Source organism: Heterodontus francisci, chromosome 24, assembly GCF_036365525.1.
Source record: "Heterodontus francisci isolate sHetFra1 chromosome 24, sHetFra1.hap1, whole genome shotgun sequence".
Classification (NCBI taxonomy): Eukaryota; Metazoa; Chordata; class Chondrichthyes; order Heterodontiformes; family Heterodontidae; genus Heterodontus; species Heterodontus francisci.
In genome coordinates this window covers 76,851,796-76,917,998 of record NC_090394.1, presented here as the reverse complement: position 1 = coordinate 76,917,998, position 66,203 = coordinate 76,851,796, and the positions used below count along the sequence as shown (strand labels likewise).

The following is a 66,203-nucleotide window of genomic DNA, read 5'->3' as shown; positions in this document are numbered from 1 at the left end:
TGGAAAAACGGCTGTGATTCGGGTAGGTTTGCAGCGCGATATCATCGTGGCTGGTGCTCAGATTCTGTTCTTTCTAGTGGGTTTGTGGCTTTTTATAAAACAATAATGCAACATTAACTCCAGTAAACAAATGGTACTTTCTCAGTAACCCACGCACGGCTGGATATTCTTTACCTGGGAATTATTTGAAGGATGCGCTGCTGTTTTGATGAAGCGGCGTTTAGGAATCGCTACACCAACAAACTTCACAAACCCATCGCCATGGAAACGTGGCTCCAACCCCCTGGCTCTCCACTATCAAAGGAACGTGTTTGCCAAAAGGGGATTTTTTTTGTCTTGAATGATTGAAAGTGTGCGGCTGTAGGGAGGATCAATTCAGCCTCTCCTCACCATCTGTTCCTTGTACACACCCCACCCGCAGGTCACTTACATCCAACACAAAGCAAACCAGCCTCAGCTTTCTGTGGATATCTAGTTCATTCCCCTCCCCTTTCCACCGATTCCTCTTCTGGTAAGAATGCAGTTCCACAGGAGCTACTCACCCTCCGGTACCTTGTCTGCCTTTACATTCCTGGTCTGCAAACCTCAGCAGAGTGGGTCAATTGAGCGACAAATCCTGTTCCATCATCATCTCAGCCAACACCCACATAGCTCAGCGAATTCTTCCGATAGCAATCTGCAGTCGGGCGCCCTAACTGATTCATCCACCCCTTAAAGCAGGGGGACTGGGCTCAGCAAACCACTAGGATGAGCTAACTCAGCACAAACACAGCATTAGGCTGGCACCTTCCTTATGCAAACAGCTCAGCTATTCACTGGACAAACTAGCCGAGCCATCGTGAGCTGCAGAGATTCTACAGGTTGGTTCAAAGCCACTTGGAGACCCTCCAGTGAGGATGGGAAGGGCCAGATAGAAGAACACGGCTTCATTCATTCAATTTAACAAGTTTTATCATTCCTACAAGTATTGCAACTTTATACATTTAAATAGCAAGAACAGTCCATGAAAGCTATACACTTTGACAAATCACGGAGCCCATTAAATCTCCCAATTTATTCTCCCACCTAGTTACATACAGATCGACAAAGTGCTCAGATGGTCACTAAGAATTAACCACTCTCTGCCAGTTCCAGTATTCACATAGTTAATCTCACTCTCCTCGTTCTAATAGTTGCAATCTCGCTTCCAGTAACTCCCAGCTGACAGGCCTGCGTCAACTTGATCACACCGAAGCAGAGCCTGCAGCCACTGTGTCTGCCCTAGCCTGAACCGCGGAACCGAGGATCCTCGGAACACCTTCTGCTCCCGGACTGGGTGCCTGTTCTCTGCTGGGGCTGTGACATTAACCTCGTCCGCCTTTACCTCCAGAAATTTCTTTTGTGCAGCCATGAACAAGCGCGGTGCCTGGGTGACCTGCTCCCACAGTCCCTGGTGATACAAATCAGCGTGTGTTGGTTTTACTCTCTGCACAGGGCTCTAATCAGGACGGATTACTGGCTCATTTCCATCTCAGTTATTATTTCACACGGCTCCCCAATTAGGAGCATCTCAGTTTCAAAGCCAGCATTGTCGATACTCCTAACAGATCTGTGGGACCGAAGTAAATAGAAAGCTCAACAGTAGCTCAGATGAATGCTGGGGCTCTGCTCGATTCAGAAAACCACATTGTTCACTATTAGACTGAACTGTGCAACTTTCAAATCGCCATGCAAATTTTTTCAAACGAGAAACCAAAACTCCGATTTTTTAAAAAATGTAAGCCTGTGTCCTCATCCCAATATCTCACAATCTGGAGGGGTTTGATACTAAAGTTTGGAAGAGCAGGAATAATTAATAGTGACTGCTACCTGTCAGCTATCCTGTGATTACAGACAGGGTTTGCAAGGAATTCAGAACCAATACCATTCTCAGAAACTTTTCATTCAGTTTTAGCTGAAAATAAGACTTGCATTTGTATAGCGCCTTTAACAACCACCGGACGTCTGATGTAGAATTTTCAAGGGAGAAATGTGTGAAATCATCGCTCCCTAAAAACTCTTCAGAAAAGCAGGGGAGTTATCCCTGGTGTCCTGGGGCCAATCTTTATCAGTCAATCAACACTGCAGAAACGGATTATCAGTTCATGTTTGTGGGATCTTGCTGTGCGAAAATTGACTCACTTTCCCCACGGTACAACAGTCCACACTTCAAAAAGTAATTGCTGTAAAGCGCTTTGGGGTGTGCTGTGGTCGTGAAAGGCACTATACAAATGCAAGTTTTTTTTTAGCCCAAAAGTAACCAAGCAAAACCCCTGAATATACATCTCCTCACATCTCTACTTAGCTTTCCTCTGGTTACTTTCCACAGATAACATTTCCATGGTCCCTGCGTCAGGTGTCCTGTGGAGTACTCAGGTTTCCTCTGTGTGCAATTGAATCTTCAATCCACTCCTAGCCTGCGATGTATACAACAATCAGTGAATCAACACTGTGGTGACTATCATGGGCGGGAGCCTGTTGCATGTGTGCACTATCCCAGAAAATATCTCATTAGTCATCTGCTGTCCTCCTCCAGACTGACTTACTTTAAAAGCTCTGTCTGCTGGTGCTGGGCTCACCACCTGAGCCAAGTAATCTTCCTCTACCTATGTCGCTTTGTTAATTGAGAAACTTAGGTTGAAGCCCAAGTGCGGAATTCGAAGGGCTGGAGAGAAGATAGGGAGTGGTGATTAATTGTTCTCAAACTTTTAAAATGCTAACTTTACATTTCTAAAATGGGAAAATGAGGGCAGGAAAGAGCTGCCGGTTTGAAGTGTTTGGAATGAGATTTTTAAGAACATCCTTTTCAATTTAGACTTCAATAGTTCAATGGTATAAAAATAAAGAACTTGCATTTCTATAATGCTTTTCACAACCTTATGAGTTCCCAAAGTGCTTTACAGCCAATGAAACACTTTTGAAAGACAGTCAGTAATTTAGGAAACGCAGCAGCCAAATTGTGCACAGCAAGATCCCACAAAAATCAATGTGATACTAACCTGATGATCTGTTTTAGTGATGGTGATAACAGGAATAAATATTGGTCCAGACACCAGGGAGAACTTCCTTCTCCTCTTTGAATAGTGTCATGTGATCCTTTACATCCACCTGAGAGGGCAGGCAGGGTCACGGTTTAACGTCTCATCCAAAAGACAGCACCTCTGTCAGCGCGGCACTGGATCGACAGCTGAGGTTATGTGCTCAAGTGCTGGAGTGGGCTTGAACCCACGACCTTCTGACTGAAAGAGACTGCTACCCACTGAGCAAACAGACAAAGAAAGGCAATATCTCATGCTGGAAGTGGAAATATACAAGCTCTATGTAGTGGTTTTATGCTGTTCTATAAATCTTCCCTCACCAAAACAGCAATTGATCTCCAAGTGATCTCCCGCTTCTATATATTTTCAGCAGTTAGGATTTAATGGTCCTTTTAGGGGCAGCTCAGCTGCAAGGCAGCTCCATCTTAGCAGCAGTATAGTCCTTTGTCATTCTTTATAAGACAGAGTCTCATCTGACTTACTGAGCAATGGGAGATCCTCTAATGTGAGCTTCAGTGAGTGGGGTTTGAAGGCATGGGATGGGGTTCTCCTGATCTCACGACGTAACTTCTGCAGAAAGTTCAGAGAAATGGTTCGGGGGCCAAGGGTCAGGCACCCTTTTATTGTTCTCTGGCAAGGTCAGATTTATTGTTTGTGTCTAGTGGCCCAAGCGGTGGGACTTGAGCAGCTGCAGTTCTGGTGAAGTGGCTTCCACAATGGTACTAGGGAAGGAATCCCACAAGTCTGGCCCAATGATATTGAATGAACAGCGATATATGTTCAGGTCAGCATTGTGGGGGACTTCTGGTGATGGTGTTTCCGTGACATTGCTGCTCTTGGCCTGGTAGGTGGTAGATGTTGTGGGGCTGAACAGTGTTCTGCAAGTAGCCTTGGTGAGTTGCTGCAGTGCATCCTGATGTTGGTATATACTGCTGCCACAGTGCGCCTATGACTGGGGGTGGGGAGGGTGGATAACGAATCCCAGTGGCAGGGACATCAGGTGTAACAGAGTACAATAAAAGCAAAATACTGCAGATGCTGGAAATCTGAAATAAAAACAGAAAGTGCTGGAAATACTCAGCAGGTCAGTCAGCATCTGTGGGGAGAGAAGCAGAGTTAATGTTTCAGGTCTGTGACCTTTCAACAGAACTGGAAAAGGTTAGAAAAAAATTAGGTTTTAAGCAAGTGAAGGGGTGGGGGGGGGGGGGGGTGGCGAAGTTGTTGGGGAAGAGATCAAAAGGGGAGGCGTGTGATAGGGCAGAGGGCAGGAGAGATTAAATAACAAAGCTGTCCTGGGACAAAGGCAAAGAGTGTTAATGCAGAGGTGAAAGACAAAGCATTAGTCCAGAGAGAGTGTTAGTAGCAGAATAATGAGCAGCTCTGACTGCATGAAAAACAGGCACATGGTTAAAAAATAAAATTAAAAAATATAAAAAAAGGCCAGTCATGCTCTGAAGTTATTGAACTCAATGTTCAGTCCGCAAGGCTGTAGAGTGCCCAAACAAAAGATCAGGTGCTGCTCCTCGAGCTTGTGTTGATGTTCACTGGAACACTGCAGCAGGCCAAGGGCAGAAATGTGAGCACAAGAGCAGAGGGAGTGTGTTGAAATGGCAAGCAACCGGAAGCTCGGGGTCACACTTTCGGACTGAGCGGAGGTGTTCCTCAAAGCAGTCACCCAATCTGCCTTTGGTCTCCCCAATGTAGAGGCGACTGCATTGTGAGCAATGAATACAGTATACTAAATTGAAAGAAATACAAGTAAATCACTGCTTCGCCTGGAAGGAGTATTTGGGGCCTGGGATAGTGAGGAGAGAGGAGGTAAAAGGGAAGGTTTTACACCACTTGTGATTGCATGGGAAGGTGCCATGGGAAGGGGATGAGGTGTCAGGGGTGATGGAGGAGTGGACCAGGGTGTCGGGGAGGGAACGATCCAAATGGAATACTGACGGGGAAGGGAGGGGAAGAAGTGTTTGGTAGTGGCATCACGCTGGAGGTGGTGGAATTGGTGGAGGATGATCCTTTGGATGTGGAGGCTGGTGGGATGGAAAGTGAGGACAAGGGGAACCCTGGCACAGTTCTGGGAGGGTGGGGAAGGGGTGAGGGCAGACGTGTGGGAAATAGGTTGGACACGGAACTGTGTCACACAGTGTACTGTAACACAGTAATTGGATAGTAAGTTAATGTTATTTTCTCTAGTGATTAGTCTAGAAAATATCCGTTAAGTATTTTGACTATTTTCTTTGTCTACAGTTTCTCCACCTCGTCTCAAGAATTTAACTTGTTTTCAAACCATTTTTTTCCAATTCTGATACTGGATCATCGTTAACATCTTTCATCAAACTCATCCCTGGGGCCATTTTTGGAAGTCTTTCCACTAAACCTGTTTATGGAAATTCCCTTCTTTGTCGCTCTAGGGACAGGGTGAATGATTAGACCATTTCATAATTTGGCCTCATAAGATTTCTATTTCTTTCCGTAAACAACTCAAAGCCCTGTGGTGCCATTAGCTCACCTGCCTTATCTTTAGAGTCACCACTCCATTTCCTCAGTTTCAGTCTATCCTTTGTCAAAGTGGCTAATCCTCCATGTGTAAGTGCCAATGGCTATTCGGCTATGGGGGCAGTACCACAGTCAAGTCCAAACCCCTAAGTTCAAACATACATGCTTTTCAATGGGGGTCACCAGCTCGTATGATCAGGAGCGTGAATACAGCCATCTTTCATCCATCTCCCTACCTCAGAGTAGCCAAAGCATCACTGCCCCTGACCCCAGAAATTGATTACACCCATTTTTTTCCCCTCACTAGTTCAGTTACTGGGAATATTTTTGTCACTGCATCTCTGCAGTGTTCTAACGCACCACAGCAGTTTACTCCAACAGATTTCTATTACTGTACAATGTCATCGTTCCTAATGTCAGGCATTCACTGCAATGCACAGCTGTGCAACCCAGTTCTGTGACTGTCTGTGACAAGGGGGTGGAGGCGAGGGAAAGGAAGCAAAGTGCTGCCTGTCTGATGGACTCAGCTCAGCTGCAACTGATGTGCTAAACCTCTGTAATGTACTGTGCAGGCATGGATTACCCACACAGTAAACAGCAAGCTACAACAGGTTTTTAGTGAAGTTTGTGATAGTTGTATCATATTCTGACCAAACATACAGCAAAGACTGCAGAATCAAACCTGGGAACTTGTGAGCTGGGAAGCATATAAACACAGAGCTACATGGGGTCGTGGGGGGTGTGGGGGGGGGGGGGGGGGAAAGAGGGGGAGTGGAGCCTAGATGAGTGTTCATCTCAAATAAATACTCTTATTCAGAGAGAGCTCATTGCAGCCGACATTACAGTTGGGTGACCTTAAGCAAGATTTGATCTGATCCCAACAGAATTTAAAATAGACTTTTCTCTATCAGGTTACTGCCTTCTGATCCACATAGTATCTTTTTAAAATTCGTTTATGGGATGTGGGCTCCGATGGTTAGGTCAGCATTTATTGCCCATCTCTAATTGCCCTTGAGAAGGTGGTGGTGAGCTGCCTTCTTGAACTGCTGCAGTCCTTGGGGTGTAGGTACACCCACAGTGCTGTTAGGGAGTTCCAGGATTTTGACCCAGTGACAGTGAAGGAACGGCGATATAGTTCCAAGTCAGGATGGTGTGTGGCTTGGAGAGGAACTTGCAGGTGGTGGCGTTCCCATGCATTTGCTGCCCTTGTCCTTTTAGGTGGTAGAGGTCATGGGTTTGGAAGGTGCTGTCGAAGGAATCTTGGTGAGTTGCTGCTGTGCTTCTTGTAGATGGTACACACTGCTGCCACTGTGCATCGGTGGTGGAGGCAGTGAGTGTTTGTAGATGGGATGCCAATCAAGTGGGCTGCTTTGTCCTGGATGGTGTCGAGCATCTTGAGTGTTGTTGGAGCTGCACCCATCCAGGCAAGTGGAGAGTATTCCATCACATTCCTGACTTGTGCCTTGTAGATGGTGGACAGGCTTTGGGGAGTCAGGAGGAGAGTTACTCGCTGCAAGATTCCCAGCCTCTACCTGCTGTTGTAGCCACAGTATTTATGTGGCTGGTCCAGTTCAGTTTCTGGTCAATAGTAACCATCAGGATGTTGATTGTGGGGGATTCAGCGATGGTAATGCCATTGAATGTCAAGAGGAGATGGTTAAATTCTCTCTTGTTTGAGATGGTCATTGCCTGGCACTTTTGTGGCGTGAATCTGACTTGCCACTTATCAGCCCAAGCCTGGATGTTATCTAGGTCTGAACATGGACCGCATCCTGTGAAAAGAAAAAAAGATGGCATCTGGCCAAACTTTGTATAACTGAATACAACTTGTAACCCCTTTGTAATCCAAGTCACTTAATCATAGAATGTTTAAGGCACACAAAGAGGCCACTTGGCCCATCATGTCTGTGCCGGCTGAAAAACGATCCACCTATTCTAATCTCTCCTTCCAGCATTTGGTCTGTAGCCCTGCAGATTACGGCACTTGAGGTGCATATCCAGACTCCTTTAAATGAGTTGAGGGTTTCTGCCTCAACTACCCTTTCAGGCAGCGAGTTCCAGACTCCCACCACCCTCTGGGTAAAAATAGTTTTTCCTCATCTCCCCTCTAAATTTTCTACCAATCACTTTAAATCTATGCCCCCTAGTCACTGACCTCTCTGCTAATGTGAATAGACCCTTCACCTCCACTCTATCCAGGCCCCTCAAAATTTTGTACATTTCAATCAGATCTTCCCTCAGCCTTCTCTGCTCCAAGGAGAACAACCTCAGCCTATCCAATCTTTCCTCATAGCTGCATTTTTCCAGTCCTGGCAACATCCTCGTAAATCTCCTCTGTACCCTCTCCAGTGCAATTACATCCTTTCTGTAATGCGGTGACCAGAACTGCACATAGTACTCAAGTTGTGGTCTAACCAATGAGTTATACAGTTCCAGCATAACCTCCCTGCTCTTATATTCTGTACCTCGGCTAATAAAGGAAAGGATTCCATATGCCTTCTTAAGATGAAGGCCAACATTCTATTAACCTATTTAATTTGTGTACCTATGCAGCAGCTTTTAGTGATGTGTGCACATGAGTACCCAAATCCCTTTCCTCCTACATAGATCCTCGTCTCTCCCATTAAGAAAATATTCCGATTTATCATTCTCAGATCTTGAATCCACCTGCTAGTTTTGCCAACTTACTTACTCTTCTATGCTCCTTTGTAACTTCCTGCTCCCATCTATATAACTTACTGTACCTAACCACACCATCTACAAACTTAGACACATCCAGAGCCACTCAACTATCCACCATGCTAGTGATCTCCTCAAAATATTCAACTGGATTCGTAAGACATGGGCTCCGCGGCACGCTGACTCTGAACAGCCCATATTTATCCAAGTGCTCAGTTGCTGTGTCCCTGATAATAGATTCCAATAACTTCACCACAATTGAACTGATATAAACTCAAGGGATTGCAACCCAAGTTAATGCGATTTGTCCTCATAATTTTACCCTTTCAACTTTTTTGTTGTTTTGAGCATATTTCTGCACAGGAATAAGAATTAAATCTGAATTCAGGCTGGATGCACAGCTGAGTTGTGTATGTTGGTGAATGATCTGAGAGAGGGAGACAGAAGGTGGTGAGAGTGAGTGAGTGGGAGCGAGGGAGAGCGAGAAAGTGAATGTGGAGAGGGAGTGACGAGCAGGCGGGGGGGGGGGATGAGCAAGCGGGGGGTGAGAGTGAGTGGCGAGGGAGGGAGGGAGCGGTGCGCAAGGGAGGCGTGAGGGAGGGAAGGGTGAGGGAGGGAGGGGTGATGGAGGGAGGGGTGATGGAGGGAGGAGTGAAGGAGGGAGGGATGAAGGAGGGAGGGTGAAGGAGGGAGGGTGAAGGAGGGAGGGGTGAGGGAGGGAGGGATGAGCGGAGTGATGAGCAGAGTGAGTGAATGAGCGAAGAGTGAGGGTGAGAGCGAAGAGTGAGGGTGAGAGCGAAGAGTGAGGGTGAGAGCGAAGAGTGAGGGTGAGAGCGAAGAGTGAGGGTGAGAGCGATGAGTGAGGGTGAGAGCGATGAGTGAGGGTGAGAGCGATGAGTGAGGGTGAGAGCGATGAGTGAGGGTGAGAGCAATGAGCGGAGTGAGTGATGAGCGGAGTGAGCGATGAGTGAGTGTGTGAAATGAGCAAGTGAGTGAGTGAGCAAGTAAGAGATGAGCGAGTGTGTGTGATGAGTGAGTGAGTGATGAGCGAGTGAGTGTGTGAGTGTTAGTGACGAGCGGAGGGAGCGACGAGCGAGGGAGCGTTAAGCGAGGGAGCGATGAGTGAATGAGTGATTGATCCGTGAGTGAGTGATGAGCGAGTGAGTGAATGAGTGGTGAGTGATGAGTGGAGTGAGTGATGAGCGAGTGAGGTAGTGAGTGATGAGTAAGGGAGTGATAAGCGAGTGAGTGAGTGATGAGCGAGTGAGTGATGAGCGAGTGAGTGATGAGCGAGTGAGTGATGAGCGAGTGAGTGTGATGAGCGAGTGAGTGAGTGTGTGTGATGAGCAGAGTGAGTGATGAGCAAGTGAGTGACTGATGAGTGAGCGTGACTGATGAGTGAGCGTGACTGATGAGTGAGCGTGAGTGATGAGCGGAGCGAGTGAGGGAGTGAGCGATGAGTGAGGGAGTGATGTGGGAGGGAGTGATGGGGAAGGGAGTGATGGGGGAGGGAGTGATGGGGGAGGGAATGATGTGGGAGGGAATGAGGAGTGATAACTGAGTAAGGGAGTGATGAGTGAGGGAGTGAGTGATGAGTGAGTAAGTGATGAGTGAGTGATGAATGAGGGAGTGAGTGATGAGTGAGGGAGTGAGTGATGAGTGAGGGAGTGAGTGATGAGTGAGGGAGTGATGAGTGAGGGAGTGATGAGTGAGTGTGTGAGATGAGCGGAGTGAGTGGAGCAAGTGAGTGACTGATGAGTGTGAGTGATGAGCAGAGTGAGTGAGGGAGGGAGTGAGTGATGAGCGAGTGTGTGATGAGCGGAGTGAGTGTGTCTGAGGAGCAAGTGAGTGACTGATGAGTGAGTGAGTGATGAGGGAGAGAGTGATGAAGGAGGGAGGGAGTGAAGAGTGAGTGAGGGTGTGATGACTGAGTGAGTGAGTGATGAGTGAGGGAGTGATGACTGAGTGAGGGAGGGACTGATGAGTGAGTTAGTGAGGGAGTGGTGGAGGGACTGATGAGTGAGTGAGGGAGGGACTGATGAGTGAAGGAGGGAGTGATGAGGGAGTGAGTGATGAGTGAGTGAGGGAGGGAGTGAGTGAGTGAGGGAGGGAGTGATGAGGGAGTGAGTGATGAGGGAGTGAGGGAGTGAGTGAGTGAGGGAGTGATGGATGAGGGAGGGAGGGAGTGATGAGGGAGGGAGGGAGTGAGTGAGTGAGTGATGGATGAGGGAGTGATGGATGAGGGAGGGAGGGAGTGAGTGAGGGAGGGAGTGAGTGAGTGAGGGAGTGATGGATGAGGGAGGGAGTGATGGATGAGGGAGGGAGTGATGGATGAGGGAGGGAGTGATGGATGAGGGAGGGAGTGATGGATGAGGGAGGGAGTGATGGATGAGGGAGGGAGGGAGTGATGAGGGAGGGAGTGATGAGGGAGGGAGTGATGAGGGAGGGAGGGAGTGATGAGGGAGGGAGGGAGTGGCGGTTGTGTTGCCGGGGGTCAGTCTCTCCCCTGTGCCGGCTCTTTGGGTCTCGGCTCCGGGAGCAGTGAGTGCCGGGGCTCGGCTGCTGTCGCAATCCGACTGGAACTCAGAGCGCGGCCGGTGCCGGGGAGGTTAGTGAGGGCTGTGGATACGGGAGCTGGTCGGGGAGCCGGGGCTGGAATCGCTCTGATCCGGGGGACACTCTCCCTGCCTCCCCACCCAGGGCAGAGGCGGGGACTGAACTCCCCCCAGCCTGAACCGCCAACACCGTGCTCGGTCTGGGAGCTGCTGCCTGGGGGAGTCTCTGCTGGAGGAGCAGCGGCCACTGGAGGCTGAGTCTCTCCGCCCGCTGGTGAGGCTCCTCTGGCTGTCGCTCCATTCCCGGGAGGCAGTGTTCACCATCTCCATCAGGAAATACTCCCGGTGTGGGCCTGAAGCCGGGGCTTCGAGTTCCTCCCGCTCTCCCTTGGTTTGGGGGCAGCTGTCAGCCTGGCCCTGGGAGTGAGGTTGAGGCGTCGGCTAGGCCGCGGCTCCCATGGCAACGCGCGCATCCGGTCACAGGGGGGCGTCTGCTAACGTCACATCCGCTAGGAGACCAGGTACCCGGATCGAGAGAAGCCTCCGGCCTGCGTCTGGTTGGCCGGAGTTGCCTCCTCCTGCAGTCCGCTCACCGAGCCTGGGATTCGAGGCTCTGTGTCTGACTGTCACTTCTCCTGTTTCCAGGACCCGGAGTCATGGTGGAGACGAGCCGCGGCTGCCCGCAGTGAGAGCGCCGGGAGATGCCGCCCACCAAAGACAAGGAGACGGAGGGCTCGCCCAGCGAGCAGGAGGAGATCGGAATGGACGGAGAAGCCGTCAGGTTGGTGCGGGAGGCCGGAGCAGCCCGAGTGGCTGTGGGGGGTAAATGATCCTGGTGTCGGGATGTCTCGCCCAGTTGGTGTGAGGGCGACAGGCTCGATTGCTGCACCGGCGGCTACTCAGAGGAAGAGGAGGAGGCCATTCGGCCCCTCCACCTTGTTCTGCCCTTCACTGGGGTCATGGCTGATCCTGGGTGATTAAATTGTCTTCCTCAGTAAGAGAGGGCACAAGGGTGGCTGGTGTGGGAAATGAGAATGTCACAGTGATGAGAGAGAGAGAGCTTCACTGATCCCTGACCTGGGAGTGCTTGATGACCATTGATCACACACCGCATACCTGAAGTAGAGGATAACCATGGGGCTAATGAGAGTGAGGAACCTAAAGTAATTAATATCAGCGCAGAAAAAGTATTGGAGAAACTTAAGGGACTAAAAGGTGAAAAATCCCCAAGACCTGATGGCCCACATCCTAGCGTTCTAAAAGAAATGGCTACAGAGGTAGTGCAGGCACTGGTCACGATTTTCCAAAATTCCCTAGATTGTAGAACGGTCCCAGCAGATTGGAGGTTAGCAAATGTACAGTACTGCTCAAGGAAGGAGGGACAGAGAAAACAAGGAACTCCAAGCCAGTTAGCTTGACGTCAGTCATGGGGAAAATGCTGGAATCTATTAAGGAAGTATTAACAATGCCCTTAGAAAATCATAGTATGATCAGACAAAGTCAACATGGTTTTATGAAAGGGAAATCATATTTGCCAAATTTATTGGAGGTTGTTGAGGATGTAATTAGGGAAGATGAAGAGAAATCAGATGATATATACCTGTATTTCCAAAAGACATTTGATAAGATGTCTCACAAAAGGTTAAAATGCAAAATAAGGACTCATGGAGTTGGGGGTAATATGTTAGCATAGTTGGGGGATCGATTAATGGACAGAGAGTAGGGCATTTCAAGTTGGCAGGCTGTAACTAGTGGAGTGCCGTAAGGATCAGTGCTGGGGCCTCAGCTATTTACAATCTATGTTAATGACTTCGACAAAGAGACCGAGAGCAATGTTTCTAAGTTTGCTGACAATACAAAGCTAGGTGAGAATGTCAGCTGTGAGGAGGACACAAAGAGACTGCAAAGAGATATAGGTAGGTTAAGTGAGTGGGCAACAAGGTGGTAGATGAAGTATAACGTGTGAGGTTATTCTTCCGTAGTTATAATAGAAAAGCAGGATTTTTTTTTTGAAAGGTCTGAAACTCGTAAATGTTGATATTCAGAGAGACTTGGGAGTACTCATACAAGGGACACAAAGTTAGCCTGCAGGTACTTCAAGCAATTAGTAAGGCAAATGGCATATTGGTCTTTATTGCAAGAGGATTGGAGTACAGGAATGAGAAAGTCTTGCTACAATTGCACAGGGTTTTGGTGAGACCACAAAACTATGTGCAGTTTGGTCTTCATATCTAAGAAAGGATATAGTTTCCTTGGAGGCGGTACAGCGAAGGTTCACTAGATTGGTTCCTGGGACGAGAGGGTTGTCCTATCATAGGCTGAGTAAATTTGGCCTATACTCACTGGAGTTCCCCTCCAAGCCACACACCATCCTGACTTAGAAATATATCGCCGTTCCTTTACTGTCACTGGGTCAAAATCCTGGAACTCCCTTCCTAACAGCAATGTGGGTGTACCTACCCCAAATGGACTGCAGCTGTTCAAGAAGGTAGCTCACCACCACCTACTCAAGGGCAATTAGGGGTGGGCAATAAATGCTGGCCTGGCCAATGACACCCACATCCCATGAACGAATAAAAAAAAAGTTTAAAAGAATGAAAGGTGATCTCATTGAAACAAACAAGATTCTGAGGGGGCTTGGCAGGGTAGACACTGGGAGGTTGTTTCCCCTGGGTTGGAAATCTGGAACGCAGGGGCACAGCCTCAGGGTAAGGGGTTGATCATTAAGGACTGAGATGAGGAGAACTTTCTTCACGCAAAGGGTTGTGAATCTTTGGAATTTTCTATCCCAGAGGGTTGTATATGCTCCATCGTTGAATAAATTTAATGCTGAGGTAGACAGATTTTTGGTGTCTCAGGGAATCAAGGGATATGGCGAGTGGGCGGGAAAGTGGAGTTGACGTCGAAGATTGGCCATGATGGCATTGAATGGCAGAGCAGACTCGATGGGCCATTTGATCTACTCCTGTTCCTGTTTCTTATGTTCTTAACCTTCTGTCTGTCTATCTCTCTCTGCTTGTTCACTCTTGTTCTCTACCCAGTATGGCACCCCCATTTCCCCCGCCCCCCACAGTCTCCTCGTTACTAGCTCTAATTTTTCTCCTTCCTCCCCCTGCCCTCCCCACCACTACAGTCCTACGGACCTCTCAGAGATCCTGAAGGAAGGAACAAAGGAGTCTCATGATCGAGCAGAGAACACTCAGTTTGTCAAGGAGTTCCTGAAGGGCAAGATTCGGAGAGAACTGTTTGAGGTGAGGTTGATTGTGATCTTTGTTGATGTGTACTCTAGCAGTCAGGTTATGAGGGCTTCCCTGCAGACTGGTTGTGTAGCAGGAGATGGTTAGCAACAGAAGGAGATACAGAAAGGGCGACACTGGGACATAATAGGTTTGATGTCACCAGGCACCATCGTCGGGAGAGGGTGGGAGAATTGACCCATTGACCTGCATAGGATTTGGTCTGTTGTGGGCACTTCATTGTGTGATTACATGAATGCAGATTGTTCTGGAAGGACTCGGCTCAGCACATCACTGTTCAAATTGATCTGTTTATTGTCAAAGATTCAAAATGCCATTGTGTGAATGGGTCCCATCACAGGGTGGGTGAGTTCCCCAGCTCCCATCATTGTCGGTCACTCAGGCCGGTTCGTCCGACTGCTGCTGGTCACGTAGGCCCCATCACTCGGACTTGCTGCCGGTCACTCGGACGTGTTGATCAGAGTTCCACCGGTCACTCGGACATGTGATTTACATCCACATGGGGTGGTGTCGGTGTTGAAGTTAATCCATGAGGTTTGTAAGATTTTAATCTTACTGCCGCATAAGAAAAGGCTGTTTCAAGACCCCTGTTGAAATGAGCTGACAGCTCTTTATAAACAAGACATTTGCTTGTTTCTTTAGCAAGGGAGTCGAGTTATGGAGGCCAGGCAGGAAAATGGAAAATCAGACCAGCCATGTTTATTATTGAATGGTGGAACAGGCTCGACGGGCCGAATGGCCTCCTCCTGCTCCTGTTTCCTGTGTTATGTTCCTGATGGCCCAGTGACTAATTGCATCAGGCAGTGTAGCAGGGAGCTCGAGATTAGGAGGCACTGGGCTTTATACCTGGCCTCTGAGCTAGCTAACTGTTTAGATGAGATGTGTCAACAGTCGCTCTCACCTCTAAGTCAGAAGGTTGTGCGTTCAAGTCCCACTCCTGACTTCATCCAGCCTAATACTCCAGTGCAGTACTGAGGGAGCGCTGCACTGTCGGAGGGTCAGTACTGAGGGAGCGCTGCACTGTCGGAGGGTCAGTACTGAGGGAGCGCTGCACTGTCGGAGGGTCAGTACTGAGGGAGCACTGCACTGTCGGAGGGTCAGTACTGAGGGAGCGTTGCACTGTCAGAGGGTCAGTACTGAGGGAGCACTGCACTGTCGGAGAGTCAATACCGAAGGAGCGCTGCACTGTCGGAGGGTCAGTACCGAGGGAGCCCTGCACTGTCGGAGAGTCAGTACCGAGGGAGCCCTGCACTGTCGGAGGGTCAGTACCGAGGGAGCCCTGCACTGTCGGAGGGTCAGTACCGAGGGAGCCCTGCACTGTCGGAGGGTCAGTACCGAGGGAGCGCTGCACTGTCGGAGGGTCAGTATTGAAGGAGCCCTGCGCTGTCGGAGGGTCAGTACTGAGGGAGCGCCGCGCTGCCGGAGGGTCAGTACCGAGGGAGCGCCGCGCTGCCGGAGGGTCAGTACCGAGGGAGCGCCGCGCTGCCGGAGGGTCAGTACCGAGGGAGCGCCGCGCTGCCGGAGGGTCAGTACCGAGGGAGCGCCGCGCTGCCGGAGGGTCAGTACCGAGGGAGCGCCGCGCTGCCGGAGGGTCAGTACCGAGGGAGCGCCGCGCTGCCGGAGGGTCAGTACCGAGGGAGCGCCGCGCTGCCGGAGGGTCAGTACCGAGGGAGCGCCGCGCTGCCGGAGGGTCAGTACCGAGGGAGCGCCGCGCTGCCGGAGGGTCAGTACCGAGGGAGCGCCGCGCTGCCGGAGGGGCAGTACCGAGGGAGCGCCGCGCTGCCGGAGGGGCAGTACCGAGGGAGCGCCGCGCTGCCGGAGGGGCAGTACCGAGGGAGCGTCGCGCTGCCGGAGGGGCAGTACCGAGGGAGCGTCGCGCTGCCGGAGGGGCAGTACCGAGGGAGCGTCGCGCTGCCGGAGGGGCAGTACCGAGGCAGCGCCGCGCTGTCAGATTCCATCTTTTGGATGAGTTGTTAAACCTGAGGCCCTGTCTACCTTCTCAGGTGGCCAATATTTATCCCTGAACCACTGCCGCAAAAATAGATTATCTGGTCATTATCACATTGGTTCTTTGGATCTTGCTGTGCACAAATTGGCTGTTTCATTTCCTACACTTCAAATGTCCTTCATTGGCTGTAAAGCACTCTGGGACATCCTGAGGTTGTGAAAATGCGAGTTTTTATTTCTTACGGATTAGGAGCAGTCTCTGATGATACAGTGCAGCATGGAGTGGTCTGAGATACTTGCTTCGAGAATGATCCTTGTGCAGCCCAAATCCCAGGAGTGTGTTTAGAATCTGTTGCACTCGGGCTGAGACCAATTTTCAGAGGTGGGTGGGGCAAGATTGGGCCTCAGCACCCGTGGGCTAGGGAATCAGTCAGGGTTCCTGGGCTGATTGCTATCCATTGACCCCCATTGGAAAGGGCAGTTTGAGGATCAGGTCAAGCTTGGCTTCAATGTCCCATTTCCCCCTTCCCATGATCGGGTAACTTGCCAATGCGAACCTTCCACATGAATGGCTTAAGGTCCTGGGGCTATCAGTTGCCTTTTAAACAAACCCCGAGCCCCTCCGGGAGGAGAGGGTGGTAGATCGATAAAACTAACTGGGGTTTGGTGTCCTGAGCAGTTCTATCATTGCCACCACCTTGTGTTACAGTTGGGCACGGTGGCCCTCTACTTCACCTATTCCGCCCTGGAGGAGGAGATGGATAAGAATGCAGAACATCCTGGCTTCGCTCCCCTCTACTTCCCGCTTGAACTCCACCGCAAGGATGCTCTGGCCAAGGACCTGGAGTACTTCTACGGGGCAGACTGGCAGGACCAGATCGAGTGTTCAGAGGCCACAGCAAGATACGTGGAGCGTATCCGTCACGTGGGGGAGAATGAGCCCGAGCTGCTGTCGGCACATGCCTACACCCGTTACATGGGAGACCTGTCGGGGGGACAGGTGCTGAAGAAAGTGGCACAGAGAGCCCTGCGCCTGCCCAGCACCGGAGAGGGGGTGCAATTCTACACCTTTGACAACATTTCCAACCCCACCCGCTTCAAGCAGCTGTACCGATCGCGGTTGAACACTCTGGAGCCCAGCAGGCAGATCAGGGAGAGGATCGTGGAAGAAGCCAACCGAGCCTTTTGCTTCAACATGGAGGTGAGCATTACTGATGAGTGTTAACGGGGAGAGGAGGAGCGCAGCTCCCACTCCCACCCTTCGTGTGACTATGCCCTGCCTCACCCAGACTCGTCCAGGTTATGTGATGCAGTGCGGCTGGTCAGGGAGCAGCGAGACCCGGCACAGCTTTCACTGATGAACCAAGCAATGCCATGTAATAACATGCAGCGAGACGAGATCAGAGAATGGCAGAAACATTTCGGGTCGCAACCTTTTGTTGGATTGCTCCTCGCTTCTTTTGAAGTATCTCCTCCCAAATAATGTTGCCCACTTTCCCTGCACACAGTGTGTTTCTGCTATTTTCTGCCCTAATTATGATTTCTACTTTCTTTTCTCTTTATCCCTGTTGGAGGAATTGAAACAGTTGGAGCCCATCACCCCTGTGCTCTCTGTCCTACATTGGCTCCCAGTTAAGCATTGTCTCGATTTAAAAAAAAAAAAAAATTTCATCCTTGTTTTTAAATCCCTCCATGGCCTTGCCCCTCCCTATCTCTGTAACATCCACTAGCTCAATAACCCTCTGAGATATCTGTACTTCTCTAATTCTGGCCTCTTGAATGTCACTGATTTTAATCGCTCCACTTTTGGTGGTTGTGCCTTCAGCTTCCTGGACTCTTAAGTTCTGGAACTCCCCCCTAAACCTCTCCACCTCCCCCTCTCTCCTGTTTTTAAGATGCTCTTTATAACCGACCTCTGAGCAAACTTTTGGTCACCTGTCCTAACATCTCCTAATGTGGCTTGGTGTCGGTTTTTGTTTGATAATCCCTCCTGTGACGCACCTTGAGACATTTTGCTGCATTAAAGACGCTATATAGATACAAGTTGTTGAATGAACAATGCGGCTCCTCCCTCTCGTCTGTGTAGCGAGGGAGCTAGTATCTGGTAAATGAATAAATGAATGCTGTATTTGTAATGGTGAGGGGCTTGCTGGGGCCTGCATCCCTTGGCTGAGACCTGTATTGATGTTTACATGAATTGCTCGTGGTGTTGAGAATGGGAAGCCTCAGTGTTGCATTGAGTGAACTCGTGCTTCCCCGCAGTAAAACAACTTCTGCCGGTTGCCAGCTTTGTTTCTGACTGCACACTTGATGGCTTGTAACTGCCCCACTTCATTCCTTGTTCTAATCACAAATTCCTGCAGGTTTTCGAGGAATTGGATAAGTTTGGAAAAACCCTGGGGGAAGTGGTGCAGGAAGCTGGACTCCCGCTCCATGATGGGAAAGGAGATGCCCGGAAGTGTCCATTCTATGCTGGAAAAGGTACACGAGCTTGGCATGTGGGAAATGTAATTGGGGATGATGGAGCAGATCCCTGGCGTGTGATTGGGGCATGATGGAGCAGATCCCTGGCGTGTGATTGGGGCATGATGGAGCTGATCCCTGGCTTGTGATTGGGGCATGATGGAGCTTATCCCTGGACTGTCATTGAGGAAGGATGGAGGGGATCCCTGGACTGTAATTGGGTGATAATGGGGGGGATCCTTGGACTGTAATTGAGGGGTGGGTCTCCAGTCTGATGGATGGATGGGGGGGGGTGGGGGGGAGAAGAATGGGATCCCTGCACTGTGATTGAAGGAAAACAGTTCAGAGACCCCAGATATTAGAGCAGTAACTAGGTGCAACGTTAGATGCTCCTGTGGATTGATCACAGCACCTGAACACCGAACCTCTGTCAGTCTCCAGCCTGTGGGAGTTAACTATTCATTTATTGGGCAGCTGTAGTCTGGCCTCCAACGGAAATGGTTCCTTGGTATTGAGTTGGTCCAGTTTATACCGAGGGGCTGACTCGCCAACATCTGAACAAGTACCGGTCAGAGAACCCAAGCTCATGTCAAACTGCTGGCACAGCCTGCCAATGCTGGTGTGGATCTGCATGACAGTGTAGTTCTATGTACTGGTGTATTTCACTGTATACAGCAGGTCAATGTAATTAACCGCGGCACATAGCACTCTGCATCTTGATTAATTCCATCGCCATTTTTTCCTCTCTCTCTCCAGGCGATGGTGAAATGGGGTGCCTGCTTCACTCTGTGGTGGCCATGGTACAGAGCTGTCCTTTCCAGCTGGTGCTAGCTGCTCTTCTGGCACTCACAGCTGGCTGGTATCTGATGTGAGGTTTACAGCCACAGACGGGGACTGTCTAATGAAAGAGATGCAAAGCTGCCCCCATTGCAACACCCCATCCCTCACCTCCCCAAAGTAGTATTTGATCCGTTCTGTGGAGATCCAGCAGAATCGACAGTGAGAGTCAGAGACTGGATGCCTGCTCCAGCTCCTCTCCCTTTGCAGTGTTTGGCCTCAAACACAGGCCTGTTAACTCGCAGCTCAATGTTCTGCTGTGTTTAATTAGTATGCTGGTAAGCACGACTCTCTGGAACTCATGCCACTGCCACAGCAAGGTGTAAATAGTGTTTGCTGGGAATGCAGAGTCCTACCTGTGACTGCCTCCCTGAGTTAGTGTTTCACCACTGTCACTGCATGCATGTTTTGGAGAAAATTAGAAATTTCCAATTTATTTTGAAGGAGCACAGCTGGTTAATTACTGTAATTCATCAAAAATCTGTCACTGAGACAGATATGCACCAACCCACCATGTACCTCAAAGACAGGAACATATGCCTAACCACTGTGACCTCACTCCGAGATGGAGAATTGTAGTAAATTCTATGTCTCTGGCTCAGCATTTGCCTCCCTGTGGATCCAGGCCTGGCTGACCTGAAGACCCTGATTAATTTCCTAGGTGTTGTCTGGTTGGGATGCAATTAAACATAACATTGTGTGAAATTCCACTTTCTTTAATCAGTGACTGGACCTGAATAATTTCAATAAGTTTGCTCTTTATCTAATGTATTTATGCACTCAAATATTAAACATTCTAACAAGTCTCTGGCTAAATGTCCTTATTTGCACTGACTGCACATTACATAGAAATTACAGAACAAAAACAGGCCATTTGGCCCAACTGGTCTACGCTGGTGTTTATGTGGATATTGAGGATTGCTCCTGGGATATGGAGCAGAATCCTATTCTGTTGTAGGATCACGATTTTCAGCTGACACACAAGTTAATGTTCACTGTGAAACTGGAAACTTGAGGAGTAGAGTGCCAGCAGATAAAACAGCCAGGAAATTAATTCAGGTCTGTGATTTGCTAGTTGATCTCAGCCATAGCTACTGGCACCATCCTAAAGAACTTCCAGCATACTTGGGGCGGCACAGTGGTTAGCACCGCAGCCTCACAGCTCCAGCGACCCGGGTTCAGTTCTGGGTACTGCCTGTGCCTGCATGGGTTTCCGCCCACCGCCAAAGACTTGCAGGTAAATTGGCCATTGTAAAATGCCCCTAGTGCAGGTAGGTGGTAGGGAATATGGGATTAATGTAGGATTAGTATAAATGGGTGGTTGCTGGTTGGCACAGACTCGGTGGGCCAAAGGACCTGTTTCAGTGCTGTATTTCTAAATAATAAAAAAATACTTGAACAATATTTATGTAGATTTAGCGTTCATAGGTGGCAGGTTGTTCAACCTTGCCCGTCTAAAAGCGAAGACCAAAGTACGAAAAGTCCTCATCAGGGAACTCCTCTTTGCTAACGATGCTGCATTAACATCTCACACTGAAGAGTGTCTGCAGAGACTCATCGACAGGTTTGCGGCTGCCTGCAATGAATTTGCCCTAACCATCAGCCTCAAGAAAACGAACATCATGGGACAGGACGTCAGAAATGCCCCATCTATCAATATCGGCAACCACAAGAGTTCACCTACCTAGGCTCAACTATCACCAGTAACCTGTCTCTAGATGCAGAATTAAACAAGTGCATGGGAAATGCTTCCTCTATGTCCAGACTGGCCAAGAGAGTGTGGAAAAATAGCGGACTGACACAGAACACAAAAGTCCAAGTGTATCAAACCTGTGTCCTCAGTACCTTGCTCTACGGCAGCAAGGCCTGGACAACGTGCGTCAGCCAAGAGCGATGTCTCAATTCATTCCATCTTTGCTGCCTCCGGAAAATCCTTGGCATCAGGTGGCAGGACCGTATCTCCAACACAGAAGTCCTCGAGGCGGCCAACATCCCCAGCATATACACACTACTAAGCCAGCGCTTGAGATGGCTTGGCCATGTGAGCCACATGGAAGATGGCAGGATCCCCAAGGACACATTGTACAGCGAGCTCGCCACTGGTATCAGACCCACCGGCCATCCATGGCTCCGCTTTAAAGACGTCTGCAAACGCGACATGAAGTCCTGTGACATTGATCACAAGTCGTGTGAGTCAGTTGCCAGCGATCACCAGAGCTGGCGGGCAACAATAAAGGCGGCGCTAAAGCATAGCGAGTCGAAGAGACTTAGCAGTTGGCAGGAAAAAAGACAGAAGCGCAAGAAGAGAGCCAACTGTGTAAAAGCCCCGACAACCAATTTTATCTGCAGCACCTGTGAAAGAGTCTGTCATTCTAGTATTGGCCTTTATAGCCACTCCAGGCGCTGCTGCACAAACCACCTCTAGGTGCTTACCCATTGTCTCTCGAGATAAGGAGGCCAAAGAAGTCTCAAAATAACCTGCACAACTGAATCCATTTCACAGCAAGACCGAAGCCTTTCAATTTGACTTAATCCTAATTAATTTAAGGCTCTTTGTAGGAACAGAGGAATTGCTGGCTGAGAAAAGCATCCTGGTAGTGACATGTTGAAAGTGCAGTTGTTAACTAATCCTGGCAACCAGTTAACCAACCCAGACGTGAGGTGAGGAAGGCCCCAGCGGAGAGCAGTCAGAACAATGGATGCAAAGTCAACACAAGTCTCACATTACTCATACTCAATCCCAAAATGTTATTTTCTGAAAAAATCTAATTTGCATTTTAATTATACAATAACTGCTTCCACCTCCTCCCTTGGAGGCCTGTTTCATAGATTAACCACTGCATGTTTGAACTCTCTCATTAGCATGAACTATTTATCAAATCTCTTCATGATGTTGAAAGCTTCCATAAATCACCTGAAGTCTTCCCTTTCACAGGCTGGTGTCAATTACTTTGCATCATAATGCAGCATAAATAAGGTATCATCTGTGACCCTACACTGCATGCCAGGTCAACATTGGCAGAACTCCCAACAGTGGCCGGTGGAAGCCTAACTTATTCTTGAGGGTCATTACTGAAACTTTCCTGCTCAGAATATCACAACTGTTTTACTTAATCTTCATTTATACACGGACCATTCTGGGGACAGTAGCATTCTGGTTGCAAAGAATAATGGATCGGGAGTTAGGTGACTAGTTACCCAAATGCCCCAACTAAGACTCGCTGGAGCCTGTATCAGCAAGGATGACATAATCTGGAGTAAAATAGACAACAATCCAAGGAGCAAAAGTAACATGGGATAAATTGTAGGAAAACCTTAGAAATTCCTCCCAACTTCATAAACAAGCAAAATCCAGGAGACAGTTGTGTCACTTCAAGATTTATGACAGAGGACTTAAACGAAAGAGGCATCTCCAACTTGCAACAATTTTGTGTTGTCCAAAACATTGATCACATAGTGCAACAGCTGTGATTAAATACTGTATCTGTCACTATATTTACATGGTCATTGACATCACTGTACAGAAGTAATCAAGACTACAAAATAAAATGTAAGGATTTTCTTATTGGAAAATGAGAGCATGTCCCGGGTCTTGCTCCGAGGGAAAGGAATTCCTTCAGCAGCCCCCTGCCATTCTGACACAGGGATGGCACGAAATGTGCATCCTTCACAGCGGTGCACCAGCCCTCAATCTGGTCACCCAGGCTGGTCTCAGTTTCCACTCGAGCGCTTTCCTGAAATCAGAATACAACCAGTAAAACTTTCAAAGCAGCAGGTTTATCAGAATTGAGACTAATGCAAGAGCAGGTAGATTGAAAGTGAGCACTCGTGTCCTGGAATACTGGTTAATATGAGCATTGTGTTTACAGAGGATGTAAAACACCCCACACAGTCAGGAATGCCGTGAACCTTTAGTGAACACCCACCACTGTACCAACATAATAAGTCTCTCAAACTCACTCGTTAAGCTTTGCGGCCTCTCAAGAGAAATCATGCACAAAAACAGTTTGCACTGTGAACCTGCCTGAACCCATTTCACTGAGGACTCAAGAGGAAAGACTTCCACCTTGTATCCATTTTGGGGGTTGTACTCATTGTTAATTAACTGGCATTAACCATTCAGAAAATGCCATAGTACTGAGCAAGGTAGCCATTCTCGCACAACACACACCAGAGGAAGAATTGCACGCATGTCAATGTGCTACATTTACAATGCACACAAGATGCGCGAGACCAACACAGCCTTATTTTGGCCAGACACTGGACAAACTAAGTGCTGTTAGGGTGACGATAAAGGGAAAACAAAAAGGTTTCCTACCTCTGACACACGTCAGCTAAACATTCGCTTTAATTTGGTAAGGAATCCCTCCTTGCTTTCCCCTGGCTCTGCCTCAGGCGTTTCTGACTCTTTTCCCCTCGTCTCAGTGGTCGCCCGGGCTTTAGTGCCTGTAGATACAAACAGTGAAAGCCCAGGTTCAGAATGAGGAAACCGACCACACCAGCACGTGTGTAAACCACCACAAGCCATTCATGCTTGTTTGAGAGTTTTAACAGTAATAATGCATCAGTGAATAAGGTCAAATTAGGGAAAATAGTAAAAACTTAAAAATTAAAAGCACTTTATCTGAATGCACAAAGCATTCATAAGATAGAAGAATTAATGGCACAAAGAGATAAATGGGTTTGATCCAATAGCCATTACAGAGATGTGGTTGCATGATGACCATGGTTGGGAACTAAATATTCTAGGGTACTTGATGTTTTGGAAAGACAGACAAAATGGAAAAGTGGGGGGTAGTACTGCAAAAAGGATGACATAAGGACAGTAGTGAGGAAGGATCTTGGCTCAGAGGAGCAGGTAGAATCAGTATGGGTGGAGGTAAGAAATAAGAAGGGTCAGAAAACACTGGTGGGAGTAGCTTATAGGCCCCCTGTTGCTGCTGAACAGTGTAATAAACAAGAAATAAGAGCCTGTAATAAAGACAATGCAATAATTGTGGGGGCTTTATTCTTCACATAGACTGGACCAGGGTTGTCCAACATACGGCCCATGTGCCAGGAGCTGGCCCGCCAAAGGTTTCCATCCGGCCCACGGATGTAAACTGTACCTGGGGCCATTCCTCATAGTCACCAGGGGTTCGTGACTGGAGGAGAAATTTCCCATTGTCAGACCGACTTTTAAAGATAATTGCAAGTCAGTTTCACAGCTGACAGGCGCTGACACTGGGAACAGCAGTTTCCTAACTTCAGAGAGACTCGGGATTTTCCAGCAGGTTCTGAGCTTTTTTTTTTAAAAAGCCCACCGAAAAATCCCAAGTCGTCCGGAGTTGGGAAACCGCTGTTCCCAATGTCAGCACCTGTCAGCTGCGAAACTGACCTGCGTTCTTTAAAAAAAACTGACCAACCATCTGCTGACCGTTCCCGATCTTTGCAACTGAGACAAAGAGAGAGGGGGGGGGGGGTAAAGAGAGAGAGAGAAGGGGGGAGGAGAGAGAGAGAGAGAGAAGGGGGGAGGAGAGAGAGAGAGAGAGAAGGGGGGAGGAGAGAGAGAGAGAAGGGGGGAGGAGAGAGAGAGAGAGAGAGAAGGGGGGAGAGAGAGAGGGAGAGAGAAGGGGGGAGAGAGAGAGGGAGAAGGGGGGAGAGAGAGAGGGAGAAGGGGGGAGAGAGAGAGAGAGAAGGGGGAGGAGAGAGAGAGAAGGGGGAGGAGAGAGAGAGAAGGGGGGAGGAGAGAGAGAGAAGGGGGGAGGAGAGAGAGAAGGGGGGAGGAGAGAGAGAAGGGGGGAGGAGAGAGAGAAGGGGGGAGGAGAGAGAGAAGGGGGGAGGAGAGAGAGAAGGGGGGAGGAGAGAGAGAAGGGGGGAGGAGAGAGAGAAGGGGGGAGGAGAGAGAGAAGGGGGGAGGAGAGAGAGAAGGGGGGAGGAGAGAGAGAAGGGGGGAGGAGAGAGAGAAGGGGGGAGGAGAGAGAGAAGGGGGGGAGAGAGAGAAGGGGGGGAGAGAGAGAAGGGGGGAGAGAGAGAAGGGGGGGAGAGAGAGAAGGGGGGGAGAGAGAGAAAGGGGGGGGAGAGAGAGAAAGGGGGGGGAGAGAGAGAAAGGGGGGGGAGAGAGAGAAAGGGGGGGGAGAGAGAGAAAGGGGGGGAGAGAGAGAAAGGGGGGGAGAGAGAGAAAGGGGGGGAGAGAGAGAAAGGGGGGGAGAGAGAGAAAGGGGGGGAGAGAGAGAAAGGGGGGGAGAGAGAGAAAGGGGGGGAGAGAGAGAAAGGGGGGGAGAGAGAGAAAGGGGGGGAGAGAGAGAAAGGGGGGGAGAGAGAGAAAGGGGGGGAGAGAGAGAAAGGGGGGGAGAGAGAGAAAGGGGGGGAGAGAGAGAAAGGGGGGGGAGAGAGAGAAAGGGGGGAGAGAGAGAAAGGGGGGGGAGAGAGAGAAAGGGGGGGGAGAGAGAGAAAGGGGGGGGGAGAGAGAGAAAGGGGGGGGAGAGAGAGAAAGGGGGGGGAGAGAGAGAAAGGGGGGGGAGAGAGAGAAAGGGGGGGGAGAGAGAGAAAGGGGGGGAGAGAGAGAAAGGGGGGGAGAGAGAGAAAGGGGGGGAGAGAGAGAAAGGGGGGGAGAGAGAGAAAGGGGGGGAAGAGAGAGAAAGGGGGGGAGAGAGAGAAAGGGGGGAGAGAGAGAAAGGGGGGAGAGAGAGAAAGGGGGGAGAGAGAGAAAGGGGGGGAGAGAGAGAAAGGGGGGGAGAGAGAGAGAAGGGGGGAGAGAGAGAGAGAAGGGGGGAATACAGGGAGCGAGGACGACACGGGTGGGGAGGGGGGAACAACACAGAGAGAGAGGGAGGGAGAATGATCAGGATCACTGAGATAGACATCTATCTGGAATACTCCGCCTCACTCCAGCTGTACAGGCAAACACTGACTACTTGTGCAAGCAAAAAATGTCAGGGTATCTCACTAAATCAGTGTGCAACATAGTGAAGAGCAAGTAATTCAATAAATTAGTCTTCTTATTTAAAGCTTCTTCACTAAAATGTACATTGGTCATTGTTTTAAGTAATAGTAAGATAAATTTTTATGCCTTTATCTTTCCAAACTTGTATCACTGGCCCCCGATGTAAGACAAAAATTGTAATGGAAAATTAGTGTAAAAGGTATGACAGTAGATAAGCAATGGCAAATATTTAAAGAATTCTTTCATAATCCTCAATGAGTCTACATTTCACTAAGAAACAAAACCTCTACAGGAAGTGATCCATCCTTGGCTAAGAGATTAAAGATAGTATTAGATTAAAAAAGGTTTATAATCTTGCCAAGATGATGGCAAGCCCTGATGATTGGCAGAGTTTCAGAAACCAGCAAAGGATAGTCAAAAAATGGATCAAGAGGGAGAAAATAGAATGAGAGCAAACTAGCAAGAAATATAAAAAACAAATTGTAAGAACTTCTACAAGTATGTAAAAAGAGTAGCGAGATAAACGGGGTCCCTTATGGGCTGAGGCAGGAGAAATTATAGTTGGGAATAAGGAATTGGCTGAGACATTAAACAAATATTTTGTGTCTCTTCACAGTAAAAGACAAAAAAAAACAGAAATAGTGGGGAACCGAGGGTCAAAGGACAGTACTGGAGAAATTAATGGAACTAAAAGCCAACAAATCCCTTGGACATGACAGCCTACAATCCAGGGTTCTAAATGAGGTGGCTGCAGGAATAGTGGATGCATTGGTTGTGATCTTCCAAAGTTCGCTGGATTCTGGAGTGGATTGGTAGGTAGCAAATGTACCACTAATTAAGTAATGAGGGAAAGAGCAAACTGGGAACTACAGGCCAGTTAGCCTGACATCAGTTGTCGGGAAAATGCTGGAATCTATTATTAAGGAAGTGCTAGTAAGGCACTTAGCAAATAATGATTAGGCAGAGTCAATGTTGTTTTATGAAAACAAAATCGCGTCTGACGAATCTATTAGTTTTTTGAGGATACAAGTAGTTGTAGTGGACATAATATATTTGGATTTTCAAAAGGCATTTGATTAGGTGCCATATGAAAAATTTTACCCTAAAGGCTCATGGGGTTGGGGGTAATATATTAGCGTGGATAGAAGATTGATTAACGGACAGAAAACAAAGTAAGAATAAAAGGATCATTTTCAGGTTGGCAGGCTGTTACTAATGGGGTGCTGCAAGGATTAGGCTGGGGCCTCAGCTATTTACAATTTGTATTAGTGACTTAGATGAAGGGACCAAGTGAAATTTATCTAAGTTTGCTGATGATACAAAGTTAGGTGGGAAAGTAAGCTGTGAGGAGGACAGAGAGTCTGCAAAATTATACAGACAGGTTAAGTGAGTGGACAAGAAAGTAACATAAGTATAATGTGGAAAATTGTGAAATTATTCACCTTGGTAGGAAGAATAGAAAAACAGCAAAATACTTTTAAATGGTCAGAAACTATTAAATATTGGTGTTCAGAGGAATTTGCGTGTCCTTGTATATGAAACACAAAGTTAGTATACAGGTACAGCAAGCAATTAGTAGGTAAATGGCATGTTGGCCTTTATTGCAAAGGGTTTGGAGTACAAGAGTAAGGAAATCTTGCTGCAGTTGTTCAGGGCTTTGGGGTGAGGTCACACCAAGAATACTGTGTGCAGTTTTGGTCTCCATACCTAAGGAAGAATGTATTTGTCTTGGAGGGGCGCAACAAAGTTTCACTAGACTGATTCCACGGATGAGGGGGTTGCCCTATGAGCAGAGACTTTTTGTCTTTCATGGGATGTGAGCGTCACTGGCAAGACCAGCATTTGTTGCCCATCCTAATTGCCCTCGAGAAGGTGGTGGGGAATTGCCACCTTGAACTGCTGCAGTCCTTCTGGTGAGGTACATTCAGTGCTGTTAGGAAGGGAGTCCCAGGTTTTTGACCCAATGACAGTGAAGGAATGGCAATATATCTCTAAGTCAGGATGGTGCGTGACTTGGAGGGGAATTTCCAGCTGATGTTCCCATGCGTCTGCTGCCCTTGTCCTTTTAGGTGGTAGATGTTGCGGGTTTAGACAGTGCTGTCAAATGAGGCTTGGCAAGTTGCTGCAGTGCATCTTGTAGATGGTACACACTGCTGCCACTGTGTGCTGGGGGTGGAGGGAGTGAATGTTGAAGGCGATGGATGGGGTGCCGATCAAGCAGGCTGCTTAGTCCTGGATGGTGTCGAGCTTCTTGAGTCTTGTTGGAGCTGCACTCATCACACTCCTGACTTGTGCCTTGTAGATGGTGGTTATGCTTTGGGGAGTCAGGAGGTGAGTTACTCGCCACAGAATTCCCAGCCTCTCATCTGCTCTTGTAGCCATAGTATTTATATGGCTGGTCCAGTTAAGTATCTGGTCAATGGTGACCCCCAGGATGTTGATGGAGGAGGATTCAGCGATGGCAATGCCGTTGAATGTCAAGGGCAGATGGTTAGATTCTCTTTTGCTGGAAATGGTCATTGTCTGGCACTTAAGTGGCAAGTAACATTCACACCACACAACAGCCCAAGCCTGGATGTTGTCTAGAACTTGCTGCCTGTGGGCACAGACTGCTTCAATATCAAAGGAGTCACGAATGGCACCGAACACTGCAATCATCAGCGAACATCCCCACTCCTGACCTTATGATGGAGGGAAGGTCATTGATGAAGCAGCTTAAGATGGTTGGCCAAAGGACACTACCTGAGGAACTCCTGCAGTGATGTCCTGGGCCCCGAGATGTTTGGCCTCCAACAACCACAATCATCTTCCTTAGTACTAGGTATGACTTCAACCAGTGGAGAAGTTTCCCCCGATTCCCATTGACTTCAATTTTGCTAGGGCTCCCTGAAGCCAAACTTGGTCAAATGTTGGCTTGATATCAAGGGCAGTCACTCTCACCTCACCTCTTGAATTCAGCTCTTTTGTCCACATTTGGACCAAGGCTGTAATGAGGTCAGGAGCTGAGTGGATCTGGCGGAACCCGAACTGAGCATCAGTGAGCAGGTTATTGCTGTGTAAGTGCTGCTTGATAGCACTGTCAACAACACCTTCCATCACTTTGCAGATGATTAAGAGTAGACTGATGAGGTGGTAACTGGCCAGATTGAACTTGTCCTGCTTTTTGTGTACAGGACGTACATGGGCAATCTTCCACATTGTCGAGTAGGTACCAGTGTTTAGCCGTACAGCTTGGTTAAGGGTGCAGCTAGTTCTGGAGCACAAGTTTTCAGTACTACTGCCAAGATATTATCAGGGCCCATAGCCTTTGCTGTATCCAGTGCCTTCAGCCATTTATTGATATTATGTGGAGTGAATCAAATTGCTTGAAGACTGACATCTGAGATGCTTGGGACCTCAAGAAGAGGCTGAGGTGGGTCATCCACTCGGCAATTCTGGCTGAAGATGGTTGCAAGTGCTTCAGGCTTGTCATTTGCACTGACATGCTGCCCGCCCCCACTCCATCATTGAGGATGGGGATATTTGTGGAGCCTCCTCCTCCTGTCAGTTGATTAATGGTCCACCACCATTCACAACTGTATGTGGCTGGACTGCAGAGTTTTGATCTCATCCGTTGGTTGTGGAATCGCTTAGGAACATAGCAGCAGGAGTAGGCCATTCAGCACGTCGAACCTGCCCTGCCATTCAATATGATCATGGCTGATCATCCACTTCAATGCCTTTTTCCCCACACTATTCTCATATCCCCTTATCTCATGTGCGTTTAGAAATCTGTCAATGACTGAGCTTCCACAGCCCTCTGGGGTAGAGAATTCCAAAGATTCACAACCCTCTGAGTAAAGAAATTTCTCCTCATCTCTGTCCTAAGTGGCTTCCCCCTTATTTTGAAATTGTGTCCCCTGGTTCTAGACTCCCCAACCAGGGGAAACATCTGTCTATCCCTTTAAGCATTTTGTAGGTTTCAATGAGATCGCCTCACATTCTTCGAAACTCTAGAGAATACAGGCCCAGTTTCCCCAATCTCTCTTCATAGGACAGTCCCGCCATCCCCAGAACAAGTCTGGTGAACCTTTGTTGCACTCCTTCTATGGCAATAATATCCTTCCTAAGGTAAGGGGACCAAAACTGCACACAGTACTCCAGGTGTGGTTTAACCAAGGTTCTACACAACTGAAGCAAGACTTCACTACTCCTGCATTCAAATCCTCTTGTGATAAAGGATAGCATACCATTAGCCTTCCAAATTGCTTGCTGCACCTGTATGTTAGCTTTCAGTGACTTATTGACGAGGACATCCAGGTCCCTTTGTACATCTACACTTTCCAATCCCTTACCATTTAAGAAATACTCTGCACATCTGTTCCTGGCAAAGGTGGGATCTGTACAAGTTGGATGGGTTGCACCTGAACCGGAATGGGACAAGCATCCTTGCTGAGGTTTGCTAGTGCTGTTGAGGGGGAGGGGGGGGGGGGGCCGGTGGTGGGTTTACACTAATTTGGCAGGGGGATGGGGATACAGAGTGGAGGTACAGTAGGGGGTAATATAGAATAGAAAGTGAGTCTGTCTGCAAGGTAGAGCAAATATAGACCTGGTAAGGCACAAGTGAAAAATGCAAGGTTGCATTGCATCTATTTCAATGCAAGGAGTCTAACTAGTAAGGAGATGAATTGAGGGCGTTGATTAACACATGGGATTATGATATTATTGCTATCACAGAGACATGGTTGAGGGAGGGACAGGACTGGCAGCTCAATATTCCAGGGTATGGAACCTTCAGGCGCAACAAGGGATGGGATAAAAGAAGAGGTGGCATTGCACTGTTGATCAAGGAGTCAATTACTGCAGTAAGGAGGGATGATATCTTAGAAGGTTCCTCAAATGAGGCCATTTGGGTAGAACTTAAAAACAAAAAGGGGGCAATCAGTTGGCTGGGAGTGTAGTCCAGGCCTCCAAACAGTCAGGAAGAGATAGAGGAGCAGATAAGTAGGCAAATCTCAGTTGTAAAAATAATAGGGTAATAATAGTAGGGGATTTCAACTTCCCCAATATTAACTGGGATAATCTTAGTGCAAAAGGCTTAAAGGGGGCAGAATTCTTAAAATGCATACAGGAGAGCTTTTTGAGCCAGTATGTAGAAAGTCCTGGACCTAATCCTGGTGAATGAAGCCGGTCAAGTGGTAGAAGTGTCAGCTGGGGAGCATTTCGGGGATAGTGACCATAACTCTAAGATTTAAGGTAGTTATTGAAAAGGACGAAGATGGAACAGAAATAAAGGTACTGAATTGGGGGAAGGCCAATTTCAATATGATAAAACAGAATCTGGCCACCAAAGTGGACTGGGAGCAGCTACTTGTCGGAAAGTCTACATCACATCAGTGGGAGTTATTCAAAGAGGCAACAGAGTTCAGAGCCAACATGTACCCGTTAAGGTGAAGGGTAGGACTAACAGGCCCAGGGAACCCTGGACGTCAAGGGATATAGAGGATTGGATCAGGAGAAAAAAGGAGGTTTATGGCAGATCCCAAGCGCTGAAAACAGTGGAGGCACTAGAGGCGTATAGAAAGTGTAGGGTGGCACTTAGAAAGATAATTAGGAGAGCGAAGAAGGGACATGAAAAAACACTGGCGGACAAAATAAAAGAAAATCCTAAGGTGTTTTATAAGTATATTAAGGCCAAGAGGATAACCAGGGAAAGAGTGCGGCCCATAAGGGACCAACGTGGCAATCTTTGTGTGGAGCCGGAGGACATAGGTGAGATTTTAAATGATTACTTTTCATCAGTGTTCACTGGAGAAGGACAATGTAGGTGTAGAGATCAGGGAGGGGGATTGTGATATACTTCAACATATTAGCATTGAAGGGGAAGAAGTATTAGATGTTTTAGCAGGCTTAAAAGTGGATAAATCCTCAGGCCCAGATGAGATGTATCCCAGGCTGTTATGTGAGACATGGGAGGAGATAGCAGGGCTTTGACACAAATCCTCTCTGGCCACAGGAGAGGTACCAGAAGACTGCAGGACAGTGAATGTGGTGCCATTATTCAAGAAGGGTAGCAGGGATTAACCAGGTAATTACAGGCCGGTGAATCTATCAGTGGTTGGGAAACTACTGGAAAAAATTCTGAGGGACAGGATTAATCTCCACTTGGAGAGGCAGGGATTAATCAGGGATAGTCAGCATGGCTTTGTCAGAGGGAGATCGTGTCTAACTAACTTGATTGAATTTTTCGAGGAGGTGACTAGATGTGTCGATGAGGGTAATTTTTTTTTTAATTCATTCATGGGATGTGGGCGACGCTGGCCAGGCCAGCATTTATTGCCCATCCCTAATTGCCCTTGAGAAGGTGGCAGTGAGCTGCCTTCTTGAACGCTGCAGTCCATTTGGGGTAGGTATACCCACAGTGCTGTTAGGGAGTTCCAGGATTTTGACCCAGCGACAGTGAAGGAACGGCGATATGGTTCCAAGTCAGGATGGTGTGTGACTTGGAGGGGAACTTGCAGGTGGTGGTGTTCCCATGTATTTGCTGCCCTTGTCCTTCTAGTTGGTAGAGGTCGCGGGTTTGGAAGGTGCTGTCTAAGGAGTCTTGGTGCATTGCTGCAGTGCATCTTGTAGAAGGTACACACTGCTGCCACTGTGCGTCGGTGGTGGAGGGAGTGAATGTTTGTAGATGGGGTGCCAATCAAGCGGGCTGCTTTGTCCTGGATGGTGTCGAGCTTCTGGAGTGTTGTTGGAGCTGGACCCATCCAGGCAAGTGGAGAGTATTCCATCACACTCCTGACTTGTGCCTTGTAGATGGTGGATAGTCTTTGGGGAGTCAGGAGGTGAGTTACTCGCTGCAGGATTCCTAGCCTGTGACCAGCTCTTGTAGCCGTGGTATTTATATGGCTACTCCAGTTCAGTTTCTGGTCAATGGTAACCCCTAGGATGTTGATAGTGGGGGATTCAGCGATGGTAATGCTGTTGAATGTCAAGGGGAGATGGTTAGATTATCTTGTTGGAGATGGTCATTGCCTGGCACTTGTGTGGTGCGAATGTTACTTGCCACTCATCACCCCAAGCCTGTATATTGTCCAGGTCTTGCTGCATTTCTACACGGACTACTTCAGTATCTGAGGAGTCACGAATGGTGCTGAACATTGTGCAATCATCAGCGAACATCCCCATTTCTGACCTTATGATTGAAGGAAGGTCATTGATGAAGCAGCTGAAGATGGTTGGGCCTAGGACACTACCCTGAGGAACTCCTGCAGTGATGTCCTGGAGCTCAGATGATTGACCTCCAACCACCACAACCATCTTCCTTTGCGCTAGGCATGACTCCAGCCAGCGGAGGGTTTCCCCCGATTCCCATTGACCTCAGTTTTGCTAGGGCTCCTTGATGCCATACTCGGTCAAATGCTGCCTTGATGTCAAGGGCAGTCACTCTCACCTCACCTCTTGAGTTCAGCTCTTTTGTCCATTTTTGAACCAAGGGTGTAATGAGATCAGGAGCTGAGTGGCCCTGGCAGAACCCAAACTGAGCGTCACTGAGCAGGTTATTGCTAAGCAAGTGCTGCTTGATGACACTGTTGATGACACCTTCCATCACTTTACTGATGATAGAGAGTAGGCTGATGGGGCAGTAATTGGCCGGGTTGGATTTGTCCTGCTTTTTGTGTACAGGACATACCTGGGCAATTTTCCACATTGCAGGGTAGATGCCAGTGTTGTAGCTGTACTGGAACAGCTTGGCTAGGGGCGCAGCAAGTTCTGGAGCACAGGTCTTCAGTACTATTGCCGGAATATTGTCAGGGCCCATAGCTTTTGCTGTGTCCAGTGCCTTCAGTCATTTCTTGATATCACGCGGAGTGAATCGAATTGGCTGAAGTCTGGCATGTGATGCTGGAGACTTCAGGAGGAGGCCGAAATGGATCATCAACTCGGCACTTCTGGCTGAAGATTGTTGCAAATGCTTCAGCCTTATCTTTCACACTGATGTGCTGGGCTCCCCCATCATTGAGGATGGGGATATTTGTGGAGCCACTTCCTCCAGTTAGTTGTTTAATTGTCCATCACCATTCATGGCTGGATGTGGCAGGACTGCAGAGCTTAGATCTGATCCGTTGGTTATGGGATCGCTTAGCTCTGTCTATCGCATGCTGCTTACGCAGTTTGGCACGCAGATAGTCCTGTGTTGTAGCTTCACCAGGTTGACACCTCATTTTTAGGTATGCCTGGTGCTGCTCCTGGCATGCCCTCCTGCATTCTGCATTGAACCAGCGTTGGTCTTCTGGCTTGATGGTAATGGTAGAGTGAGGGATATGCTGGGCCATGAGGTTACAGATTGTGGTTGAGTACAATTCTGCTGCTGCTGATGGCCCACAGCGCCTCATGGATGCCCAGTTTTGCATTGCTAGATCTGTTCAAAATCTATCCCATTTAGCACGGTGATAGTGCCACACAACACGATGGACAGTATCCTCAATGTGAAGGCTGTGCGGTGGTTACTCCTACCAATACAGTCATGGAAAGAAGCATCTGCAGCAGGCAGATTGGTGAGGACGAGGTCAAGTATGCTTTTCGCTCGTGTTGGTTCCCCCACCACCTGCCGCAGACCCAGTCTAGCAGATATGTCCTTTAGGACTCGGCCAGCTCGGTCAGTCGAGATGCTACTGAGCCACTCTTGGTGATGGACATTGAAGTCCCCCACCCAGAGTACATTCTGTGCCCTTGCCACCCTCAGTGCTTCCTCCAAGTGGTGTTCAACATGGTGGAGTACTGAGTCATCAGCTGAGGGAGGGCGGTAGGTGGTAATCAGTAGGAGGTTACCTTGCCCATGTTTGACCTGATGCCATGAGACTTCATGGGGTCCAGAGTCGATGTTGAGGACTCCCAGGTCAACTCCCTTCCTATTGTATACCACTGTGCCGCGCCACCTCTGCTGGGTCTGTCCTGCCGGTGGGACAGGACATACCCAGGGATAGTGATGGCAGTGTCTGAGACATTGTCTGTAAGGTATGATTCCGTGAGTATGACTATGTCAGGCTGTTGCTTGACTAGTCTGTGGGACAGCTCTCCCAACTTTGGCACAAGCTCCCAGATGTTAGTAAGGAGGACTTTGCAGGGTCGACAGGGCTGGGTTTGCCGTTGTCGTTTCCGGTGCCTAGGTCGATGCCGGGTGGTCCGTCCTGTTTCATTCCTTTTTTTATTAACTTCGTAGCGGTTAGGTACAACTGAGTGGCTTGCTAGGTCATTTCAGAGGGCATGTAAGAGTTAACCACATTGCTGTGGGTCTGGAGTCACATGTAGGCCAGACCAGGTAAGGACAGCAGATTTCCTTCCCTAAAGGACATTAGTGAACCAGATGGGTTTTTACAACAATTGACACCTGTTTCATGGCCATCATTAGACTAGCTTTTTTAATTCCAGTAGATGGAAGTAAAGCAGATGTAGTATACATAGATTTCAGTAAGGCTTTTGTTAAGGTCCCGCATGGGAGATTGGTGAAGAAGGTCATCTTCTATGGGCGGCACAGTGGCGCAGTGGTTAGCACCGCAGCCTCACAGCTCCAGCGACCCGGGTTCAATTCTGGGTACTGCCTGTGTGGAGTTTGCAAGTTCTCCCTGTGTCTGCGTGGGTTTCCTCCGGGTGCTCCGGTTTCCTCCCACAAGCCAAAGACTTGCGGGTTGATAGGTAAATTGGCCATTAGCAATTGCTCCTAGTATAGGTAGGTGGTAGGGAAATATAGGGACAGGTGGGGATGTGGTAGGAATATGGAATTAGTGTAGGATTAGTATAAATGGGTGGTTGATGGTCGGCACAGACTCGGTGGGCCGAAGGGCCTGTTTCAGAGCTGTATCTCTAAAAAAAAAAAGGTAAGAGCCCATGGGATCGAGGGCAATTTTGCAAATTGGATCCAAAATTGGCTTCGTGGCAGGAGGCAGAGGGTAATGGTTGAGGGTTGTTTTTGCGATTGGAAGCCTGTGACCAGTGGTGTACCGCAGGGGTCGGTGCTGGGACCCTTGCTGTTTGTAGTGTACATTAATGATTTAGACGCGAATAAAGGAGGTATGATCAGTAAGTTTGCAGATGACACAAAAATTGGTGGTGTTGTAAATAGTGAGGAAAAAATCCTTAGATTACAGGGAGATATTGATGGGCTGGTAAGATGGGCAGAGCAGTGGCAAATGGAATTTAATCCTGAGAAGTGTGAGGTAATGCATTTTGGGAGGACTAACAAGGCAAGGGAATATACAATGGATGGTAGGACCCTAGGAAGTAGAGAAGGTCAGAGGGACCTTGCTGTACTTGTCCATAGATCACTGAAGGCAGCAGCACAGGTAGATAAGGTGGTTAGGAAGGCATATGGGATACTTGCCTTTATTAGCCGAGGCATAGAATATAAGAGCAAGGAGGTTATGATGGAGCAGTATAAAAGGCTAGTTAGGCCACAGCTGGAGTACTGTGTACGGTTCTGGGCACCACACATAGAAACATAGAAAATAGGAACAGGAGTACGCCATTTGGCCCTTCGAGCCTGCTCCGCCATTCATTATGATCATGGCTGATCATCCAAATCAGTAGCCTGTTCCGGCTTTCGCCCCATACCCTTTGATCCCTGTTGACCCAAGAGCTCTCTCCAACTCCTTTTTGAAAACATTCAATGTTTTGGCCTCAACTGCTTTCTGTGGTAGGGAATTCCACAGGCTCACCACTCTCTGGGTGAAGAAATTTCTCCTCATTTCAGTCCTGAATGGTTTATTCCGTATCCTTAGTCTATGACCCCTGGTTCTGGACTCCCCCACCATCGGGAACATCCTTCCTGCATCTACCCTGTCAAATCCTGTTAGAATTTTATAGGTTTCTATGAAATCCCCTCTCACTCTTCTGAACTCCAGCGAATATAATCCTAACCAACTCAATCTCTCCTCATATGTCAGTCCCGCCATCCCAGGAATCAGTCTGGTAAACCTTCGCTGCACTCCCTCTATAGCAAGAACATCCTTCGTCAGATAAGGAGACCAAAACTGCACACAATATTCCAGGTGTGGCCTCACCAAAGCCCTGTATAATTGCAAGCAAGACATCTCTGCTTCTGTACTTGAATCCTCTCGTTATGAAGGCCAACATACCTTTTGCCATTTTAACCGCCTGTTGCACCTGCATGCTTACCTTCAGCAACTGGTGTATGAGAACACCCAGATCTCACTGCATATTCCCCTCTCTGTTTATAGCCATTCAGATAATAATCTGCCTTCCTATTTTTGCTACCAAAGTGGATAACCTCACATTTATCCAAATTATACTGCATCTGCCATGCATTAGCCCACTCACTCAACTTGTCCAAATCACCCTGAAGCCTCTCTGCATCCTCCTCACAACTCACCCTCCCACCCAGTTTTGTGTCATCTGCAAATTTGGAAATATTACATTTAGTTCCCTCATCTAAATCATTAATATATATTGTGAATAGCTGGGGTCCTAGCACCGATCCCCGCGGTACCCCACTAGGGGGAGGTGGTGGAAGCAGGTACGATAGCGACGTTTAAGAGGCATCTTGACAAATACATGAATAGGATGGGAATAGAGGGATACAGTCCCCGGAAGTGCAGAAGGTTTTAGTTTAGGCAGGCATCAAGATCGGCGCAGGCTTGGAGGGCCAAATGGCCTGTTCCTGTGCTGTACTGTTCTTTGTTCGTTCTTTGTCACTGCCTGCCACTCGGAAAAAGCCCCATTTATCCCTACTCTTTGTTTCCTGTCCGGCATCCATCGCAATACACTACCCCCAATCCCATGCGCTTTAATTGTCGAAAGCCTTCTGAAAGTCCAAATAAACCACATCCACTGGCTCTCCCTCATCAACTCTGCTAGTTACATCCTCGAAGAATTCTAATAGATTTGTCAAGCATAATTTCCCTTTCATAAATCCATGCTGACTCTGCCCGATTCTACCACTGTTCTCTAAGTGCTCTGCTATAAAATCTTTGATAATGGACTCTTGAATTTTCCGCACTACCGACGTCAGGCTGACTGGTCGATAATTCCCTGCTTTCTCTCTACCTTCTTTTTTAAATAGTGGGGTTACATTAGCTACCCTCCAATCTGTAGGAACTGTTCCTGAGTCTACAGAATCTTGGAAGATGACCACCAATGCATCCACTATTTCTAGGGCCACTTCCTTAAGTACTCTGGGATGCATACCATCAGGCCCTGGGGATTTATCGGCCTTCAATCCCATCAATTTCCTCAAGACCATTCCTTGACTAATACTGATTTCTTTCAGTTCCTCTCTCTCACTAAGCCCTGTGTTCCCCAACATTTTTGGTATGATATTTGTGTCCTCCTTTGTGAAGTCAGAACCAAAGTATGCATTTAGTTGGTCAGCCATTTCTTTATTCCCCATAATAAATTCCCCTGTTTCTGACTGTAAGGGACCTATAGGAAGGATGTGATTGCACTCCCTACAGTGCAGAGGAGATTCACCAGGATGTTGCCTGGGCTGGAGCATTTCAGCTATGAAGAGAGACTGAAAAGGCTAGGGTTGTTTTCCTTGGAGCAGAGAAGGCTGAGGGGGGACATGATTGAGGTGTACAAAATTATGAGGGGCATTGATAGGTTAGATAGAAAGAAACTTTTTCCCTTAGCGGAGGGGTCAAGAACCAGGGGGCATAGATTTACGGTAAGGGATAGGAAGTTTAGGGAGGATTTGAGGAAAATATTTTTCACCCAGAGGGTGGTTGGAATCTGGAACACACTGCCTGAAGAGATGGTGGAGGCAGGAACCCTCACAACATTTAAGAAGTATTTAGATGAGCACTTGAAACGACAGAGCATACAAGGCTACGGGCCAAGTGCTGGAAAATAATAGAATAATTGGGTGCTGGATGGCCGGCAGACATGATGGGCCGAAGGGCTTGTTTCTGTGCTGTATAACTCTATGACTCCTACCAAAGTGGATAACCTAACATTTTTCCACATTATATTCGATCTGCCACATTCTTGCCCAGTCACTAAGTCTGTCCAAATCCCCTTTCTCAACAGACATTCCCACCTAGTTTTGTGTCATCCGCGAACTTGGAAATAGTACATTTGTTCCCCACATCCAAATCATTGATATATATTGTGAACAGTTGGGGCCCAAGTACTGATCCCGGCAGTACCCCAACAGACACAGTCTGCCAACGCGTGAATGTCCTGTTTATTCCTACTCTCTGTTTTCTGCCTGTTAACCAATCCTTAATCCATGCAGGTATATTACCCCCTAGCTCATGTGCTTTAATCTTGCTAACCAACCTCCTGTGGGGGTCGTTATCAAAGACCTTCTGAAAATCCAAGTATACCACGTCCATCGAATCCCCTTCATCAATTCTGTTAGTAACATCCTCAAAAAACTCCAACGGGTTCATCAAACATGGTTTCCCATTCATAAATCCATGTTGACTATGCCCAATCAGATTATTATCCAAGTGTCCATTTATCACATCCTGTCTATTGCATGTTGCTTCTGCTGTTTGGCATGCAAGTAGTTGTGTGTTGTAGCTTCACCAGGCTGACACCTCATTTTTAGGTATGCCTGGTGCTCCTCCTGGCATACTCACCTGCACTCCTCATTGAACCAGGGTTGATCCCTTGGCTTGATGGTAATGGTAGAGTAAGAGATTTGCTGGGTCATGAGGTTACAGATTGTGGTCGACTACAATTCTGCTGCTGCTGATGGTCCACAGACTGAGTAGAATGGGCCTATATTCTATGGAGTTTAGAAAAATGAGAGGTGATTTCATTGAAACATAAAAGATTTTGAGAGAGTAGATGCTGTGAATCTGTTTGCCCTGGCTGGAGTCTAGAACTAGGAGGCATAGTCTCAGGATAAAGGTCAGCCATTTAGGATGGAGATCAGGAGAAATTTCTTCACTGAGGATTATGAATCGTTGCAATTCTCTATCCCACAGGGGTGTGCACGTATATTCAAGGCTGACATTGAGAGATTCTTGAAATCTAAGGGAACTAGGTGGTAAAGTGGAGTTGTGGTCGAAGATCAGCCATGATCCTACTGAATGTAGAGCAAGCTCGAGGGGCCGTATGGCCTACTCCAGCTCCTATTTCTAACGCAGGTTGGGAGGGTACACAGGGAGATGAGTAAAGCAGTGCTTGTTGCAGTTTGCTCATTCTGGCATGTTTACAACCCTGCTCTGTTCATTTCTGTAAAATCCATCAGATCTAAGAGCTTGGGTGTATCGTCTGATTTCCCTTCCCCACTCTCATTCCGCACCTCTCCAGGTTGGTAGAATCAAGATACAGATCAGAGTTGATCTAATTAAATGGCGGAACAGGCTCCAGGGACTGAATGGCTTTCTCCTGTCTCCATGTTCCCTCGATCAGGCTTCAGCCAAGGTTACTCTAGTGAGGGATATATAGAGCAGTCACGGCTTCTTATATTCTCTCCTCCTCTGTTGGGGAGCACGGTATCTTCCTCTGGCACCATCCCAAGAGTGTGGCATGGTCCCATTGCACAGAAAGGCCCAGAGTAGTCAGTGTGAAATCCCCATCAAGGCTTCAAACTTACCCATATGGCAGACTGTAAAAGATTAAACAAATTCTAATCTGAAGGCTAGTACAACAGGAAACCAATTAAAGGACAAATCTGATCAGAGTGAGCAGTAAAAGCCAGGAGAAAGAAATGAGATGAACTGTCACTTTAAGATGCTCTTGATGTTCACGCATATGATTCTTCCAAGGTCAACTCTATTCTTGATCACCAATCCCCGGATTGCCGTATGCAAATTGGTTGTTGCATTTCCTACATTACAACAGTGACTACACTTCAAAAAGTACCTTGTTGGTTGTAAAACTACAGAAATGCAAGGTTTCCTTTCACATACTGGTACAGGCCATCAGTTTATTGTAAGTTCCCCCCCTCCTCCCCACCCCCATGGGATATCTATCCCACTAACTCAGCGAGCGGTCATAGAGAAGTTGTTGCTACCACCTGCTCTCAGCTCCTCCTGATGCCAGTAACACTCTCCCCTTCCCTGGTTTCTATTGTTTCTAATGCACTTAGACATCCTTGCCTGTTTGTGGCATTTGATCAGTAAAAATATCGGCCACAGCTGTTGTTGAAGCCCATTAACCCATTTCTCACCTGTAGCTGTATTAACAACTCCATTCACTGTGCCCTCCACATTGTTCTCCTCCTCTGCATAAGCCAGCATCAGGGAACTCTGTCTGGCTGACAACCTCCTGCCAAAGCAAAGAATCAGAGGGAGCAACAATTAGCATTCACAGTCAGTAAGGAACAGACCTTTTCTCAGGCAAAAGGCTCCAAAAGGGACCTTTGCTTTACAACTCTATAATCACCAGCAACCTGCTCGAGCAAATGAATCATTTACAGCAACAATTCAGGCCTGAAATACAACTGTCGTATGGCACAAAGTGGTCGATCACATCCCTAATATGGGTGGCGTCACCGAAAAACTGCCAGACTGCATCCAAGGGGCCAAAAAAAGAGGGACAAAGGTCTTATCCCGACAGGTCCTGGACATCACCCCGTGACCATTTCCCCTCCCACATTGTATATAAAAAGCAGGTCCCTGTGCCTTAAACCCCAATCTTTTGCATCCAAGACTTACAAAACAGAAAGGAGCACAAAAATGGAGCCAGCTTAACTATCACTATAAAAAGTGATCTAAGGGATGGCAAGAGGAATTCTTGGTACAGCATACTCCCAATAATCCAGTCACTTCTTGCCCCGGAAAATTTTAATTAATCAACAGCTTGATTTAAACAATACGAATAACATAGCAAAGTGCTTAACATTTTCAAAGGGTCAGATTTTGAATTATGAGATTGAGAGAGATGGGGAATTTTTCCCATGACCTGGAGTGCTCAGATCATCCACCCATTCATGAGCCCGTCTTTAACAATGGGATGATAACTAGGCAGGTTCTGAGATAGCGGGTGATTTGTTCCACTCCTTCACGTTACCCACTGTGTGGTACTGAAGGTCAAAGTTACTCCCCTCCCCAGATGGAGGTGGTAAAATATTCTAATCACGAGATGAAGGGTAAATAGGATTAGAGTCCCAGTTGATTCTGGTTGCATCCTCAGCACGAAGGTATTACTCACTTTGGGATCTTCACCTTGATGTGGATGTAGTGATCTCCATATCCATAACTGTTAACTTTTGGGATACCTTTACCGGCAAGTCGAATGCTGTGATCAACCTGAATCCCAGCTGGGATCTGCGGATAGAGAGTGAGAGTGAAACAACCGGGGAGGCGGTGGCACAGTGGTAATGTCACTAGACTGGTAGCCCAGAGGCCCAGGCTAATGCTCTGGGGACATGGGTTCGAATCCCACTACGGCAGATGGTGAAATTTGAATTCAATTAGTAAATCTGGAATTAAAAAGCTAGTCTAGTGTGACCATGAAGCCATTGTCGATTGTTGTAAAAACACATCTGGTTCACTAATGACCTTTAGGGAAATAATCTGCTGTCCTTACCTGGTCTGGCCTACATGTGACTCCAGACCCACAGTAATGTGGTTGACTCTTAAAATGCCCTCTGAAATGGCCACTCAGGGCAATTAGGGATGGGCAATAAATGCTGGCTGAACCAGCGACGCCCACATCCCGTGAACAAATAAAAAAAGCAGAAATGGCTCAAGGCAGCAGAGGATGTACTTTCACAAGCTGCACTACTGAGATCAGAAATTCTCAGTGTGAAGGTAAAATGCAAGTGCAAACAGTCACAATCCAACTGGGCGACGGGAACCGATGAGAATAATCAGTCACCATAAGAAATGACAATCTGAAGGGTAAAAGTTAAGGCCTGGCCCAGTGAAAGGTTCCAGTACAGGAATGATGAAGGGTCACTGACCTGAAACGTTAACTCTGCTTCTCTCTACACAGATGCTGCCAGACCTGCTGAGCACTTCCAGCACTTTCTGTTCTTATTCCAGTACAGAGGCCTTGTTTGATCCTGTTTAATCAAACATGCAGGTGCTGCCCTCGCTAGGACAGTCCACGTCACAGCATCGACCGGCAGACCGCCGACCGGCCAGACCGCCGAGACCGCTGCATTGCTGACTGGTTTGAAAGATGTGCCAATTAGTCCGAATGACAAACATGTGCTTGCAATAGGGTTGTCAACACTCTGAATCTGCAGGAATTATACATTAATGTCCAGGGCACTGCTATGAGCATCATGGAGAAAAAAAATCACAAGGGTGGTAAAGAAAACGTTTGCTTCATTCTCTTTCAGCAGTTTTATTGGAGATGGGAAATGGGAAACGGCTGTTTGACTGGGAGGGGCAGTTGAAGGCGGGAGGTTATTAAACCACAAGAATAAGTCTACCCAGAACTGGCGACGGTTGTAGCCCAGTGACACTCACTGTGATATTGATGGTTTCGTGCAGTCCCGGAGCCCGGGCGGTGCCTCCCAGAACTGCCTGTGCTATGGATATATACAGGTCAGAGTGAATGTCAGCTCCCTCCCGTCGAAAGGTCGAGCTCCTTTGGACCTAAACAATTTTTAAAAAATGTATTCAAGCAAAACTGAAACAGCCATAATCCAAGTTGCCTGTCTCAACAGCTCCCCACTGAAACTGTGACTACCTCTACCCTGTCCATCCTGTAAGAGACCCTGTGCAGCATTGATTACCTTTCAGGCCCAATGTGTTTAATGGGACTGTTAACAACATTTTGCATTCCCCCAACTCATCTTCCCGCCCACCAACCCCCCAAAATAATCAGGTGCTCATACTCCTCACTTTACACCTCATACTTCTGGATATATGTCACCAATAAAGAAATTTAAACATAGTCACTCTCTCCAGATCAGGAAAACTGGCTGGAGCCAGAAATGAAATAATTCCTCTCCACCCTCAAAATACTGTGCCAGAAACAAAGATTGAATCTCCTTCATTAAGGATTTTTAAAATAAAAACAACTCTAATCAAAGCTATCAAGTCAGTTTATTAATTACACTTTCTAATAGTCTGATCAGTCCAAAGACAGGGTAACATTCCTCCTCAGCATGCTTGGTTCATGTGACTTACCCTGAAGGTGATGAAAATCTCCTTGCGTCCCACTGGCATCCGTACCGTCTGTCCATCCTCCACACCTGTAACATGTACACACAATGCACCAGGTAAAGCACAGACACTGCCATCACAACCAGTGGCCAAACTCTTTCAAAGCTAAAACTGAAGACAAATGGATTACTCATTGCAATAGATCTCCAGAGACCAAAGATGCCTCAGCTTCAACTACTGCTCTGTCATGAGGCAGCAGGCACGAGTGACTTTACTGCCCACTAGAATCAGCTAATTATCCAGCATCTCTTCTTGGATGGTGTCTGCCCACTAATGTCAAATGAGGGCAGAATCTGGTTCAACTGTAATGCCTTCACCAACAAATAGCCCGAGCGAGGAACAGGAGGAGGCTATTCAGCCCCTTGGGCCTGCTCCGCCATTCAATCAGATCATGGCTGAATGAAACTTCAACTGCATTTAACCGCCTTTGCTCCATGTCCTTCAATATCCTCACCAAGTAAAAAACTTTAGGAAGGCAACTGCTAAGAAAAGATTCTCATCCAACTAGGCCAGTGGCTTCAGGAGCTGAATGGAGTCAATGAGAAATCATTGAATGGATGGGAAGGGGCCAAGACCGTATTAATAATGGATACCTCACGTCTTATAGGTTCCAAACTTTCACTGCAGCACAGACACACTGACATGCCGTTATTGGTAGCCTGGAATTGCTTGGATATGCAGCACCCCTTGTTCCGAGTATAAGAGAGCCCCTTGTACATCACTCCTTTACCAAACTGCCTGTTCATCTGCCCCAGAGCAATGACCTGCTTGGTAACCAGTCCTTACCAGCTGGAACCGGCACCATCACTGTCCTCTTCTGTTTGCTCTGCCCACTCCCTCGGCACACAATACAGGGTGTTGTCATCACGGATCCTCGCCCGCTACATCGCCGACACGTCGAGCGCATCACGAACGGACCGGTGTTCAGGGTTTCCTGCAAGAGGAGAAGCACAGGGCAATGTGCCAGTGATCCCAGCAGCACTGCTAGAATGAAAACCCAAACCTCTTGGGGTTATTCAGTAACTGGTCCACAGGCAGTAGCTGTTCCCCAGACTGCTGCAGTTATCCAAATCCTAAACTAAACTGGAAAACCAGGAAAGTGACAAGATAACTGGGAGAGCTGGAGTTGAGAGAGATTAGGTTGACTTTGACTGAATTGCCTGCCAGTTTCTTTGGAATCAAGGGCCAATAGCATCAGGGATGGGCAGATTGAACATAGGAACATGAGGAAGCCATTCAGCCCCTCTAGTCGGCTCTGCCATTCCATTAGATATTAGCTGATCTATATCTTAACTCCATTTACCCGCCTCTGCTCCAAATCCCTCGATAACCATACCCAACACCAACAAAATCTATCGATCTCGGTCTTGAAAGCTCCAATTGACCTCCAGCATCCACAGCCTTTTGGGAGGAGCGAGTTCCAGATTTCCACTATAATGTGTGCGAAAAAGTGCTTCCCGACTTCCCAACACCAGAGGAAATAGGTTCACTGTATCTACCCTATCGAACCCTTAACGTTTTAAACACCTCAATCAGTTCACTCCTTAATCCTCTAAATTCAAGGGAATACAAATTTATGCAACCTGTCCGCATAATGCAACTCTCCAGGTCCTGCTATCATTCTGATGGGAATCTTGGTTTTACAATTTATCTAGCAGGAAAAACCTTGTTCCCTGTACACGTTCCAAGGGAGGGTGGGTGGAGATTGAGAAATGTCTTGTACCCTGTACCCCTAAAGCAGACATAAAAGCACCCTTTTAGCCTGAAAGCAAATGCCACTGCATCGTTACAGTACCCTGTAGCCTGGATATTGGACTTGTTGCTTTTACATCTATTCATAGAGTCATAGCGATACATAGCACTGAAACAGGCCCTTCGGCCCACCAAGTCTGTGCCGACCAACAACCACCCATTTATACTAATCCTACATTAATCCCATATTCCCTACCATATAGAACTGTAAACAACATTGAACACCTTTGGCTGGCCTCTAGAGCTGAACCCAGGAAAAGACAATGCCTTCAGGAGAGGGAGGGAGGGAGAAAACCAGCAATCATAGAATGATACAGAAGCATTCGGCCCATCGTGCCTGTGCCGGCTGTTTGGTAGAGCTATGTAATTAGTCCCATTCCCTTGCTCGTTCCCCATAGCCCTAAACATTATTTCCTCTCATACAACTTATCAAAGCACAATGTTAAACACTGATCCAAACAAACATGGGCAACTGATGATAGATCTAGGAGAATTTAACAGTTAGCGGTCCCAGATCTCAATGACCAAGGGGCAGCACAGGCACTATGGGCTGAATGGCCTCCACCTGTGCTGTATCATCCTTTGGTTCTATGACTAAATATCTATACTCACCATGCCAGTTCCGTTGCAGTAATGGCAGTGCTGAACTTTAGTTCCTGGCTCGTTTCCCTTACCATCACATCGCTGGCATGTGTCCTCCAGATTCACCGTAATCTCCTTGTTGACACCCTTTGCAGCCTGTGTGAAGGTCAGCTCCATGATGTACTGCGGGGGAGTGGTAGATATTACACATCACAGCATCATCTATCGAGCAATACATAGCAAGATCACCTCGTAAAGCCAATGCAAAGACACGATTCCTGAGCTTGACTCTTAAAAGCATCTAAATCTCTTTCAATCAATAAACTCCTATTTGAAACAAAATTTTCTCTTTCATGGCGATGATAAAAGTGTTTCTTTTTATTTGGTATTGCTTTGATGGCTGTTCCATTAAATCCAATCACAATATCCAAGAGGTTTAAGAGCCAGAATATTGAACCAAGCTTAACCCATTATTAATATCCCAATTTTGCCTGGTAACCTGAAAAGTTCGAGGGAGGATCCAGACTACTAACATGACCTGTGAGATTTATTTCATTACATGTATGACAAGTGAGTTACTTTCAAACATGGTGGATTAAGGAAAGTAACAGTAATGTTGTTAAGGGATATTTAAGGAACAGGAGTTGTTCAGATCTTGGACCCAGTAGTGTATTGCAAACCAGTATCAGCTCCTGCAGAGGTAAGACTGTTCATGCTTGGTAAAGATCTACAGTCTTGCAAAATGTCTTGAACTGTCCCAGGATGGTTTGGCCATTAGTGGCCATCTCTTGGCTGCTGAACTGCCACGTGCCAAAAAGGTAACCAGAAGACGAGCATTCAGACTATCAGCAGATGAACTGCTGCCCAGTGGGTTAAAAATTATCTGATGACCTTGCACAGCAACTTGAAGGCACATAGTGTGGAATGCAAATCGAGTATTAAGACCCAAAGTGGCTCTGAAGTATTTAAGACTGAGATGGACAGATTTTTGGTTTCTCAGGGAATTAAGGGACATTGGAAGCAGGCAGAAAGGTGTTGAGGCAGATCAGCCCTGATCATATCGAATGGTGGAGCAGGCTCAAGGGGCTGTATGGTCTACTCCTACTTCTATTTCTCATATTTTGTTACGACTCCTTCCTATAGGGACACATTTTTTAAAAAATTCGTTCACAGGATGTGGGTGTCGCTGGCCAGGCCAGCATTTATTGCCCATCCCTAATTTCCCATGAGAAGGTGGTGGTGAGTTGCCTTCTTGAACCTCTGCAGTCCATGTGGGGTAGGTACACCCACAGTGCTGTTAGGAAGAGAGTTCCAGGATTTTGACCCAGTGACAATGAAGGAACGGTGATATAATTCCAAGTCAGGATGGTGTGTGGCTTGGAAAGGAATTTGCAGGTGGTGGTGTTCCCATGCATTTGCTGCCCTTGTCCTTCCAGGTGGTAGAAGTTGGGGGTTTGGAAGACTGTCTAAGGTGTCTTGGTGCATTGCTGCAGTGCATCTTGTAGATGGCATATACTGCTGCCACTGTGCGTCAGTGGTGGAGGGAGTGAATGTTTGTAGATGGGGTGCCAATCAAGCAGACTGCTTTGTCCTAGATGGTGTCGAACTTCTTGAGTTTTGTTGGAGCTGCACCCATCCAGGCAAGTGGAGAGTATTCCATCAAACTCCTGACTTGTGCCTTGTAGATGGCGGACAGGCTTTGGGGAGTCAGGAGGTGAGTTATTTTCTGCAGGATTCCTAGCCTCTGACCTGCTCTTGTAGCCACAGTATTTACATGGCTACTCCAGTTCAGTTTCTGGTCAATGGTAACCCCCAGGATGTTGATAGTGGGGGTTTCAGCGATGATCATGCCATTGAATGGCAAGGAGAGATGGTTAGATTCTCTCTTGTTGGAGATGGTCATTGCCTGGCACTTGTCTAGCGTGAATGTTACTTAATACTTATCAGCCCAAGCCTAGATATTGTCCAGGTCTTGCTGCATTTCTGCACAGACTGCTTCAGGATCTGTGAAGTTCAGTGAGCTGTGCAAGATCAGCTCCTGACTCTGGATTTAACCTGGGAGGTTCTACACATTCATGCAACTGGGGAAAAAGTTTCAGTGCAACCAGTCTCTTGGGGAGGAATGTTGGGGGTGAATGGTGAAGAGAGCAAGGAATTGTCCTTCCCTGAGAGTAACAGAATCAAAGAACATAAGAGCAGGGAGGTTATGATGGAGTTGTATAAAATGCTAGTTTGGCCACAGCTGGAGTACTGTGTACAGTTCGGGGCACCACACTATAGTAAGGATCTGATTGCACTGGAGAAGGTGCAGAGGAGATTCACCAGGATGTTGCCTGGGCTGGAGCATTTCACCTATGAAGAGAGATTGGATAGGCTAGGGTTGTTTTCCTTAGAGCAGAGAAAGCTGAGGGGAGACTTGATTGAGGTATACAAAATTATGATGGGCATAGATAGGAAGAAACATTTTCCCTTAGCGGAGGTGTCAATAACTGGGGGCATAGATTTAAGGTAAGGGGCAGGAGGTTTAGAGGGGATTTGAGGAAAGGTTTTTTCACCGAGGGTGGTTGGCATCTGGAACACTACCTGAAGGGATGGTAGAGGCAGGAACCCTCAACATTTAAGTATCTAGATGAGCACTTGAAAGGCCATAGCACATAAGACTACGGGCCAAGTGCTGGAAAATGGGATTAGAATAGTTAGGTGCTTGATGGCCGGCACGGACCCAATGGGCCGAAGGGCCTGTTTCTGTGCTGTATAACTCTATAAAGTTCCTTGGATAACTGAATGGTTAGCTCACTCACTTCCTGGTGTTGATCAAAGATGGTGTTAAAATCTCTGAATCCAGACCCGGTAAACTCCCCAAAGATGCGTCTGAAGAGCTCCTCTGGATCCACTGAAGGGCCCGACTGCCAGTATTGCTGGCTCCTTGACCCTCCTGCATCAAACCCTGCTGCCCCGTAGATGTCATACTGTTTCCTCTGCACTTCGTCACTCAGCACCTGCAACCCATAACGAGCATTAACCAGAGCCACAAAGCCTATTACCACTGTAAGTTAACAAGTAAGCTCTAGGACAGAGACCCTCAGGAACCCTATACTGCCACTGCAGACCAAACACAGTGATCGCCTATTACAAATAATTTTTGCACTTCCTACCTCAGCTTTAATATTCCCACTGTGCCGTTCCCCTTCAAACAGGAGGGTGGAAACAGACATTGCAGCTTACAACACAGGAGACAGTTCAAACCATCATACCTTTATCAGTGCAGAAACAGAAGACTGGCCCCTTCTCTCACAAGTGCCCCCCCCCCCAAAAAAAAAACCAGCTCACAGGCACACACAGTTCTTGACCCCTCTCTTCCCCCACACCTCCAGAGTGGAGATGCTGTGACTGTTGAAATTTGCTTTCCACCCAACATGATCACAGCCACCCAGAAACATTACCCTCCTTCCCAGAGAAATTGTTTTATTAGTGCCAATACTTTCAGATGCCTTCATTAGGCTAGGTCCATTACCTCATAAGCTTCTGCCACCTGGGAAAATTTCTCCTTTGCTTTTGGGTCTTTGTTTGTGTCTGGGTGGTATTTCTTTGCAAGCTGTATACGTAACAACACAAGGTTTGATTAAATGTTACAGGCAGTTACATCGAGCCCAGTCTCCCAACCCTCAGGCTTCACACTGGCAAGTTCGCCAGTGACTCAAATCTGTTTGATTTCAGCAATTTCCCCAATTTAATCAAACTGCAGCCTCACAGCTCCAGGGACCCGGGTTCGAATCTGGGTACTGCCTGTGTGGAGTTTGCAAGTTCTCCCTGTGTCTGCGTGGGTTTTCTCCGGGTGCTCCGGTTTCCTCCCACAAGCCAAAAGACTTGCAGGTTGATAGGTAAATTGGCCATTATAAATTGTCACTAGTATAGGTAGGTGGTAGGGAAATATAGGAACAGGTGGGGATGTTTGGTAGGAATATGGGATTAGTGTAGGATTAGTATAAATGGTTATAATAATAATTATAATAATTATAAAGATGCTTTCAAGATGGCTCCTGGGCTGGAAGCTCCCTAGGAAGCTCCCTTGCTGTTCAACTCTATCCATGGCCATCTGCTCCCATCCCTAACGTTTTCTCCCCCAATCTGCCCTCTTAAACTGTTTAAATTCCCCTGGCTCTTTAAATCAGTTCATTTTAGCCCTATCTAAAAGTTAACAGTTAGTTTAGTGTATGTTACCTGGGCCCACTGCCCTCCCCCAGCCACACCTGCTCTTTGTTTTCTCAATGAAATTGATCCGGATGAAACTGACGAGAACAGCTGCCGATACTTTAATCTCCGATCCTGCTGTCTTCACAGTCCAGAGTGTCTGCAGCCACGGCATGCGGTAAGTCCATTGAGGTGAAGAAGGAGCTGCGGGACCCGAGAGAAGTCCTGGGAAAAGGTGCCCCGAACACCCAAAACATCCACGAACGGCACCCCCCCCCCCCCCCCCCCGGCCGCAACTTCAAAGCGCCCGCGGGAGATGGCTCGGAGAGCATCTGCAGCGCACTGTCGGCAATGCTGCATGCCTTTATTTAAACCACTGCAAAAAAAACCCTTAACAAATGTAATCACCTCTAAGTCTGCCAAATGATGCTTCACCTCCCGAAGGACGTGGATGAGCTTTCCGGACGTCGATGGTGGGCACTGAGGAAATGGCTTATTACCTGCACCAGATTCCACCCCCCTCCCCCCCCCCTTTACCCCCCTTCCACCCCCCCCACCCCCGTCCCCTTCCCTGCTCCACCCTCTCAGCTCACCCCCTCACAACCCCGTCCCAGCCCGCCCCCCCCTCGCACCATCTTCACCCCGCACCCCCTTCCCCTGCACCCCCCCCCCCACCCCCTCCCTCTACCCCTCCCCCTTGCATCCCCTCCTCCAACCGGCACCATCCTACACCTGTGTAGGGGCCCCAACAACCCCACTGCCTTGTGGGCGTCTCGGGAGAGACCAAGGCTAAGGGAGTAAACCCTAACAGAAAATCCGGAGCGGAACCCCGTAGGCGGTCATGTGTCACCTTTGGCATGTTTCCGGCAGTTCCTGCAGTCATACTGGTGCCAAACGTCGTGTCCTGCACTCCTTTGGACCCCACCAGAAAGGCCGAGAGGGGGGTTTTGACGACTGGGCAACTCTCAACCTCCATAAATTTGCCCAGGCATGCGCCATGGAGAGGTCACTCCATAGTTGCCTCACAGCGACTGAAACAACACGGAAGGCAGCAGTTACGGGTTATAAGTCCAGATATATTGGCGTAGAAACTGGGCGCCACGGGTTGCCTTTGTCGGTGGGAGAGGTCATTGCACCTCACTGGACAGCTACCGCCCGCCTCAAACCGGGCAGCCCCCGGTCAATAAGGTTCTGTCCCGCCACAGTCTGCCTGCTTCAATGGGTGCTTGGAGCTCAGGGTCATTGCCCGAAAGGTGGACTGATACACCGCACCAAACAACATGAAAAAAGGAAAGAAGGTACCAGCCCTTCGCTTTGCAAGCTGGAACGTCAGAACTATGTGTCCTGGCCTGTCGGAAGACCTTACACAAATCAACGATTCTCGGAAGACCGCCATCATTAACAACGAGCTCAGTAGACTCAATGTGGACATTGCAGCACTTCAGGAGACTCGCCTCCCCGCGAGTGGCTCTCTAGCAGAGCAAGACTACACCTTCTTCTGGCAGGGCAGGGATCCTGAAGAACCAAGACAGCATGGAGTGGGCTTCGCCATCAGAAACTCCTTGCTCAGCATGATAGAGCCTCCCTCAAATGGCTCGGAACGCATACTGTCCATCCGACTGCTCACCACCTCTGGTCCAGTACACCTACTCAGCATCTATGCTCCAACACTCTGTTCCGCACCTGAAGCTAAAGACCAGTTCTATGAACAACTCCATAACATCATTAGCAGCATCCCCAACACCGAACACCTATTCCTGCTGGGGGACTTTAATGCCAGGGTTGGGGCCGACCATGACTCATGGCCCTCCTGCCTTGGGCGCTATGGCGTTGGAAGGATGAATGAGAACGGGCAGAGACTGCTTGAGTTGTGTACCTATCATAACCTCTGCATCACCAACTCGTTCTTTCACACTAAACCCTGTCACCAGGTTTCATGGAGGCACCCAAGATCACGTCGTTGGCACCAGCTAGACCTCATTGTCACAAGGCGAGCCGCCTTAAACAGTGTTCAAATCACACGCAGCTTCCACAGTGCGGACTGCGACACCGACCACTCCCTGGTGTGCAGCAAGGTTAGACTCAGACCAAAGAAGTTGCATCATTCCAAGCAGAAGGGCCACCCGCGCATCAACACGAGCAGAATTTCTCACCCACAGCTGTTACAAAAATTTCTAAATTCACTTGTAACAGCCCTTCAAAACACTCCCACAGGGGATGCTGAGACCAAGTGGGCCCACATCAGAGACGCCATCTATGAGTCAGCTTTGACCACCTACGGCAAAAGTGCGAAGAGAAATGCAGACTGGTTTCAATCTCATAATGAAGAGCTGGAACCTGTCATAGCCGCTAAGCGCATTGCACTTTTGAACTACAAGAAAGCCCCCAGCGATTTAACATCCGCAGCACTTAAAGCAGCCAGAAGTACTGCACAAAGAACAGCTAGGCGTTGCGCAAACGACTACTGGCAACACCTATGCAGTCATATTCAGCTGGCCTCAGACACCGGAAACATCAGAGGAATGTATGATGGCATGAAGAGAGCTCTTGGGCCAACCATCAAGAAGATCACCCCCCTCAAATCTAAATCGGGGGACATAATCACTGACCAACGCAAACAGATGGACCGCTGGGTTGAGCACTACCTAGAACTGTACTCCAGGGAGAATGCTGTCACTGAGACTGCCCTCAATGCAGCCCAGCCTCTACCAGTCATGGATGAGCTGGACATACAGCCAACCAAATCGGAACTCAGTGTTGCCATTGATTCCCTAGCCAGCGGAAAAGCCCCTGGGAAGGACAGCATTACCCCTGAAATAATCAAGAGTGCCAAGCCTGCTATACTCTCAGCACTACATGAACTGCTATGCCTGTGCTGGGACGAGGGAGCAGTACCCCAGGACATGCGCGATGCCAACATCATCACCCTCTATAAAAACAAAGGTGACCGCGGTGACTGCAACAACTACCGTGGAATCTCCCTGCTCAGCATAGTGGGGAAAGTCTTTGCTCGAGTCGCTCTGAACAGGCTCCAGAAGCTGGCCGAGCGCGTCTACCCTGAGGCACAGTGTGGCTTTCGTGCAGAGAGATCGACTATTGACATGCTGTTCTCCCTTCGTCAGATACAGGAGAAATGCCGTGAACAACAGATGCCCCTCTACATTGCTTTCATTGATCTCACCAAAGCCTTTGACCTCGTCAGCAGACGTGGTCTCTTCAGACTACTAGAAAAGATCGGATGTCCACCAAAGCTACTAAGTATCATCACCTCATTCCATGACAATATGAAAGGCACAATTCAACATGGTGGCTCCTCATCAGAGCCCTTTCCTATCCTGAGTGGTGTGAAACAGGGCTGTGTTCTCGCACCCACACTTTTTGGGATTTTCTTCTCCCTGCTGCTTTCACATGCGTTCAAATCCTCTGAAGAAGGAATTTTCCTCCACACAAGATCAGGGGGCAGGTTGTTCAACCTTGCCCGTCTAAGAGCGAAGTCCAAAGTACGGAAAGTCCTCATCAGAGAACTCCTCTTTGCTGACGATGCTGCTTTAACATCTCACACTGAAGAATGCCTGCAGAGTCTCATCGACAGGTTTGCGTCTGCCTGCAATGAATTTGGCCTAACCATCAGCCTCAAGAAAACGAACATCATGGGGCAGGATGTCAGAAATGCTCCATCCATCAATATTGGCGACCACGCTCTGGAAGTGGTTCAAGAGTTCACCTACCTAGGCTCAACTATCACCAGTAACCTGTCTCTAGATGCAGAAATCAACAAGCGCATGGGTAAGGCTTCCACTGCTATGTTCAGACTGGCCAAGAGAGTGTGGGAAAATGGCGCACTGACACGGAACACAAAAGTCCGAGTGTATCAGGCCTGTGTCCTCAGTACCTTGCTCTACGGCAGCGAGGCCTGGACAACGTATGCCAGCCAAGAGCGACGTCTCAATTCATTCCATCTTCGCTGCCTTCGGAGAATACTTGGCATCAGGTGGCAGGACTATATCTCCAACACAGAAGTCCTTGAAGCGGCCAACATCCCCAGCTTATACACACTACTGAGTCAGCGGCGCTTGAGATGGCTTGGCCATGTGAGCCGCATGGAAGATGGCAGGATCCCCAAAGACACATTGTACAGCGAGCTCGCCACTGGTATCAGACCCACCGGCCGTCCATGTCTCCGTTATAAAGACGTCTGCAAACGCGACATGAAATCGTGTGACATTGATCACAAGTCGTGGGAGTCAGTTGCCAGCATTCGCCAGAGCTGGCGGGCAGCCATAAAGACAGGGCTAAATTGTGGCGAGTCGAAGAGACTTAGTAGTTGGCAGGAAAAAAGACAGAGGCGCAAGGGGAGAGCCAACTGTGCAACAGCCCCAACAAACAAATTTCTCTGCAGCACCTGTGGAAGAGCCTGTCACTCCAGAATTGGCCTTTATAGCCACTCCAGGCGCTGCTTCACAAACCACTGACCACCTCCAGGCGCGTATCCATTGTCTCTCGAGATAAGGAGGCCCAAAAGAAAGTATAAATGGGTGGTTGATGGTCGGCACAGACTCGGTGGGCCGAAGGGCCTGTTTCAGTGCTGTATCTCTAATCTAATCTAATCTTAATCATTTTTGATTTTTTTTTTGTTTCAATTTTCCAGGAAACACCACAGTGTGAACAGTGTATACTTATTATTTTAAAAGCAGCTTCTTTTCTGAAACGGGATTCAAATTTCACAGTAGCACAAAGTTTCTGGGCCATTTATCTAGCTATTTTGACATGCAGTATTCCAGGGCAAGTTTCAGATCACTGTGGACATACCTGTGTCACCATTACAAAACGGCAGGCAGTAAATCCCAGGAACGTGGGCTCAATAATCAGCAGAGCTGGGTGATAGAGCTGAAGCAGTGGCTGGAGCATTACAAGTGGATTCAGCCGCTCTCCTCTCCTTCAATGCGGGGGTATTTGCGCGGGCTGGGGGGGGGGGGGGGGGGTCATAAATCAAAAGTGGCTACTTAGAATTCCTGATCGTCAAACTGTAGACTGGCGAAATCAACTCCTCCACAACAGGAGCAGAGGAGGAGGAAGGGATCAAGATAAATTAAATGGAACTAAGATTCCAGCCACACAGCTTGAGTTGATACCGTTTGATGGCCAGAATGTGGATGTTCAATGGATTATTCTGACTGCTGGTTTGGTGCAACTAAAAAGGGTGTACACTCAGCATTCCCACTGGCTACCTGGATAAAATGACCTATTCTTGTCATACCTGGTAGTAGGCCTTCTTTATCTCTCTCTGTGTTGAGTTGCGTGGGATCCCTAACACCTCGTAATAATCAGCCTTGGCTAAAGTAGAAGACGTGTGAAATCCAGCAATGCTCAGAGGATGTGGTGCAGAGCCTTGAGGTGGTGGAGAAAATGAACAATTAGGAAAAGCACCCACAATCACCTGCAGAGAAATTGTAACAAGCCATTTACTCCCCCCACATGAAGGAGCGACCCTCTCCCCTCCTCTGAAAACTGGCAGCAGTTACATCATTCGAATGGCCATTCGTCTGGAGTACCAGCGATATTCATCGGGTTTCTCACAACCAAGTCCAATCCTTTCCTTATCAAACGGCCAGTTCCCCACCCCAAGAGGTCAGTGGGTCGGGGGGGGGGGGGGGGGGGGGGGCACTGACTCGGCCCAGCCTGGAGGTGTTTCGGGGTGGGTAACACTGACCCTGTCTAGATTGGAGACTCTGAAGTTGCTATCCTACTGTCAGGGGGTGGGGGAAGGCGATGCTAAAGTTCCCGGCCCCGGCCCGCTCCCCTTACCGGGCAGCCGCAACCTCAGCTCCAGGCCGAATCTGAGGCCCAGACCACCGGCCGACAGTAGTCCAGGGCCCTTCCCCAACGCGGTACATAGGCTGCGGGTGCCGAATATCCGTAGTGCCCCGGCATCAAGTCGCCCGGACCAGGCTCCAGCCGCCGGCCTCCAGGTCACCGACAACAAGCGTGAACAGCAAGCAGCCGCCATGTTAGCGCCTGCGCAGTCCAAAGGCTCCCCACCGTCACTGCGCCGGCGCAAAGCCGGCTCCGTCATCACACGCTGCGCCTGCGCAACAGGCCTATGGACTCCACCCAGCTCCAGAGCCCCGGGTTCAGACCCCCCCTCAACTCACCTCCAGGTCCTGGGCCCAGACCCAGACCCCCCTGAACTCACTTCCAAAGCCCCGGGCCCAGACTCCCCTCCAGAGTCCCGGGCCCCCCTCCACTCACCTCCAGAGCCCCAGGCCCCCCTCAATTGACCTCCAGTGCCCCGAGCCTGGGCCCCTCCTCAACCCAGATCCAGAACTCCGGGCACCCCTCCACCCAGCTCCAAAGCGCTGAGCCAGGGCAACCCCTCCCCCACCCCACACCCAGCTCCAGAACCCTGCCCCCCCCCCACACCCAGCTCCAGAACCCTGCCCCCCCCCACCTTGCTCCAGAGCCCTGGGCCCACCCACACCCAGCCCCATAACCCTGCCCCCCCCCCACACCCAGCCCCATAACCCTGCCCCCCTCCCACCCAGCTCCAGAACCCTGCCCCCCCCCACCCAGCTCCAGAAATCTGCCCCCCCACCCAGCTCCAGAACCCCTCCCCCCCAACCCAGCTCCAGAACCCTACCGCCCCCAGCTCCAGAACCCTGCCCCCTCACCTAGCTCCCGGATCCTGCCCCCCCCCCCTACCTAGCTCCCGGATCCTGCCCCCCCCCCTACCTAGCTCCCGAATCCAGCCCCCCCCCCCCACCTAGCTCCCGAATCCAGCCCCCCCCCCCCACCTAGCTCCCGAATCCAGCGGATGAAGGCGCAGCTCACCAGGAAGATGTTGATGGACTGGTCAGTTGGGCAGAAAAGTGATAAATGGAATTCAACCCGGAGAAGTGTGAGGTGATGCATTTGGGAAGGTCAAACATGGAAAAGGAATACACAATTAATGGGAGAATACTGAGAAGTGTAGAGGAAGTAAGGGACCTTGGAGTAAGTATCCACAGATCCCTGAAGGTAGCAGAACAGGTCGATAAGGTGGTTAAGAAGACATATGGAATAATTTCCTTTATTAGCCGAGGTATAGAATACAAGAGCAGGGAGGTTATGTTGGAACAGTATAACTCATTGGTTAGGCCACAACTTCAGTACTGTGTGCAGTTCTGGTCACCTTACAGAAAGGATGTAATTGCATTAGCGAGGGTACAGAGGAGATTTACAAGGATGTTGCCAGGACTGGAAAATGCAGCTATGAGGAAAGGTTGGATAGACTGGGGTTGTTCTCCTTGGAACAGAGAATGCTGAGGGGAGATTTGATTGAAATGCACAAAATTGTGAGGAGCCTATTTCACTTAGCAGAGAGGTCAGTGACTGGGGGGCATAGATTTAAAGTGATTGGTGGAAAGATTAGAGGGGAGATGAGGAAAAACTTTTTCACCCAGAGCTGGGGGTCTGGAACTCTCTGCCTGTAATGGTAGTTGTGACAGAAACCCTAAACTCATTTAAAAGGTATCTAGATATGCACCTCAAGTGCCATAACCTGCAGGGCTACAGATCAAATGCTGGAAGGTAAGATTAGACTGGATGGCTCATTTTTCAACCGGCGCAGTCACAAGGGCCAAGTGGCCTCTTTCAGTGCCATAAACTTTCTATGATTGTACCACCACCTTGGAGGGAAATTAGAGATGGGCAATAAATGCTGTCCGAGCCAGTGACATCCACATCCTGTGAATGAATAAGAAAAATTATAGTCCATCTGGTGCAGGTACACCCACAGTGCTGTTAAGGAGGGAGTTCCAGGATTTTGGTCCAGCGACTGTGAAGGAACGGCGATATAGTTCCAAGTCAGGATGGTGTGTGACTTGGAGGGGAACTTGCAGGTGGTGGTGTTGAGCTTCCTGAGTGTTGTTGGAGCTGCACCCATCCAGGCATATGGAGAGTATTCCATCACATGCCTGACTTGTGCCTTGTAGATGGCGGACAGGCTTTGGGGAGTCAGGAGGTGAGTTACTGTCCACAGAATTCCCAGCCTCTGACCTGCTCTTGTAGCTACAGTATTTATGTGCTCATCCAGTTATGTTTCTGGTCAATGGTAACGCTCAGGATGTGGACGGGGGATTCAGTGATGGTAATGCCATTCAATTTCAAGGGGAGATAGTTGGATTCTCTCTTGTGGAGATGGTCATGCCTGGCACTTTAGTGCCACAAATGTAACTTGTGTCAGGCAAGCCCCCCCCCCCCCGCCCCTTCCAAGAATGTGGAAAATTAATTTTGCCACATGAACATTGATTTTGGACTGTTGGCGAAAAAGAACTTGCTTTAAAAAGCAATTGGAGACTTTGGCTGGAGAGATATTAGCATATCAACAGACAGTACTTCAAAGGACAAGGGGGCTATTCCCTACTCAAATTTAATCCACAATGGACTTTTGATTACCAGACGTTGAAGGTGGAAAAGTTAGCTTTCCAGGTTAACTGCTAAGATGGCCGAATAACAAGCAGACGTGGTTGGACCGGTTTGGGTCAATGACTAACTTACTGTTAAAGTTTTTTGAATTTGAAATCAGAAAGCTGTTTACTGCTGGACTGCAAAAGACCTCTCGTGGCTGGCTCGCCGCAGCCTCTCCTGAAAACCACTGAAGACATATGAACTCCAAAAGAAAAAAGTCTCCTACAGTGAACAAGGTTTAAGAAGAATACTGGGCCCCAACGAAAAGCAAGATCTACCTACAGCGAGCTTGAAGAACAGTAAAATTAAAAAAAATCCCTCTTCAGAGATTGCCTCAAACTCTCCATTTAATTCTTCTTCTGTCTCTATTTTCATGTGCGTATCGCATATGCACGCTAGCATGGGGCGTGTTGTATATCTGTGGACGTTAATCGTATTAGAGTTTAAGTTTAAGGTTTAATAAATGTCACTTCTTTAAAGAAACCCTGGTGTGCTCATTTCGTTGTCTTATAATTGGAAAGCTGTGAACAAGGAATCACCAAAGGAGGAACTCAAAACATGTGTTTAAAATTAAAACCCTGTTACAAGACCAGGTGAAGACAGTAAAAGACACCTAGACACCTTTCTCACCTGGTCGTAACACTTGCCACTTATCAGCCCAAGTCTGGATGTTGCCCAGGTCTTGCTGCATCTGGACTGCTTCAGTATCTGAGGAGTCGTGAATGGTACTGAACGTTGTGCAATCATCAGCGAACATCCTCACTTCTGACCTTACGATAGAGGGATGTTCCGGGCTCCCTAAACCCTGCTCCAGGCCCCCAATATCCTGCTCCAGGCTCCGGGCTCCAGGCCCCCTAAACCCTGCAATAAAAGCAAAATACTGCGGATGCTGGAAATCTAAAACAAAAACAAGAAATGCTGGAATCACTCAGCAGGTCTGGCAGCATCTGTGGAAAGAGAAGCAGAGTTAACGTTTCGGGTCAGCGACCCTTCATTCCTGGGACCCGCCATCCCAGGAATCAGTCTGCTGCACTCCATAGCACGAAGAAAAATAATAGCTTGTTATGTGCAGTTCCGAAGAAGGGTCGCTGACCCGAAACGTTAACTCTGCTTCTCTTTGCACAGATGCTGCCAGACCTGCTGAGTGATTCCAGCATTTCTTGTTTTTGCCCCTAAACCCTGCTCCAGGTTCAGGGCCCCGGGACCCTGCTCCAGGCCCCCTAAACCCTGCTCTGGGCTCCAGGCCCCCTAAACCCTGCTCCAGGCTCTGGGCCCCAGACCCTGCAGCAGGCCCCTAAACCCTGACCCAGGCACCTTTTTTTATTCTTTCATGAGATGTGGGCGTCGCTGGAAAGATCAGCATTTTGTTGTCCATCCCTAATTGCCCTTGACAACTGAGTGGCTCACTTGGCCATTTCCATTTCAGAGGCCTGTTCGGAGTCGACTACATTGCTGTGGGTCTGGAGTCACATGTCGAATAGACCAGTTAAAGATGGCAGATTTCCTTCCCTGAAGGACATAGTCATATATGGCACAGAAGGAGACCATTCAAGCCATTGAGTCCATGCTGGCTGTCCATGGAACTATCCAATCAGTCCCACTTCCCCGCTCAATCCCGATAATCCTGCAGGTCTATTTCTCTCAGGTGGCCATTCCAACTGCCTCTAGAAGTCATTGATTGTCTCCACTTCCACCACCCTTGTAAGTAGCGAGTTCCAGGTCATTACCACCCACTATGTAAACATGTTCTTCCTCCATCTCTTGCCTTACCTTCAATCTGTGTCTCCTGTCCTTGTACCATTAGTTAATGGGAACAGTTTTTCCTTCTCTAACTTTTCAAAGCCTATCATAATCTTGCACACTTCTATTAAATCTCCCCTCAATCTCCTTTGTTCTAAGGAGAACAACCCCAGCTTTTCCAACCTAACCTTGGAACTAAAATCCCTCATCCCTGAACCATTCTGGTAAATCTCCTCTGCACCCTCTCAAGGACCTTCACATCCTTCCTGAAATATGGTGACCAGAACTGGATGCAATACTCTAGTTGGGGCCTAACCACAGCTTTATAAAGGTTCAGCATAACTTCCTTGCTTTTGTACTCAATAAAATCCAAGATCCAATATGCTTTGCGAACCACTCCATATGTCCTGCCACCTTCAAAGATCAATGGACACGCACCACCATTAGAAACATAGAAAATAGGAGCAGGAGTAGGCCATTCGGCCCTTCGAGCCTGCTTCGCCATTCATTATGATCATGGCTGATCAACTCAGTAACCTATTCCCGCTTTCACCCCATACCCTTTGATCATTTTAGTCCCAAGAGCTATATCTAACTCCTTGAAAACATACAATGTTCTGGCTTCAACTGCTTTCTGTGGTAGTGAATTCCACAGGCTCACCACTCTCTGGGTGAAGAAATTTATCCTCCTCGCAGTCCTGAAAGGTATACCCCATATCCTTAGACTATGACCCCTGATTCTGGACTCCCCCACCATCGGGAACATCCTTCCTGCATCTACCCTGTCAAGTCCTGTTAGAATTTTATAGGTTTCTATGAGATTCCCCCTCACTCTTCTGAACTCCAGCGAATATAATCCCAACCGACTCAATCTCTCCTCATGCTTCAGACCCGCCATCCCAGGAATCAGTCTGCTGCACTCCATAGCACGAACATCTTTCCTCAGATGAGGAGACCAAAACTGCACACAATATTCCAGGTGTGGCAGCAGTTTTGCTGACCTTGGGGTCTACAGCTCTTTGCTTTTATGACTCGTTTGTCTGCAGCAGCCTGCTAAGCAAAACCGCAACCCACACAGACGTTATCAACGGGCGAATGTGGTATCTGGAGTATGCATTAACTTAAGAAAAATAATAGCTTGTTATGTACAGCCTTATGCGAAGCTGACCTCGGATTCTACATGATGTATAGTCACGAAGGCCGTCCTGTGACTGTCTCATAGTTCTGTAACTAATTGGGAAATTATCAGATCGGCATCTGTTGTACTATATAAATCCCTGGCGCTCTGGAGCGCTTTGGAGAAGCACAGGACCGTGATTAGGAAAGGTGTGCTCCCCATGATATCATGCAATAAAATTTGTCAATGCTCAAGGTCTGAGTCTGGAGAATTTCTTTGGTAATCAAATTTCTTCAACACCAGGTGTGGTCTCACCAAGGCCCTGTATAATTGCAGCAAGACATCCCTGCTCCTGTACTCGAATTCTCTCACTATGAAGGCCAACATACCATTTGCCTTTTTTACCGCCTGTTGCAGCTGCATGCTTACCTTCAGCGACTGGTGTACGAGAACACCCAGGTCTCGCAACATATTCCCCTCTCTCAGTTTATAGCCGTTCAGATAATAGTCTGCCTTCCTGTTTTTGCTACCAAAGTGGATAACCTCACATTTATCCACATGATACTGCATCTGCCATGCATTAGCCCACTCACTCAACTTGTCCAAATCACCCTGAAGCCTCTCTGCATCCTCCTCACAACTCACCCTCCCACCCAGTTTTGTGTCATCTGCAATTTTGGAAATATTACATTTGGTTCCCTCATCTAAATCATTAATATATATTGTGAATAGCTGGGGTCCTAGCACCGATCTCTGCGGTACCCCATTAGTCACTGCCTGCCATTTGGTAAAAGACTAATTTATCCCTACCCTTTGTTTCCTGTCTGCCAACCAATTTTCTATCCATCGCAATACACTATCCCCAATCCCATGCGCTTTAATTTTACACGCTAATCATTGACAGGATTGCGGCTGCCTGCAACAAATTTGGCCTAACCATCAGCCTCAAGAAAACGAACATCATGGGACAGGGCGTCAGAAATGCTCCATCCATTAATATCGGCGACCACGCTCTGGAAGTGGTTCAAGAGTTCACCTACCTAGGCTCAACTATCACCAGTAACCTGTCTCTCAATGCAGAAATCAACAAGCGCATGGGAAAGGTGTTTGCTGCTATGTCCAGACTGGCCAAGAGGGTGTGGGAAAATGGCGCACTGACACAGACACAAAAGTCCGAGTGTATCAAGCCTGTGTCCTCAGTACCTTGCTCAACGACAACGAAGCCTGGACTATGTCAGCCAAAAGCGACGTCTCAACTCATTCCATCTTCGTTGCTTCCGGAGAATCCTTGGCATCAGGTGGCAGGACCGTATCTCCAACGCAGAAGTCCTTGAGGTGGCCGACATCCCCAGCTCATACACCCTACTGAGCCAGCGGCGTTTGAGATGGCTTGGCCATGTGAGCCGCTGGAGGATTCCCAAGGACACATTGTACAGCGAGCTCGTCACTGGTTTCAGACCCACCGGCCGTCCATGTCTCCGCTTTTAAGACGTCTGCAAACGCGACATGAAGTCCTGTGACATTGACCACAAGTCGTGGGAGTCAGTTGCCAGTGATGGCCAGAGCTGGCGGACAGCTATAAAGGCGGGGCTAAAGAGTGGCGAGTCGAAGAGACTTAGCAGTTCGCAGGAAAAAAAAAGTGCAAGGTGAGAGCCAACTGTGTAACAGCCCCGACAACGAATTTTATCTGCAGTGCCTGTGGAAGAGTCTGTCACTCTAGAATTGGCTTTTATAGCCACTCAAGGCGCTGCTCCACAAACCACTGACCACCTCTCGGCGCTTACCCATTGTCTCTCGAGACAAGTAGGCCAAAGAAATCTCTTTTGTGGGACGTTGTTGAAAGCCTTCTGAAAGTCCAAATAAACCACATCCACTGGCTCCCCCTCATCAACTCTACTAGTTACATCTCCGAAAAATTCTAGTAGATTTGACAGGCATGATTTCCCTTTCGTAAATCCATGCTGACTCTGCCGATTCTACCACTGTTCCCTAAGTGTTCTGCTGTAAAATCTTTGACTATGGACTCTAGAATTTTCCCCACTACTGACGTCAGGCTGACTGGTCTATAATTCCCTGCTTTCTCTCTACCTCCCTTTTTAAATAGTGGGGTTACATTAGCTACCCTCCAATCTGTAGGAACTGTTCCAGAGTCTATAGAATCTTGGAAGATGACCACCAATGCATCCACTATTTCTAGGGCCACTTCGTTAAGCACTCTGGGATGCATACCATCAGGCCCTGGGGATTTATCGGCCTTCAATCCCATCCATTTCCCCAACACCATTTCTCGACTAATACTGATTTCTTTCAGTTCCTCTCCCTCACTAAGCCCTGTGTTCCCCAACATTTCTGGTATGATATTTGTGTCCTCCTTTGTGAAGACAGAACCAAAGTATGCATTTATTTGGTCATCCATTTCTTTGTTCCCCATAATAAATTCCCCTGTTTCTGACTGTAAGGGACTTACATTTGTCTTCAATCTTTTTCTCTTCACATACCTATAGAAACTTTTACAGTCAGTTTTTATGTTCCCCGCAAGCTTGCTCTCATACTCTATTTTCCCCTTCTTAATCAATCCCTTGGTCCTCCTTTGCTGAATTCTAAACTGCTCCCAATCCTCAGGTCTGTTGTATTTTCTGGCAAATTTATATGCCTCTTCCTTGGATCTAATGCGATCTCTAATTTCCCTTGTAAGCCATGGTTTGGCTACCTTCCCCGTTTTACTTTTGCACCAGACAGGGATAAACAATTGTTGCAGTTCATCCATGCGCTCTTTAAATGTTTGCCATTGCCTATCCACTGTCATCCCTTTAAGTAACATTTTCCAATCCGTCTTGGCCAACTCGTGCCTCATACCTTCGTAGTTTCCTTTACTAAGATTCTGGACTCTAGTCTCAGAATCAACTACGTCATCTCCATCTTGATGAAGAATTCTATCATATTATGGTCGCTCATCCCCAAGGGGTCTTGCACAACTAGATTGTCAATTATTCCTCTCTCATTACACAATACCCAGTCTAGGATGGCCTGTTCTCTCGTTGGTTCCTCAATGTATTGGTCTAGAAAACCATCCTGTATACACTCCAAGAATTCCTCCTCTATGGTATTGTGACTAATTTGATTTGCCCAATCTATATGCAGATTAAAGTCACCCATAATTACAGATGTTCCTTTATCACATGCATCTCTAATTTCCTGGTTAATGCCATTCCCAACATCACCACTAAAGCTTGGGGGTCTATATAGAACCCCCACTAACGGTTTTAGCCCCTTACTGTTTCTCCGCTCTACCCATATAGATTCCACATTGTCAGAGCTAATGTCTTTCCTCACTATTGTGTTAATTTCCTCTTTAACCAGCAATGCAACTCCACCACCTTTTGCTTTTTGTCTGTCCTTCCTAAATACTGAATACCCCTGGATGTTCATTTCCCATCCCTGGTCACCTTGCAGCCTCCCCAGAACTGTTATTAGTGATTAGTTATTATATTAGTGAACCAGCAGTAAATGAGTGAACCAGATAGGTTTTTATGCAATTGATAGTTTCAGTGCACCATTACTGAGACTAGCTTTCAATTCCAGTTTAGAAAAAATGAATTAACTGAATTTAAATTCTGCCAGCTGCCATGATGGATTTGAACCTGTGTCCTCAGGCCATTAGCCGGGCCTCTGGACTACTAGGCCAGTGACATTACCACAATGCCACTGTTTCCTCTGACCCCAGGCTCCCTCAACCCTGCTCCAGACCCCTAAACACTGCGCCAGACCCTTGTTCCATAAACCCTGTGCCAGACTCTGGGCCCCTCAAATAAAAGCAAATGTTCTGAAGAAGGGTCACTCACCCGAAATGTTAACTCTGCTGCTCTTGCCAGAGATGCTGCCAGACCTGCTGAGTGGTTCCAGCATTTCTTGTTTTTATTTCTGGGCCCCTCAACCCTGCTACAGGCCCAAAGCTGTGCACTCCAGATCATCATAAATTGCTGCGTCAAAAAGTTCCAGGCTGATACTCTCAGTGCAGTACTGAGGGAGCGCTGCACTGTCGGAGGGTCAGGACTGAGGGAAGCACTGCACTGTTGGAGGAGCAGTA

The 66,203-nt window shown here is 48.2% G+C and overlaps 2 protein-coding genes across 4 annotated transcripts; one reads left to right on the top strand and one right to left on the bottom strand.

Annotated features, from left to right (window-relative positions):
* Positions 1 to 11,290: 11,290 nt before the first annotated feature.
* LOC137383567 (heme oxygenase 2-like) lies at positions 11,291 to 20,098 on the top strand. The gene is made up of 5 exons (XM_068056680.1): positions 11,291 to 11,570; positions 13,923 to 14,040; positions 16,703 to 17,194; positions 18,357 to 18,474; positions 19,213 to 20,098. The coding sequence occupies exons 1-5, from the start codon at positions 11,491 to 11,493 to the stop codon at positions 19,326 to 19,328; spliced, it is 924 nt and encodes a 307-aa protein (XP_067912781.1). The 5' UTR covers positions 11,291 to 11,490; the 3' UTR covers positions 19,329 to 20,098.
* Positions 20,099 to 22,655: 2,557 nt separating this feature from the next.
* Positions 22,656 to 56,902, bottom strand: dnaja3a (DnaJ heat shock protein family (Hsp40) member A3a). 3 transcript variants are annotated; one of them, XM_068056677.1, is made up of 12 exons: positions 56,620 to 56,902; positions 56,072 to 56,202; positions 50,138 to 50,218; positions 49,425 to 49,622; positions 46,654 to 46,806; positions 45,076 to 45,223; positions 44,254 to 44,318; positions 43,588 to 43,716; positions 42,320 to 42,435; positions 41,337 to 41,434; positions 23,612 to 23,739; positions 22,656 to 23,027 (listed from the first exon to the last, which is right to left on the bottom strand). In XM_068056677.1, the coding sequence occupies exons 1-11, from the start codon at positions 56,885 to 56,887 to the stop codon at positions 23,624 to 23,626; spliced, it is 1,503 nt and encodes a 500-aa protein (XP_067912778.1). In that variant the 5' UTR covers positions 56,888 to 56,902; the 3' UTR covers positions 22,656 to 23,027; positions 23,612 to 23,623. The 3 variants fall into 3 exon arrangements, with proteins under 3 accessions (XP_067912778.1, XP_067912780.1, XP_067912779.1); XM_068056679.1 differs by lacking the exon at positions 23,612 to 23,739; XM_068056678.1 differs by lacking the exon at positions 50,138 to 50,218.
* Positions 56,903 to 66,203: the final 9,301 nt, after the last annotated feature.

Excerpts from the sequence above, each read along its gene's own strand:
- LOC137383567 (XM_068056680.1), top strand. The coding sequence starts at position 11,491 with ATGCCGCCCACCAAAGACAAGGAGACGGAGGGCTCGCCCAGCGAGCAG. Across the intron at positions 11,571-13,922 it reads ATGGACGGAGAAGCCGTCAG|TCCTACGGACCTCTCAGAGA; the intron begins GTTGGTGCGGGA and ends CCACCACTACAG. Across the intron at positions 18,475-19,212 it reads TCCATTCTATGCTGGAAAAG|GCGATGGTGAAATGGGGTGC; the intron begins GTACACGAGCTT and ends CTCTCTCTCCAG.
- dnaja3a (XM_068056677.1), bottom strand. The coding sequence starts at position 56,887 with ATGACGGAGCCGGCTTTGCGCCGGCGCAGTGACGGTGGGGAGCCTTTG. Across the intron at positions 41,435-42,319 it reads ATCAAGGTGAAGATCCCAAA|GAGGTTGTCAGCCAGACAGA; the intron begins GTGAGTAATACC and ends TTGCTTTGGCAG. Across the intron at positions 23,740-41,336 it reads AGTTGTTAATACAGCTACAG|GCACTAAAGCCCGGGCGACC; the intron begins GTGAGAAATGGG and ends TTGTATCTACAG.